The following is a 56,883-nucleotide window of genomic DNA, read 5'->3' on the forward strand; positions in this document are numbered from 1 at the left end:
TAACTTCCTCATTCAGCATAAGTCAAGGTATCAAAAATGCATCAGAAGATAAATTCTGTTTCTTGGTTCAGTTTCTTACGTATAATCATAAAAGCAGGAAAGATAAAAGAATATGAGAGGGTGGTATCACATGAAATGAATGGAAAACAAAAAAGAGATGTAGTTGGGATATCATCAGTTTCTCAAAAGGATGTAAAAATGAGTGGTTTAAACTAAATTATTTCTGAGTCATATGTTTTTCAACAGGTATGTTGACAGTATATGAGACAGACTTCTCAAGGAGAAAGCATGGGAAGAATATTGGGTGTGAAGAAGATAAAAAATTATATCACTCACTTCAAAGAACAAGGAAACATTTTTTTCCCTCTTCTTGCTCAGAAATAAAACCTGCAATCTGGTATCACACAAACCAATGTCAAATCAGTATGGTAGGTTAAGTACAGAGTTTCCCAAAATGAACTAATGTATTTTTTTGCATCTCTCTTGACTTCTCTATAAAAGGTTCTTTTTCAAGTGCATTGGTTTTCCAAGCACGTACAGCTACTTTTTCACTATGATAAAGGTATGACCACCTGCTCAGTAGAAAAAAATATTTTAGAGAGAAAATCGTCATGTATTGTATGTGATGTTGGTTTTTTTTCCAGCTACTTCTCAACTATTTTCTAGTAGATAGAGCATTTGATTTGCTTGCGTGCCCTGGATCTTGAAGGTAGTTACTGTGAATCGTGCTGCCCATGTTCATTCTTGCTGTGCAATACACATCTCTTCTTAATAGCATAAAGGTATCATGATAAACCAGACAATGCATATCACAGAAATTTAATAGATTCAGTAATGGTGAGGTTCTTAATAAAATCACTATATTTGTGTGAGTCCCAAGAATTCTTCTAAGGGAACTCTGTCATGGATGAAAATTAGGTGAACTGTCATTAATTGAAACAAAGCGAAAAATCATTTTATATCTTTGGAAGCAAATGCTTTATAAATCCCAATTAGTGTAGCAAGGATGGGAAAATCTGATGGAAAGAGTTTAAAACTTATTTTATATTTGGAAATAAGTAGCTTTTGAACAGAGCATTGGTCATTAGGTCTTTTACATCCTAGTTCTCCTGCTTGTTTCACGTAAGACAATTCAGTAGAATATTTCAGAATAGTTTAGCATATTTAGAGAAGAGGCTACAGGTAGACAAGCTGCCTGATTGAACAGTTGTTACTATTGGTTTTCACAGAATTCACAATAGTTCTGTTGTCTATATTTCAACTTTTTACACTATGACTTGTACATACAAATCTGCCTGTTGACTTGGCAGACAGCCTACAGCCAAGACAAATTCTCATCTAATTCACTGAAGAGGTACAGAGATAAAGTAAAAATCTTTACTCTTATCTAAGCACTGGAACTGGAATAGGAAGCTTAACCCCATCAGTGTGTACCAGGATTTGGAACAGCTGCTTCTGACACTCTGAAAATTAGGTTTTACATGACTGAGGAGAGCCCAGGCATGAGACAACTGCCCCTGCTACTCCTGTGTGAGACTGATTGAACAGAATGGTCTTCTGGCCTTACCTAGGAATGGTTGCTTCCTTCCATTGGGAAAGATGTGGCATTTTACGTAATGAAAATATTTTGATTTTTTTGACCCATCTTAGTCAAGCTGCCCCTCTTAGCAGTCAAAAAACATCCAGCATACAACTTTCCATAATTAAAAAACAAATTACACTTTCCCAAGGGCTGTGCAAGGTTTGGAAGGGAGAATAGGGGTGCATGTTGGATCCTTCAGAGCTAAGCAGAAATGCTGTGAGCCAGTGCTACGCGATTATTACCCCTCGACACTGCCACTGGAAACTGTCAGATCTAATCCCCTTTGAATTAACAGGATTTCAGGTGTTGACACTTGACTTTACTGAGCAGGTATTTTGGTGATGGTGTTGGCAGTATTCGGTTATCCCAGGGTACACCATTTTGCAGAAGCAGTGATTCTGTTACAGAGTGGGAGAAATAGTTTGGAGTTTGTTTGTTCTTCGACGGTTCAGACCTAAAGAAACTCCCTGCTTCATCTGAACAGTTCCTACCATGACCACCACCAGAGTACAAAGTAGCAACAGGAACTCCAAGAGCTGATACCTCTATCATGCTCTCTTTATGTTTTGCAGAGTCCAGTTTGCTCCATGCAAAGTGGCCAGACTCCTCCCTCCACAGAATCACACAGAATCACACAGAATCACCCGGGTTGGAAGGGACCCCAAGGATCATGTAGTTCCAACCCCCCTGCCTAGCAGGGCCACCAAATTCTGTTAAGTGTATAAAAAAATCTAGCAGTGACAAGTAAGAACCCTGTATGTAGAGCACGAAGAGAAAAACATCTCTTTTCAATTTTGTGTGACAACTGTTAATTTTATTATATGAAGCAAACACATGAGAAAATTACTTTGAACAGGCATATATTACTTTTTTTCTCCCCCCCCTTCTTTATTTTGTGTGAAATAAACTGATGATCAGAATGGAAATATAAGGTTTTAAGCTTCTTTTAGCTAAAAAGAGGAAAAAAAGCATCTTAGATTTTCATGAGACCGAACATAAGAAAAAAGAGAGAGCAAAAATGCCTTCATTTCTGTAAAATGTTCAAAATTGTAACTGATGATTTTTCAGTTTCTTCTGGGAAAAGACTACTGAACGAGGCAACCACTGTACATAGTTTTGCTCTCCAAGCCTGCATCTCTAGTCAGCTGGAACTCAGCAGCAGAGTTGAAATCAAATGACACTCCTTTTACACCTGTACCTTGGGGACTTCTCTAATTTTGATAGCTGGAGAGGGGACATGGTTGTGCATTTAATCTACAACAGTTTTCTACGGGAAGGGTTGTTTTTGCAGAAGCTTCATATTGTTTACTTTTTGCTGCTTTTATTCAGTGCCATTTTACATTAAAAAAGCAAATACACACAAAAACAAACCGACCTATCCCTGTGCAGCTACAGCCAAGCAACCCCAACATTTCTAAACTCAACTGCTGACCGTGTGAACAACCACCGCTAGCAGAGCCCAGACCCTCAGACCTGCTGCAGGCATTTCGAACACGGCAGCGAGCACATGTGGAGCGCTTGCTTAAGCATGCAAACATTACGCCAACAGCGCAAATAGCTTTTTCTAGCAACCCCGACGTGCTCGTCTATTGTGCAGCATGTGCTCTCCCTTGCGGTAGGCAGCCCCGAATCCGGGCTTGCTCTTAGCAGCCCCGACGCCGCTACAGGCGGCCGCGCGGAATTCATGCTGCCGGCGGAGACCGGACGCGAAGCTGTCGCGGCGCTGCGACGCTGCCGGCAGGCGGCGCCATAACGCGGAGGGCTCGGCGCCCCGCAACCCCGTCCCGCCGCTACTCACCATGTTGACTTCCGACACCACGTCGATGCTGGCGATCTCGATCCGCATGCCCACGTCGACGGGCGGACCTGCGCGGGGGGGAGGGAGGGAGGGAGGGGAAGCGGGAGCCGGTGTTAGACGGAGATCCGCCGGTCATCGGGCCGGGGAGCGAGAAGTGCGGGAGCCGTTGTTAGACGGAGATCCGCCAGTCATCGGGCCGGGGAGCGAGAAGTGCGGGCGCCTCACCTCCGAAGTCAGGCCTGAGGCGGATATCGTAGCCGTGCAGCAGCCTGTCCACCGTCTCCTTCACGTAGGACATGTTGCTGGGCTCATCGGCGCTGCGGGAAGGAGCAGAACCAAGTCAGGGAGGCGGCCGCTGCCCCGCGCCCCTCCCCGACCCGGCAGCGCTCACCTGCGCGCCGCGCACCCCACGGCCAGCACCAGGGACAGCGACAGCGCCCATGGGCCGCCCCCCCTCGCCGCTCTCATCCCGGCCCCGGCCGCGCCTACGCCTCTCGGGGGAGACTGCAAGTTGGAACGGAGCGGAGCAACAATTGCCGGCAGCGCAGCGCATGCGCCGAGCGGAGCGCCGTGGGCGCCGGTATCTTTGTTAGCCTGCGTAACGCAGGTGTCGTGAGTGCTGTTGTTTGGCCGTGAGGGCTGCTGCAATGAACGCACCTTTCTTTTCTTCCTCTTTTAATCACCTCCTAGCTCAACTCGGTGGAACTTCGGCGTTGCTGTTGTGAATTCTTAACGTTTTCTAGTCATGATTATTGTATGCTGTAGTTGTATTGGTGATCAGGTGTGATTGGTGCTGCTGAGCATGCAGCACTCGACATGTACTAAAAGTTTGAAAACACGGTCCTGATAAAGTTACCTGGTTTCTTTTAAACCCTAAATGAGGGTTTTCCGTGGGACTGGAGTCCCTTTGGTCTTCTTGATGCTTTGCAGCATTCTGTCTTCTACATAATTCTAACTTTGCCAAAAGCTGTGTGGCAGTCAACTACAGCTGTACTAAAAGGAGATGCCTGCTCTGTCTGGCCTGCTAAAATCTGTCATAAGGTGTGAGCGCAGGGGATTATCCTATGTAAATTCTCATTTGTGTGTGGTTTAAGGCAACTGTGCTTCAGAGTAGCTGTTCTGCTGGCAGCCTGTCAGTGTGAGGTGCGTTTCTGAAGCTCCTTTTGGGGTGGTTGGGATCTAAGCTGGGCTCTGAAAGCAGCTGCAGACACCTCGCTGTGCAAAGAGAATGCTGGGAAGGACCTCAGTGACTGGGGGCTGAGAGCAGGGATTTGTGTGGGGCTCTGAACAACACACCTCAAGAGTGCTGACATTACATGGCCACAGCAAGCAGCAAGAAGGCTCCTTTCTGGCTCGTTTGGGGTGGGTGATGGCGCCATGATGGAACTTATCTTCCAAATGCTTCCAAGGCTGAATTATTATTAACAGCAGAACCTCTGTGCTCTGATATACTATCAGTTGAAACACTCTGTGGTTTTATAGGATGTGTAAAGAATACTGAGGTTCTGTTTTCTTCTTGAAAGATTTATTTCTAGAAAGAAAACATAGTGTGCTTCTCCAGGCCACCAGTGTAGCAGAATCTTGTCTTTCATTTGAATAAAAAATTAGACATCCTAGTATCCTTCTGCAGCTCTTTAATACCTGTGATAAAGAACCATGACTTCTAAAATGAGTGACTGTGGCAAAGAGGCTAACTTTCATAGGCCTTATATTATCACAGACATGTTCTAAGAGGCTAACTTTCATAGGCCTTATATTATCACAGACATGTTCTAAAAGCTATCAAAGATGATGAGACACTTGGTGGTCTGATTTTATGAAACTGAAGCTTCTTCTGCAGCCAATAAATTTGATTCAGAAAAGTGCAATGCATGATTCCATATGCTCTAGATTTTATTCTCCAGCTTGGGCTGAGTGAAACCTGATAGGTTCCCTGTGTGGCCTTCTGGACTCCAGGAGTTGCCTGAGTGCCCTAAAAGTCAGACACGCAGGGATGTGTGACTCTGGTCTGTGTTGCTTTGCATTGCTGGAAATCAGGTTGTGCTTTAAAACATTGCTGATAATAATTGCAAATTCTTCTCCTGCTCATTTCTGCACTGAGCTTAGTATTGACAGGGTCAACGAGAGAGATGCATAGATTTTCAGGAGGAAACCTTTTTTCTCATGCAGAGAAATGTTTCCAGTTTATTAAAAGTCATTTTTATCTCAGTGCTCTTTTTCATTTGGAAATCAGAAAGTGCACAGTATAAAAAGCCAGTGCATTGCTCAGATAATATCAGCTGCTTAAGAAGAATGTATCATTGGAATCATTGAAAAAAGAAGGAAATCCTTGTTTTTCAGTGGATGCATTCTGTAGGAAGGAAGGCTGTGATTTTTTAATAAAACTAGGGAAAAAAAAAACATTGTGAAAGTGATGATTATGCATCTCTTTCTAGTGATACGTTATCCCATCTTAAATGTAGAAGGAGGACAGGTGTGTCCCCATGATACCTGCTCAAAATGGAGAGGGGGAGCTCCATGCTTCACTCCTTGCTCTTTATATGTGGAGATACAGACTTTGAAAGTTAATATTTGTGTTGCTGACTGGCTTGAGTAATCAGACCCAAGGATTTGCAGAAACAAGATGCTCATAAACCAGGTGGTCTAACTGGACTTATTGTTCTCCAGTTAGTAGGGAGAATTACTGGGTGAAAGCAAGGCTGGAGGTAAGTGTGAAAGCAGCATCATTAATTAGCAAAACTGCTTTACATTGGCACAGTGTGCACATAAGGCAAAAAAAAAAAAAAAAAAAAAAAAAATCCAACAAACATAAGGCAAAGCAGGCTCTTTGGATTATTCATTATCAGACAGCTGTTTCCCACCAGGCTATGGGGCTTGTTATACTGCATATCCCCTATGTCAAAGAAAAATGAGAATTAGGAGGGATAAATATTTTTCTTACTTGGCGCTGAGCAAATGGTCTTTTTCAGTAATTTTACTGATAAAATATATTAACAATTTAAGATGAAAATTTTAAATTTGTAAAAAAATAGGGTAAATGACCAGGTTTGAAAACTATGAAACAAAACCTACGAACTGTGAAATGACTACATGTGCAGGTGAAAAAATATGTATTACTTAAAAGCGATTGGTAACAAAATAGGTCACATATTTGATCTGCTAGAGCTAATGCTATTGTCATTTTATACCTACAGTAATCCCTTGAATCAGATGCAGCTAGTGAGCAGTCTTCTTGGGTGACAGAAAATAGCAAGCTAGAGATAATTCTAGTGTGCTCTGGGGATTTCAGAGCACTAGAAAAACAACCAAGAAGAGCTGTGGAGTGTCACAGTGAACTTGTGCTTTATCCTGAGATCTTCAGAGTGTGAATTGTTCTTAGTTTTATAATAAAGTGAGAAGAATATATTTAATAAGAACTCTAGGACAAAAATTGTTCTTACGTATCCATAGCCAAAATAATTTAGTGACTTTTTAGTCACTTCAAATAAACATCTGAAATGCTAATTTGAAATCCCTTTGTAGACCTTCCAGCTGCATGTCTTTACCATTCACCTAACATCCTTAACTCTGCAGAGCTGGCTTCCTCTGGAGGAGCACTAGTCCAGCACTGCATGCCTAATATCAGAACCCCTCCACTGGCAGTGTGTCTGCATGTCCCACTCCATGCTACCTGAAGGAAGCAATTCTGCTAATCTTCTGTTTCTTCATCCCAGGTGTGGGAGCCTCGGCTTATTTCAAGAGCAGTAGAGTCTGGAGATGCAGGTCTTTGAGACAGTAACTGCAGAGATTAATAGAAAAGACAATTCTGGCTTCCAGAACGAGTCAGGAAGACATTAAACAAGTGTTGACATGGGCATGAAGAAGGTGCAGGCAGCAATTAGCCTGTATACATTTGCATTATTTAGAGGCCTTGGTGTTTTAACCACAAGCAGCCAGCAGTCTTAAGTGTCACCAGGACAATGCAGGCAATTATAGACAGAACTGCAGAGTTAGGTTTTTAGGAGAAATTTAAAGAACATAGAGAAGAAATAATAGATGTGTCAATGTTATCATTTCTATTGAAATGAATTTCAGGTGCTTTCTATCATGCAGTTCCCAACAACTGAGGTTTCTGTCAGTGCTGGTGAGATGTCAGAAGCACAGTGGAAAGAGACATAGCCTGATGTGCAAACTCACATGTAGAAACGGGCAGCTCCCTTGATTTAAATAGGCTAATTCAGGAAGTTCTATGTGTGTTTGTGGGATCAAGACCTTTGCTTCTAAGCTTTTTGGGCCTGGTACTGTCTCTATACGTATGGGTAATTATTTTGTAGAAGAAATGAAACTCTTACTAGGATGGCACAGATTATTTTTTCTGATAAATGGAATTAATTTTCTCTAGCTTTGCTTTTGCATCAGCATCTGAAGAAGCTCATGGCAAAAGTATTTAAACTGTCAGATTTAATATGTCTTTTTTAAAAGCTGTGAATAGAGAAATACACTTTTTTTTAAATAGAAGAATTTTACTACACTGGGCCACTAGAATGCAATGTGTCTCTTTGTTCCATTTCAGTGATGTGATGCACTTACTCATAGAGATGCCTATGAATCTGTGGCTCATATAAATAAGAGCCTAGCTTGTTTTCCTCCATCTATAAGGAGACAGAGTTGCTGAATTCAGTCACAAAAGCAACTTTTCTGGAGATATTACTCAGAATGAACTTTACTTTGAGAAAAGAGAGATTTTTGCATTATTTACTCTCAAGAAGTTTAGAATTAAAAAACATTCCTTTCCAAGCTCTGAGAAACTTTATCTATCTTTGAAGTTAGTTCAACCTGGAGAAGGAGTTGAATGTGTCTCAGAAAACGAGCAGCAGGAAGCTCAGTAATTTCCCCTTCCAATCCTTTTCTGTGATTTTGTTACTCAAAAGGATGGTAACACCACTTTCTTTCTCTGCTAATGGTTTGCCGTTCTTCCATGGAAACTGTAGTTCTAAGCTCTTTAACTCCTTTCTCATCTAGAGTAGCTCCTGCCCTCTTGGTGTTCTACAGTGCTTGGAAATTGGAAGGTCCTAACTACTTTTCCTTAAAGCAAATGTTGTTGTTGTTGTTTATTTATTTATTTTTAATTTTTAACTTCAGTCTGATTGGGGGTTAAAAATGGCATTTTCCATTGGCTGGGGCTTCTGGTTTTCAAATTAGATCTATCTAAAAATTTCCTTAATGCATTTGGGAACTCTTTCCCAATTCCACACACATCTTAAATAGCCAACTTCAATAAGAAAAGAAACACTTGGTTGAGATTTTGTAAACTCGTTTTTAAGATGTTATGCTTACATTGGTAAAACTAAAGAGTAAAGGCTACAACAGAGCTACTGCAAATAGGAACTGTTCTCTGTCCTCTTGCCACTGCACCCACCTCATAAAAAGTAGACATTTTGTAATTCCACTTCATCTATAATATTGTCTGCTGCCTCCAAGGACAAAGGTGACAAGAATGAAAATTTGTGTTATATTTCAAGAATGCTTATGAAACATTTCACCTCTCACATTTAAGAGGGAGTATTAGAGCAACAGCAAAATACAACAGTAAAAGCTGCCAGACTGAAAACTTGCAGGCTGTCTGATTTCTTTGCTGATGGCAAATTCCTCTAGAATTCAATTGGGTGGATTTACAGCCATGAAAATGACTGTTAAATATGTATTGCCACGTAAAGTCATACCTACGCTGGGAGAAAACAAAGTGGGCACGAGTTTAACAAATGCAGTAGTCCTACACAACAGCTGCTTGCACTCTCCTTTCTGTCAGAGGAGCACATTTGATGAGTGAAATATATGCTTCTTGCTTGCTGAAATAAAGAGCACATGTGAATCTCTTCAGCTGGGAGTCGCTTTGTCAGCAGTGAGGTGTAAGACAACAAGAAATTTTACTTATCACTTTAACCAGTGCAGGAGTGCAGGTCTCAAATCTGTGATTTATATATGTCACATGGGCTGGCAGGAGTCACTGGAAGCAGTCCATAAACTGAGAAATAGATTATGCCCTGTCATTTGTTCTGTTTTTAGCTATCTGAAAAAGAGAAGAATTGTAAGAAAAAAGAAATTGAAAGAAGACATTTAGCAAAAAGATTCCTCAGCCAGACCACAAAACTGGAATGCTGCCCCTGTTGATATGTTGGCACCACAGCAGCACTGGGGATAGGAACAGAAAGGCTCTACCAGGGATAACTGCACAGATAAGTGGCCCATGGGAGGGATGGTTGAGCAGCAGGGGTCATTGGTCAATTCACTGTGCATGCATTTTGGGAGGGAGACCACCATACAGGGTAGAACCATCCGAGTCTCTTTTAGGGCAATCAACGGAAGCTGAATGCTCAGAAAGCTTTAAAGTGTGAAATGAGAAGTGTGGGAGCATTCCCATATTCCCCTAAGCAGAAGCAAGCATTTGTGTGATGTCGACTGTGTCAGCTTCAAATATTTTCTAATTCCGTCTCTGAACAGAAATAAGAAGTTGAACGAAGACATGGCTTTGTGGGCAGAAGAGGCCAAAAAAAGAAATAATGTGAATATACTTAATTTTATAACTTGGAAGCATTCCCCTTCCTACTGCAAGAGAGGACTTTGAGTCTTTCTCTTATTCTTAACCTCTGTGTGGTGTCTTCTTTTGTCTTGCCAAATGTCTCCTTAGGTTGCTTTTTCCTTTGCTCAGTGAATTTTTCTCACTTTGCCTAGCACGTTCAGGCTTAGATTTTACTTGTGGTTCTGGAGGTTATCCAAGTTTTCATTTCAGAAAATCATCAAAATATATTTCAGCACTGCCTCTGTGTTAGGATTGTCCAAGAAGCTGGCAACAGGAGTGGGAGCAAGTGAAGATCCTGTCCATCCCCCTTTGATGAAGGTAGATTATCATCTGCTGGTTTCAGTTGGGAGCTGAGGAACAAAAGATTTTGAACATTTGTACAACAGATTAAAAACAAACAAATCTGTAAGAACCTGCAAGTATTATAAGCATAGAGGAAAACTCAACAAGTGAGCAGTTTAGGAACCCAAAGTGAAAAACTCTTCCTGGTCCCTCTCCAGAATCCCCTGAGTGAATGGCAGGTGTTTAGTTTGTTTCAATGAATTATGGACTAGAACCTGAATGTCCTTAAATACCCTAATGTCTAAAGCATACATAAATCAGAATAGATTTGTACTTCATCTATTTGGGCTGTGAGCTGGAGGAAACAGTATGTACTGCTTTGGGGTAATAGGAAATACATGAATGTTTTTCTATGAAATGAGCAGGAGTGCTTACAAGTGTAGACGTCATCCATCCTGTTAGAACCATTCATCTTTTGACATCGGCCTCCTGCAATTGTGCATTTATATTTGTAGAATATTCAACCTTCATTTTTGTCCCTTGGATTTTCTACCTGCTCATTTTCACCATCAACAAAGGGCTTCATTCTCATGTCCAAGTGAGCTAAGAGGTCGGGAGAGGACTGCAGAGACCTGTTCATGTAGACAGCATATTAGCTAAGGAATGTTTATTTCTCAGTGTTAATCTCATGTACTCTGATGCCTGTGTCCAGCAGAGAAATATTTAGAAAGCTGATTATGTGCTAAACATCCAAAATGAGACACAAAGTCGACAAAATGCCTAAACTAACGGGGACATTTGTATGGTTTAAATACTGACCTATTTCATAATAATTCTTGGTATTTATATATTTTACATTTTTAAGCCACTGTGCACATTTGAACTAATTAATACTTCAAATATCTCTATGACATATGTAAGCCTCATCTACAATTTACAGAACAGGAAATTCAGACATAGAGGTCTGGGGATCAAAATTTTAAATGCAGATTTGAGTATTTGGACTCCACAAGATCTAGGTCACTCCTTTTTACAAAAGTCTTCATATACATCTATACAATTAATATTAAGTACTCGTATTTGAAGATTTGGCCTAAATGACTTAGCCAAGGTCACAGAACTCAGAGGCAGAGCTGGGAATGAAATTGAAGTGTCCTTCTTTATCATAAAAAGCAACTGAACCATAGAACTATTTCTGTTTTTAAGTGTATTATACTTCAGGAATTTTATAATTACAATAATAAAGTGATTTTACTTAATTTCATGCTATTCTTGTATATTTGTAAGACAACAAATACTGCAACTGCACTGGATCAATCCCCAGGCATATATAGACCAGCACCCTGTGTCAGTGGGGCCAAGAGGTTGCATTCCCAGTGGTACAAAATAGTTGTTTATGCAAGGTACTTTGTTCCTAGGCTATATCAACTATCCATTGATCCATATGCTTAAATTAAAGCAAGAGGACATTGTACTAACTTAACAACCATTGTTCTTTTGTTTGGTATAAGAACAAATTTGATGTGAGCTGTGTTTTGGACCAGTGCTTTTAGTAAGTACCTTCCAAGCTGAATGACACTGCACAGTTTCCTTCTGATGAAACCATTGATTGGGAAGAAACTATACAGAGGAGCTGACGCCAGGGCATACCATGGGGCAAAAACTGCCATCCTACCCAAGGCACAGGAGCAAGGCAGCTCCCAGCTGCCAAGGTATTCTAGCCTGTTCAAAGCATTTTTTGTCTGCAGAAGGAGGTATTTAAGTGTCTGTGGGTTAGGGGCAGCTTCATCACTTTTAGTAGTGCTTTTAGCTTTAGTGTGAGACCACAGACTGCAAGAAGTTAACTGTCTCTCCATAGAGCTGCACAGTGGGATTATATCTCTCCTGCTCACTGCCGGATAATAAATAATAATGTCTCTGCTAGGACACCTTTGCAAGAAACCTCACTCAATAAGTACTGGAGATGATCTGGGAACCAGCTATTAGAAGTGGTCAACAAGATGCCTTGCCTTGCAAAATAGTGTCAGCTGCCACTGCTTTGAGTGGGAGGAAACTCAAACAGTGCACTGTGCCTTCCACAGCTAGTGATATAAAGGTACAATTAAATTACTTGATGAAATGCCAAGGTACCACTAGATGCTTCTAAATTCCCTTTTTCTTTTCCACCCTCTTATTTTGACAAAGTTTACTGGGCCTGCAAAACAAAGCCAGCCCCCTTGTGCTCTCACAGCACCCCTTTCTTATTGGTGCTAAGATGGAAATTCCCCTGTGTAACATTTTGAGACGTGAGTAATGCTGCTCTGTGCAGCAACCACCAGATGGTAATGAAGAGCAGATAGGCTGTGTGTCTTGTGTAGATTTTGTGTATTACTGCGATGGCAATTTTTGCTTTTGTCAGCAGAGATTACAAGTACAGCTATAAATGCTGATTTTCTCAGCTCTTTACAGACACCCTGAGCCACTGCAAAAGTCTGCTTAGCAGCTCACTTGTCATAAAGAATTCATTGTGTTTGTTTTTAAGCTAAAGTGTTTTAAAGGGGGTATTTTTCTAACTAATATGAGTACACGTTATTAGCTGACATGGTTATTTAGTAGAGACATGCTACCATTATAAGGAAAGTTTTGACTGTGGTTGATGAGCAACTTCACAAGATTCTCTTGTATGAAGGTGGGTATAGAACACCTTATGATGACTGTATGCCTTGCTCCTTCTGCAGCTGAAGTATTTCTTAAAATGTTATGACATGTAGGTTGTTTGTTTTTTTAAGGCAGCAAGAAATGTCTCTTTTTTTAATTTGTGTGCCTGACAGCAGCAAAAAGAGCAGCAGTGAGGAATGATTCTTCTTGTCCTCTCCCAACAAATCAAACAAACACATCTTTCCTGAACACTGCTGTCAGCACAGGGGTGGTACTGAGCAGGGCTATCCATCCTCAGCACAGCTACAAGTGGGAAGAGAGCACAGAAAAATCTTCCACTGTCAACCCAAACTTTGGAGAATCAGAAGTCGGCCCCACTTCAGAAGTCTCTATGCAGTACCTTTTAAAACACCTAGGTCAGTTATTCAGGCTTTTTCTCAACTATTTCACAACTCAGAGGCTTTGTGCTCTCCCTCTTTCTCTTTTAAGGATAAATAAGGTTCACCTGCCTATGAGAGACCTGGCAAGCCAGGCAGCATGCTGGCAGGGAGAGAATCACTGGAACTGTTGCCATCTCCAGTGTGAGTCAGCAGCCAGACCTATGGCTCCTGAGGCAAGTTTAACTCATCTGCCCATGACTCATGCACTTCTGAGATTAATAGACATGCAATGAGCAGGAACACGAAGCCTTCCAGTGAGAGGGCTTGCTGGTGCTTCTGCTCTCTCATTGTCTTTGGGAACAGGCAGCAGCAGTGGGATGCAGCTACTGTATCTGCCTCTGCACCCTCTGCCCTGCCTGCCGCCTCTGAAAGCTGCAGAAGGTTTGCTACTGTTGCTCAGGGCAACCACAATTTTTGACACATTTTTCATTAAACTTGGCAGCTCTTAAAAGGGAAGGGAGGCTATAGGGCTTCCCAGATTTCTCCCCATAACCCTGGCTGCCTTGTCCTTCACACTGTTTTCAGAAAAAAAGTCTCAATTTAGAAATTTTTCCCCTGCATGAAGAGATCTTATCATATTTTCTGAGGATATATTCTCAGTCTCATTTTTGAGCCTGAAATCAGGACATCTGCTTTTTCCTCCTTTCTGACACTGAGAAGGTGGCTGTGACCTGCTCTGGTGGTGCCTGTACAACAAGAAACCTGATGCAGACATGAAGTAGATTGATGATGTGTCCAAACATATGAGTGTGTGTGCAGGATGAGATGAGATAGAAGTGGCACAGGAAATCTGTAAAGCTTTCTTGCTGACGACACTTTTTGTCCCAAACTGGCTGTTCCTGCAGTAAGTGCTTCCAAAAGCACTATTACAATGCAGTGTGTAGAGGCCTCTGAAATAGGAAGCTCACAGCTTACCTTTCTTAAAAATCCATGTGTCAATCACCAAAAGAATGCACATAAATCCTATTGCAATCAGTAATAGCAATATACATCTATGCTTATATATATATATGTAAGTATATTTGGTACTCAAAGGATTTTCTAGCCTTATTCCAAGGTATCGAGGACATGTGTGTTAAAATAACCATGGTACTGTAGAACAGTCTTGTAAATACCATATGTCAGAGGAAAAAATATACAGCTAAATGCATGTCGGCATCAGCTCCTGCAGTTTCGTAGGAGTTCTGGCCATGGAAGTGAAGCAAAGCTGGACCAGCTGAAGGTTACAGTTTTACATAGAGCTTGCGCTGCGCTTTGAAAGGACATCTGAGGTGGTGATTAGAGAACTGTACTGGGACCCAGCAGGCTGGTAGTAAGCTCCTGTTCTGCTGCAAATTTCCTCCATGAAGTTGGGTTGTCAATTAGGTTTTTTTTTTTTTCTCTCAGCAAAATAGGAATAACAGTGCTTGCTTTTTCCCAATCCTTAGCTAGTCTTATTTATCTAGACTGTAAGCTCTTGAGAGAAGGAATTGCATCTGGTAATGTTAGCTACAATCCATTCAGTGGAACTCTTTTAAAACTGGAGTTAACAACTTTGTAATCAAATACTGAAAGGTGCAGTCCTGAAGGAAATGTGCTAATGACAGAACTACAGTGGGAAGGGAAAGCTGGATAGGAAGAAGAGATGAAAAAAATCTGAAGCATCTATTTTACTGCTCCCTGAGCAGAACTTAAATTGCATTCGACAGACGCAGAACCCAGACTGCATATGGATAACCATACTGGTAGAGGTGACTTCAGGTCTCACAGTCCACAGACTCCCCACCAATGCTCCTCCCTAAACAGTTGGTTTGGGCTTCTCCTGAGTTCTAGATCAAAGTCTTGACAAAGCTAAGAGCAGATGTATTTTTCCCACAATTTCTTCAGTCTGTGTAGATGTGGAAGAGAAGAACGAAAGACCCCTTGCACTCACGAGGAGGTGCAAGGAGGGGATCAAAAACCAGAAATTACAAAATACTGAAAAGGTACCTGTATGATTTTCAGTAATTTACTAAAAATGAGATAGGGCCATTATTGTCCAGGGATGGCATTAAAGACTTCCTCAGTCTTTTCCAAGTAAGCTTGGCTGTCTTAATGTATTTGATGCCAGGCGTAGGTCATGTCAGTTTTCTGGGAAAAAGGTTGCAAACCATAATTTGCTTATATAACCTACAAAGTTGTTGGAGCATACAGTTAAAAAAAATGTTAATAAAAAATACAGAAAGGCTATGTAATGTGTTCCACAAGCAAAGCACTGACTTCCTTTTTGTTTCCACTTGATTTGATAGTAAAGTAGAAATGGGAAGAGTGCTGTAATTTTTTCCTGCTGCTCTACATGTTGTAATAATAAAAAGTTCTTCCGTAGCTTTGACTAAAGCTGCTTTTGAGGCATGGCCAGAATATCTGCTTCATCAAAAATCATTAGGGGGATGTATCAACACAGGGGCAGTAAAAAAAGCCTATTTAAGTTATTCAAGTGCTTTCTGAGCATATGGTGCTGGGCAAAAATAGTCCCCTTCTTACAATAGTCCATGATGGGTGAGATATCTTGGGAGAAATTTTGGAAGAATAGGTGGTAAAAGCTAGAGAAGCTGAGAAAATGCTGAATTCAGAAAACATATTTAGAGACTATCAGTCCAGACTGCGACCACTAAAACCTTTTTCAAGTCATCAAATTTGTTTAAAGAGATGACATGACCCAGAAATTCTTTGAAGTGATCAGAGAAGATTTAAAGTAGTAGTTTTGTTTTTTTGTTTGTTTGTTTTCTTAAATCAGCATATATCTGCTGATGACAAATAGTCATCCTGGGAGTTTTTGTATGTGTCTATGCCACAAATGCCCAGAATTCATTAAAGGTGTGATTCAAAAATGTTGGAAAATAGCCAGGGCATTGGATATACCAAAAGGCAGAAGTGATGTATCTGGCTTACAGGACTGTTTACTGTCTGTCTGGACTGTTTAAGTTCCCCTCAAACCTTGATTTGTAAAAGTTTCAGCAGCATATGAATGACACACTCATTCAGACATCAAGGATAGTGGTTTCTGTTTTTCAGTATTAATTTTAGTAAATTCTTTGTAAAGTGGGATAAGGAAGGTACTGCTGATAAAAAAAGTATTCTAATTTTCTTGATTTAGAGAAATCTAGATTTCTCTTGCAGTTTAAACACACGTAGGGAGTAAATGCCATCAAAGAGCACTTGATTCTACATCAATATAACATGCAGCAGGCAGAATGTGACAAAAAGACATTAATGTCTACCTTTTCTTATCAATACAACCTGTGAATTTTCTCAGATGCCAGGAGCATTTATTTATTGGTGCCACAGACCTTTCAACCTGATGTTACCTTTACTAAGAAGACAGAAGATATTATTGTTTGTTCTAAAGAACTTGGGAATCACTTGAAAGGGAATGACTGAGTATGTTTTCTACCTGCAGTGGTACTACTGGGCCTGCAGCACCCACAATTCCTATGACTCCAGGCACAGATCCCTGAGGAGGCTGACTGATAATGCTTCTCAGGACACTTGTTTGGAGAGATTAATACTACTGAATACCACTCAGATTTTCTATTTCAGTTCACACAGGTGTCTGTACATGTAATAATTTGAAACCAAGGGTGTTCCCAGCTCTGCCAGGATATTGTTGGCTTCCTTCCACAGCAGCTGCTAGAAGTGACAGTACTGTAGAGCTGGATTTTGTTCTCTACGTCTGACCAGCCACTTCTGGTCTTCTTCTTCCCACTTCTGAATTATCATCTATTGCCCTTGCTTTAATTTTGTGAATTTATCTTCTGCCAGCAAAATTTTTCTGAGATATCCCTAGATCAGATAATCTCACTGTTTTGCCACATGGATTGATTTTTCTCACAGGGTACTGTAAAAGTAGCAATTCTCGTTACTGGAGGATACTTCTAAGTACTCCCTTGTACGAGTTCATTCTATAACATGGGACTAAGACTAGTCCAGAAAAACAAATTACATCTGTTTATATACAAAAAGAGGCTGATTAATGCTGGCAAACTTAAATGATGTGAGGAAATTAGCCTCCTGAAGAGCTGCTCATACACGCTGCTGTCATTCCTGATCAGATTGCTAATGGAGCAAGGACAGTGGGCTCTTGATAGTGTGCTGGTTTCCACCAGGCTGCTCTCACACTGGGAGTCCTCACTGGGGCTAAGTTACTTTGGACTGACATCCTACCGTAGTCCAAACTTATAAATACTCCACAGAACATACGTGCTGCCTGTAAGCAGGCTGCTCACTTAGTTTAGTTTTTGCACAGCATTCATCATTCCAGCAAGGCAGTCAGGAGATGAGGATCTAGCAAGACTTGGGGCAAAAAAGCCAGAATTCAAATAGGAGAGGAAAGGTAGAATAGCAGAAAGCCAATTGATTCTTTAAACAGTGACCTAGCTTTGGTCAGGACTGGACTCAAATATCACAGTACTACTTATCACTTAAGTGGTCATTCAGTCCTCTTATTCAGTCTATCCTGAAGGCAAATTTGGATAGGATAAAGTCATGAGTCAAAAAAATCACACTTTCTGCTGTGATAAACCTGCCTTAGTGCCTGGTGCCTTCTATTTATTAAGGAACACAGTGGTTGTACCTGTGAGAAGGGCACTGCTGAGAAATGCCTGCATTTCATCAGTTAAAATATCAGGAAGCAGACTCACAATCTGCAGAGGCCTAAATAGAGCTTTTAAAATTGGAAGCAGAACTGACTGACTGGAGGTTTTTTTTTTTTTTTTTTTTTTTTTTTTTTTTTTTTAAAGATAAACAGCATCAGCAAGCTAAATGGATTTGAAGCACAGCTTTAATTGTTTTTCAATCAGCAAAGGGCACCCTAGCTGGAGTAAACTCTAAGTACAATCAGGAAGATTTCACACGTACAGTAGATCCGAGGATAATCAAGCACCTCAGTGCTTGGAGATATTGTAGCATGTAACGAATAAAGCATTTTTATGTTGGCATAAACAGTACTGTAGTCTTGAGGTCAATTACCATACCTGGTCCATGTGCTCTGGCACAACAAACCTCACTGTCCTTGAAATTAGCATGCACACTGATCTCCAAACGTAAAGGACTCTGCAGCACACCTGGTCTGAAGTTGTTTATTGTCAGTGAAAGCATATGAGGGAAGAACATCCTGAACATCTCTTTCTTCCCAAAAGCCCCATTCTGTGTCTGACAGAACAGCAATGCTTTGGAGTGGGTAATTGCTGCAGAATCCCTTGGACCTTGGATAATGGAAATTATTTGGGTCACTAACCTGGCTTCCTAATTATAGGAAACTGAAAAAAGAAAGGAACAAAGATACAACGTGAAACCAGTTACAGGCTTCTGGCATTCTGCTTCCAGAAGTGTGGGATAACCCACTAACTCCCATCCCTTTCAGGTGTGCTCCATTTTAACCTTGAAGTCACAGCTCTTCCCCTCATCTAACACCTTCACACTACCAGCTGAGGGACCCTCTCTGGGAATTATGCTCTTTCTGCCAGCTCTCAGCTTTATTTCCCCTTCGGGATAGGAGTCGTCCACGGCAAATGAAGACTTCACACTGCAGTCCTCACTAGGACAGATGGGGAAAGAAACCATCCATCTTCACACATAGGCACGCACCTCAACGTAACCCCAAGCACACATCCTCCGCAATATCCCCCGAGCCGGGGAGCCCAAGGCACGGAGCGCCAGGACGAGGCCCGGGCGGGCTGAGTGCCACCTCCCCCGCGGCTCCGCTCCGCCCTCCCCCGGGCGGGAGGCAGCTCTCGGGCAGGTTCGGCGCCTCCCGGCCGCCCGGAGGGGGTTTAGGCGGCCCGGGTGGGAGAGCGGGGCGGAGCGGAGCGGGCCGGAGGCGGGTGCGGCGCGGACCGGTGCCTGTTGCCCCGAGAGAGTTAACAGCGCGGGGAGAGTCGCCGCTTCTCTGCCCGTGCCTGGCTCCTGGCAACCGGGGCGCCGCGCATGTAGGGCCGCCGGGGGCTGCCGGCGCCGCCGCCGTCCCCGTCCCCCGCCCCGGACAACGTGCCCAGGCGTGAAGTATGGCATGCAAAGATGGTTTCTGCCAAGGAGCCAGCCTTCGCCATGTCCTCGGGTCTCTCCATCGCCCTTCTGCACTGTCTGTGCCTGGCGACGTGGTGAGTTCCCCGGCCGCGGGGCGACCCCCACCCGGCACGGCTCGTAGCGGTGCCGCTGCCCCGAGCCGGGTGTCAGCGACTCCGCTCACCCGCCTCCTCTTTGACTCGTAGTCTCACCGGGCCGCCGGGACAGATCAAAAAAGAGGAGAAATTGTGGCCGGAGAATTTCACCAGCATCCTCAACAGTCTCCTGGATGGCTATGACAACCGGCTGCGCCCGGGATTCGGAGGTACGGGCGCGGCGCGGGGGTGACCGCCGTCCATCCGAGGGGCCCGCGGGGAGCGCAAGGCTCAGCCCGGCTCTCCGTGCGCGCAGCCGGGTCCGCGGCGCTGCGGGCGCACCGCTCGGTGGGGGTGGGAAGACTGTCCAGTGCTGGGATCTGCTGCCACCCAGGTGCCGGGGAGAGAAAGGGTAGTTTTGTCTGTGCTGCGGGGTCGTGTGGCTGATGGGCTCTGTCCAACTAGTTAGGGAAAGCCGGCACTCGGGAACCCGGGCACGCAGCAGTAACCCAAGTTGCTCCCGTTCCAGCTTGGATTTGGAAGTAGTCAGTTGCTGTGTAGGAATCGGGACTGGAGGGGTCGTGAATTTGCCCGCCCCCACGGTGTGGATGTTGGGTTTCAGTTTTTTTCTGTGCCCCTTGTGTTGTGAGCGAGAAGCCAGGTTGGCTCTTCAGTGTGGGTCTGGTGTTACTGTTGGGATGTGGAACTGAAAATAATCAGAATTGGGACAAAATACAAATTTATTTTATAATCTGGCATGGAGCTATTAAAACACAGATTTGAAAGTTTTTTTTTTTTTTTTTTTTTTTTTTTTTTTTTAGGTTTAAAAAGAAGTGCTACAATCCTTTTCATGATGTGCAAAGCTAGTAGAGCATTTTATAGGCTGCTTCTATGCGGAATTGAATGAGATCCTTGTGTAGGTTTATGTTGTGGAATACTTTCTTCCTCCTCTGAAAGTACCTTCTTCATACACGTGATACAGCCACACTGACGTGTATGCCAACACGTTCCATACATACCATATATTGTGCTCACATGCATGATCTCTGTTAATATCATTGATTGCTTCTTTATTTTCAGCGTATTGAATAAATGAGGCCTCCTATAGCTTAGCTTAAGTGGAAACTGAATTTATTGAACACCCAGAGGAATCATTAAGAACAGGTAGCTTTTTTTCCATCTACTCTCTGCTGAGAAGTTACAGACCTTTCTGCACGCATATGAGAGATGTGCTATGTTTGGCATCATTTGGGTTGAATGCCAACTAATTAGTCATCTAGCAAATATGCTTTATGAGCATTATTAGATTTCTAAAATTAAACAACTACTAAATATGTAATGTGACATACAGTTTATGTTGATTTTTATTTTGATGCAGTTGTCACTTATAGGATATTTTGCAGGATATAGGATACTTTTTCTACAGTGTTGCAGACTTTCAGCAAAATGCTATCAAAAACAAGAAGTTCCTTGAATCTCCTTGAACTTCCTTGACTGCAGAATTGAATTAAATAATACAAGGAAAAAACCTTCACATTTCAGTCTGAGGAAAACATTTTTGAGTATATATCTCATGAAATGAGTATTACATTACTATTTACTTCTTCCTTCCTTGTAATACCTAAATCAATCACCTTTGAGTTTTGAACTTCTAAGTAACACATGGGCAAACCTACTTCAATTTTGAAAACAATGCCAGGCACCCTAGCTATTTAGTGCAAGTTATTGTCGCCTTATTTGACAAGAACAAGAACTAAAAACCAAAATCAACCAGAAAAAGAAACTTCTCTGTAATGGTCAGATGTGACCTTTTGATACAACTCAACATGGTCTGCAGATTAGTTATGTGCTATCCAGATTAAGTTTTGTCCATATTATGTGTTTTTTTGCTGATAAGTCTTTTTGGCAAATGGGACTCGTTTCTTAGAAGTGGCTTGCTTGCCATTATAGAGCATAGCAAACAAATGTCATCATAGTGGGAATATTTAGAGATGGAAAGTGTAGTGTGTTTTGGTAACGCTAAAGCTGTTTTATGATGAGCAGCAGAATATTTTATTTTTGTTTTATTCCTGAAGCTGATTCACCATCTAGATTGCACGTGGCTCAAAATGAAATGAAGGTTTTATTTTAAGAACAAAAGACCTCTCAGTGGTCTGACCGATGCTGATTTTAATCTTCAAATCAATGAAAACACTTCTAATTCTGGTGCAAGTGAAGTTTAAAATCGGGCTTGGGGAGCTAGCCAAATTCTGAATTTTGCTGGCTTATTCTAGAGTAACTATAAATAACAACTCATGAAGATTTTTGCATGCAAAGTAGAAAATATTAAATTTTGGAGAATTCCTAAGACCGAATCCAGTCTCTCCATGCCTCATTAATAGCACAAAGTTAGTGGTTATAAAGAAGTTAAATCACCTGAGCATGCTTATGAATGTAAATGTGGCTTCTCAGGAGGGTTGAACCTTAATGGAGTATATGGATCTTGCCCTGTTATATGTTATTTAGTAGCATGGCTTACCTTGAGGGTAAATAGAAGAATTAAGTTTCTTATGTCATTTGATGAACACTGAGCATTACAAAGTTGCTTCATGAAACAGGTTAAACAATCCAACAGGTTGCTGTCAGTTATTAATCACTGAAGGGTTTGCTAATAAAATAAACAAAACCAGAAGGGTTCATGAAGGAGGTTGAAAGTTCCCCTCGACTTTGGGCGGGAAGAATCTAAATCATCCTTAAAAGAAGCGAGAGGAGCAAAGAGGTTTCAAGAAGAAATTTAATTAAGTAGAGCAGAATAGGAATTTTTGTGCATGAAAAGAACCCCGCAAGTGCTGTCAGGAAGACTTTAAAGTATAACAATTTGAATTTCAGTAGTGGGAAAGTATTTGGAAACTAATGAATGAAGTAATGCTCCATGATGTTTGAAAACAGTGTAGTGGAAGTAAAGTCTGTCTATGTACCATTTTGCTGCTGTCCTGAATTTCAGAAAGAAGTTTTTAGTGCATGTGGATTTCCCAGTCATGTACAGCCTGTAATCTAACAGATTATAAACACAGAGTGTTGAGAGAAGTCACCTGCAGTGTCATTAATGAAAAGCGTTATCTGCTGTAAAACTTCATGTTACCCAACTGCTCTTTTGATTCAGGTGTAAAATTCTGAAGGAAAACCACTTACGCCTTTATTCCAGCTTTTATTTGCTTTTGAAATTTTTGCATGTGACAAAAAAAAAAAAAAAAAGAAAAAAAAAAGAAAAAAGAAAACTCTCTAGAAAATTAGAAAACCTTGATTTTTCTCTGAAAATCACTTTGTTACCTTTCCACCAGTGATTATATTCAAAATGGTTGTAGAACAACTTTTTGATATAGGAGTATTATTCACTTGGAATAAAAGGTCTGAATCTGTTTTGCCATTTTAACACTTCTGTGGTTTTAGACCTTACATGGGGAACTGACAGAAGTGAGGGCCCATGAGATCCAATTAAAATATCTGCTGGATCACAGAACCACAGAGTGGCTGGGATTGACAGGGCTCTCTGGGTCCATCAGACCCAGCTCGAGCAGGGTGCCCAGAGCCACATCTAGGTGACTTAAGAAGATTTGCAAGGAGGAGAACTCCACAGCCTCTCAGGGCAGGCTGTACCAGTGCTCCATCACCTGCAAAGAGCAGAAGTGCTTCCTGGTGTTCAGAGAGAACCTTCTGTGTTCCAGTTTGTTCCCATTGCCTCTTGTCCTGGCACTGTCCACCACTGAAAAGATCTTGGCTTCATCTTCCTTGAACCTTCCATTCAGGTATTTATGGGAATTAATGACAACCCCCTGAGCCTCCTCTTCTCCGAGCTGAACAGTCCCATCTCTCCCAGCCTCTCCTAATATGAGAGGTGCTGCAGGCCCTTTGTCATCTTGGTGGCCCTTTGCTGGACTATTTCCAATATGTTCAGGTCTCTGTTATAATGAGGGACAGAGAGTTGGATGCAATACTCCATGTGTGGCCTCACCAAAGCTGAGTAGAAGAGAAGGATCACTTATTAAGATTATGAATTTAAAATATTATGGTAACTTTTAAAACTTATGTGATATGCTAGCTCATTACACTTCATTTAGAAAGCCAAGAAGGAATGAGGCAGCTGTGGGAAGTTAGAAGAGCATCCCTTGCAATGCCTGTGTATCTGCTAATTCTAATGAATTTTTCTGCTAGATGTGCCTCTGATCTTGGGAATTTTGTTTTTCAGTAAGATTAAAGAAAGAAGATGTGTGGCATGTCTCCTGTTCAAGGCTCTTAGGTTGACAGAAAAACCCTCTGATGTTAGGTCTTAAAAATCCCTTCTGAGCCAGGCTGTATTGTCCACCGAATCTTCCTTGCTCCTTGTGGTGTAGCTGTCCATCAGTCAGTGAAGACTGGAGCTCTCTTTCTCCTTGGTTCTGCTTATTTTTGTGTAGTACACTTTGGCATGAAATCTCACTGTCAGCTACTGAAGTGGTGATTGCACTTCATCTTTCTGTTCAAAAGTCTCCATGCGTTCTGGCTCATGAGTAGAAGGAACAGAACCGTGTTCTCTCCTTTTTCCTTCCTCTTTCTCTTGATCTCATAATTGTGAAATTGCAATGGGATACCTTGTGGAACTAAATATATTGGCCACTGTCTCCTTAAGAAGACTGTGAGAGACCATTTCTGCCTCTTCTAGGCTGTGCCGTGTTCAGCTTATGAGTGTTTCTAAGTTTCATTTCCTGTCAAAGCAAGAGAAATGACTGTATTCAGGAAATAGATGCAGAATAATTGTGAAGAGGGCAGACAATTTTCTATTTAGAAAATAAGAGTATCTACATTATTATCTTCTTCTATTAAAAAACTCATACATACCTTCAAGATTCCATTGTCCAGCATAATAGATTTTGTATTTATTTATTTGTTTGTTTATTACAAATGGACTGGCTGTGAGCATCATAAAGTGAAGGTAATCATTTTTTTTCTTGGGCAATTTTCCAATCTTCTTCAGCTGATGAGAGCAGATGATTCAAAGCCTTGTTAACAGGATATGGTGTTATATACCTGTAGTTGACTAGTTTGAATTTGGCCCAGGTCCATAATGCTTGAAGTCATTACCATCTGTTTGTTGTTCAGTGACCTATATAAAATTAGCTGATATTCTTGGTCCAGTTCTTTGTAGACAGGTGCCCACGCTGTGAAAACAGGCACCAGTGTCAACCTTGTTGGCTGTATCAGCAGAGTATCTGCTGAACAGACAAAGAAACAGAACATTCTCCTCATCTCTGGAGTTATGTTTTTCCCTGTTCAAGGTTTAGACATTATACTGGAAGAATGTAAAAGTTGCTATGTGCTGTTGCATTCAATGTATTTACCTCTGAATAAAGAATGTAGTCCGAGTATTTGAAATGACCTACCCAGTTCTAAGTTCCCAAGAGAAATTTTACATGTAGCAGATGTCCTCTGGTATGGAATTAAACAAGAGAGCATGCTTTTTATACAATTGTTTTTTTATGCAGCAGGCAAAAACTTGAAAAGAAAGCATATTTCACAAACTGCTACTGTGTGTAGCAGCTTCTTTTTTTTTTTTTTTTTTTTTTTTTTTAAGATGTAGACGTGGAAAGTGATGTAATGTAATTTCATGTATCCCGGATTGATCTCATAACAGCGACCACGCTTAGCATTTCAATTGTACTTTGCACGTTGAGACCTTTATACAGACTTGTTTGCTAAGGTTTGCAGTTGCTTGTGTGACTCTTGATGGCAGAATCTCCAGTCTGCAGTGAGCCTGTGCAGGATTTGACTGTTTACATACAGTGGAGATCTCTGTGGTGACAGTTGCCTATGGAAACGAATGGATAATGGAGTCCAAAGTCTTTTACTGGGAGTTCTGCTGCAGTTCAACCCATATGTTGGCATCAAATGCATGGGAGAGCTGTCTTATGTTCCTCTTCACAGGGTTAGGGCCCGGTATCACTTCTGCAGCCCACATGTAGCATCTCTATCAAGCACTGAACTATTCTGGCTTTTTGCAGGGGTTGCTTTTAATTCTACCAGAGCTTCTTTAAAGTATATTATCTTACAGGCAGTGATTCAGACTTAACTGTTCCCACTGCAGTGTGTAGGACTCTCCTCCTATTTCATTGACATAAGAATACACACCAGTATATTAAAAATAGTTCTTCAGTGTTCCTGAAGACTTATGGTGATTAGATGTTTTCTGAACATGCACTGAAGGGGAAGTACAGGTGGTCATATTTAAAGTAGATTGCCCTGCATTTTATTGCCAGCTGTAGAAGTTTAAGTTTTCTTATAGGATCTTCTGCTTCCACAGCCCAAGTTGATTAAGTGGTGCAACATGCTTATTTTGGAAGGCTCCTTGAATCACTAGTAAAAGTAGGTTAGGTGACTGCAAACCACCTCTTTGTTGACAGGAATTCCCATAATTAATAATAATTAAAAAAGAAAAAGGCATGACTCACTCTTTCTACCCCTGCTATAGTTTCCGATTGGAATTAGTATATTCTGTTCTACAATGAGCAGAATAGAGGATAGGTTCTGGTATCACCGTGGCTCTCTTGGCTTGGCCTTGAGTGCTGGGATGCTCTAGAAAATCCAGTATTTGCTCTTAACAGTTATGGACTGACATCGTAGGTGAAAGATGTGGTACAGGCCTGTAGATGGGAGGAAAAGCATTAGGGGAATAATTAGCTTTCACTGTCCCTTGCAGTTGTCTTTTCTCCTACCAAACATTTTAGCGTTTGACCACAGTTTTGGATGCAATGAAAGGATTTTCACACCTGTAATATGTGGATATTGTTTATTCCATTGTGATGCCTAAAATGTTTGCAGATCCTTGTTTATCTGCCATTATCTAGAGGCCTAAAACTTGTTTTGAACATTCGTTTTGTCACCATACTGCCATCACGTCAGGGGAGAAAGCAAAGGTAAACTTTAATTTCAGCCTTATCTTGTGGCTTCATTATCTGTCCTGCTTCCTTCTGTCTCGTGGGTCCCACTGGTAGATACAAGTTTGAAAGCAGAATAGTAGTTACTAGAAGCACAGTTTTTATTCCTGTGTTGCTGCAATCAGATTCTTAATAGCATGAAATCATAAGCTTTCAGATTTTGAGGTTAATTTCCTGATCTTAGAGCTTACCTTCTTTCCAAGAAACCCCAAAAAATAAAGTTGCAAAGAGTCTCTGAGTGCTGTTGCCTGTGAAGCTGTAGTCTAATAAAACAAATGAAGTCAGTACTTGAGGAAAACCAGCTCCTGCTTATGGGAAAAATGTTCCCTTTTGCTCTGTTTGATACAATTATAAAATTACAGTGTGCTGTGAGGTAAAGAAAAGAAGATACCATAGAGATACCAATCCACTACAGGTGATTTTGTTCTCTTTCTAGAAGTATAACTTTCAGTACTTTTTTTTTTTTTTTTTTTTTAATTGTTGGGTAACAAAAGACTCGAGCAATGTGAAACAATGTCTCTGTCATTTCTATAGAACTTTGATTTCAAAAACATTTTGACTTCACCAGATTAAATAAATGGATACTATGTGTGAATATGTATATTGTACGTAGTTTACCCTAGATAAATGATAGTGTGGTGATTATGGGAGATCAGATATATTTGGATTGCTTGTGTTTCTATGTTCTAAGTATGATTGGGCTTTTCTTTCCTGTTTTTTAATCCTGCAGGTGAAATTTTTCACTTCTAGTATTGACAGCTCTGAGTTTTTTCCCTATTTCTTGGAGCTCTGTGGAAATAATTATATTCAGGAAATTTAATTGGACTACATTGTCAGTGACATGAGTGGTCCAACCACTCACAGGTTTCTGTACCATGACGAATACTTAAGTATTTGTAGAAAGGGAAGCAGCTTCCATTTGACATGTTTAGAAGAGCAGAATGTTATGAGTGTGTGTTATCTGGAACTTGGGAAATTCTTAAAACCTCTTTGAGACAGACGTGCTGAAGGATCCAGCTTTCCAGGGACCACTGAGCTACCAACTGTTGTAGGGTGATTTTTCTTTAGATTTTATCTTGGAAAAAATGTCTCTGTACAGAACTGTTAACTTCCATTAAAGAGTCTGTTTCTTGACATTTAGCTGAAAAGTTCTTAGCTGTTCTTCTATACATAACTTGCAAACTGCTCACTGAAATAATTTTATATGGTTTTCTTTTACATTTTGTTCACAGTTTGACACTTTTTCTAGATGCACAAAATATAGCTTCCCTGTTTTCCAGTTGCATATTTATTTCTCTCCTCTTAATATTTGATTCAAAATGATATTGTCTGTGAACAGCAATTATTTTTTTTTCTTTCCAGAGGCATAAATTCTTCGGCTTTTACTTTTCTTAAGTCTTCCTTCTTTTTAATTTTGTATTACAAATACTATGATAAATCCTGAATTAACAGACTTGAGGCACTTATCTTCTTTGTGTGTCAGGAGAGAAACTGTGGTTGCGAATTTGTAGATTATACTGTGTTTTCAAACAAATAATGTTTGGTGAGAAAACCAGCAGATATTCATACATTTGTGATGTATGTTCACTACTCAAATTAAGCCATTAGGTAATGCTTTGATCACAGAATTATAACTATAATTATTAATAATTAGCAGTTTTCTAGAGTTTTACATTGGGAACTGATATAAATCCTGCATATGTACTTACAGAAAACTCTAAAGTTCCCAGTTGTAGATGCCATTCTTGTATTTCAAGTTGCTTTGTCCTGTCTTGGAGGGACTGATCATATTGATATGAAGTTGCTTTCTCTGATGATTGCTTGACATTCCCAGCTATGAATATTCAATGCTTTGGTGCACTGTTGTAAATAACAGTAGCTCTTGCAAGAGGGGCTGTGTAGTAGCATGTGTTCAGACTCCCCAGAATACTAAGATACCCAGCTCTTACTTTGTTTGTCAGTATTAAATAACTTAACTATTGATTTGGATGTGGATGCATGTCTTGATCCTGCTAAATTGCCTAGTGTGTAGCACAGTAATATCTGTGACCTGGTTATTACCAATAAGACTGAATGGTAGCAATAAAGACCTTGGGGAATGTGGATTTCTTGAATTATGTGCTTGTTGTTAATCAGCATGGTGTTTTACTTAAGTCTTTTAATTTGTTGGTACCTGTTTTCTTATCTGCTGAGTCAATGCTGGTTTTCTAAATGGGAATTTGCATGCCTTTGACTTACCTGTGGAGTAAAGACAGTTGAGTAGATCTTGTTGTTAAAGACATATCTGAAATGACCTGTTTTTGCATTTTGCTCTTGTTTGTCCACAGAACCCTCAAAACAATAACTGTTCACATGCCAGGATCACTTATGACAATTGTTGACCTACAAAATTCACATTTTCTTGCTCAATTTTCATATATTAGGTCCTGTTACTGAAGTCAAAACAGATATATATGTCACCAGTTTTGGACCTGTTTCTGATGTAGAAATGGTACGTATTGCTGGAACTAAAATGCCATTTCCTGTTTCTGAGAAACCATTAACTGCAGTAAGGAGTGGATGATTAATTCATGTCTCTGTACTGTTCTGTCAATCATACAAAGTAGACAAGATTAGTAACGGCTTAATTTATAGCTTATAATTAGATACAGCAGGCCTGATTCTGATCGCACTTGCACTGTTTTTTGTCTGGTTTAAGGAAATTTCTTCCCAAAAAAGCAGATTTTTGTGGTGTAGAGACAGAATCAGGCCTTGTGGGGAGTGTCACAGTAAGCATACTGTGGGGGAAAAAAAAGTAATGTCTTTGAAATTGCCTTTCCCTTCTCAAATGCGTGTTATTCTCAGGTAAATAGTAACGACATAATTTCACAAATACTTGTTGACATTTTCTTTTCAGATGAATTCCCTTTGTTGGTCTTTGGGCCACTTTTAGCATCAATTTCAGCAAACATTTGACTAATAGGAGTTTTCATAACTGTCTGCAGAAATTGAATGTCAAAATGACATGCACAAAGTATTCACTGAAGACAAACATTGCATTTGCTTGTACTGTTATTTGTACCTGAAAGGCAACTGCATTTGGGGTCAAATCCACTGCAATGTGCCTACAACATACCCTTAAATCACACAATGGTTTCTCATTTCTTGGATTTTTTTATATGAAACATGGAAGTAACAGAGCCATATGTACATTTATATGTTTATACTTCTCTGAGGGAAAGGCAGTTTCATGGCGGTAATGTCCTTCATACATGGTGCTATCCTGCGCTTTCTGGGGCAAGTGATTGGTTCTATCCTGGGGAAAAGTATGTGACAGCAAGCTGTTTTTATTCAAGGACTAGGTCCTTATGCTTGTCTTGTGTGGAATTGCATCTTACACATTCAATGCACAGTATGATGCTGTTCAATGTGACAAAGGGTCCAAGAATGTGGAATAATAAGTCTAGTAATGTGTGCCACCACTCTAAATTGAGGGCTGCAGTGAAGCATTTTATATGCTGCCTCATGAGAAATTACTGGTTACCTTGGAGAAGGCAGGAGTGAAAACAAGAAATGGAGGTAGGTAAGGAACTGGCAAAAAGAGAATTTACAGCAGATGTTTCCCCTTTTGTCATTAGGGATTGATTAGGAGGCTTTTCAGGGATCTTGGAATTGGTTTTGAAATGAATATACCCATTGTGATATGAATGTGGCTGTATTCACAAACCTTGTTGAAAGTGTGGAGTGTGAGAGTCTCAGAATGGGATAATCTGAATGTTTTTTTAGAACTGGTTTAGTTTGATTCTCAGAGTTATGAAAAAGGTTGAACTCTCATTTTACAAGATCTATCATGTGCATGCTGATAACAGAAACTGCTACAGCAAGCTACAAAATTATTAGCAAGAGATGACAGAGAAGAGAGACTTCTCATAGACTCACTGTTGTAATGCAAAAGTGTCAGCACTTCTGCTCAAGAATTACCAGTCCTGAAGGAAGAACACAGAGGAAAGTTAACATTCATCAGTTTAATAGAGAGGTACTCGTGTTATGGGGAAATTGACTGGTCAGTCCCAGCACCAGTGGTTGTCGACTGGAATAGTGTCTGCTCTGGGATCATCCCCATCGGATGCCAGTGGCAGCAGGCTAGCAAGATGTCTGCTAACCATCCTTAGTACTGCCACAATATATATGAGTGGGAGACAATAAAGCATTGTGCATCAGGATAGTCAAGGCCATGCACAGAAAGAGAGGATACTTAGTTACAGCTGTAGAGCAAATTTCTTCTCCATGCAGAAGCTAGAGGTGGTTTACTTGTCTTCCCAAGGTAACATGAGCCCTTTCTAGTCTCCTGTTCAGGCCATAATCTGCACATTTTTCCACACAACAGTAAAGCAAGATGGAGTATACATCCATAGAAAAGAAACCAAATGTAGTTCTAAGATGCATTACACTTGTAGAGATGCATCCGTGCCCATATGAATATGACCATACAAGTAGTTTAAAGTGGTAATAATATGCAGAGGAGTTTGAAATGAATTCTAAGTGCATTATTTGGCTTAACACAAAGATGCAGCTTTAAGTTACAAGGGACTGAAGTTTCCTGTGCTACCTTCTTCAATGCTGTGTAATTGTTCTCGTAATTGTTTTAAAATGCTTTAACTTCCCAAGATGAGAAATGCATTCCTTTATCAATTAATTTGCATGTGATTTCTCATGATGTACTTGCGTCTGCAGTTCTGCAGTTTATATGTTTCCTTTGGAGCACTTGAATAACTTTTCTGAGGAATTGAATGGAATAGCTATGTTGTTAAAAATAAATGTGCGTTTTTACAAGTCTATGAATAGTTCATTGTATGTGTTTTGTGGACATGACAAAGAAAATGTTCAGCTTTCCTCTATTGAAAGTTCACTTTTAATCAGTTGAAGTTAAATTTCCCTTTTTTGGCTTTGAAATGGAAGTAATCATTTCTCCTGATACTTTAGTTTATCTATTTATTTTATTTTATTTTTTCAGTGCTGGCTATCTTTTCTTTAAAAATGTCTTTTAAAATGTTGACATTTGTTGTTACAGATCATTTTGTTTCCAGTTATATACTTGACTACAAATTAAACTGCCTGCTTCCTGCAATCTAATTAGATTAATTATTCCTTAATGATTAAACATGTGTATCAATTTATTGATATGACTAATGTGGGAAATTAAGTTAAGGAGTACACAAAAATATTTAATTGGTGACATTACGTTTGTGTGGTGGACTTAGCATTTTCTTTACTGCTAGTTTATTTGCTCCTGAGGGATTTCTTTTCTTTTTTTTTCTTTCTTTCTTTTTCTTTTTTTCTTTTTTTTCTTTTTTTTTCTTTTTTCTTTTTTTTTTTTCAGGAAACACTTATACAAGCAAATGTGATCTTTATTTTTCTGCAATTTTTCTGCAAAATACAGGAGTATACAATGGATGTCTTCTTCCGTCAGACATGGGTAGACAAAAGATTAAAATATGATGGCCCTATTGAAATTTTAAGACTTAACAACTTGATGGTCTCGAAGGTGTGGACTCCTGACACTTTCTTCAGGAATGGGAAAAAGTCTGTTGCACATAACATGACCGCCCCAAATAAACTCTTCAGAATAATGAGGAATGGCACGATCCTGTATACAATGAGGTATCTAGCTTGTTTTTCAGCTTCTTACAATTACTGTATGCAAAAGATGTGCTGCCTAGACAAAATGGCAACCAGAGACTATTTAATTTGTTCCATTATAGGCTTACAATAAGTGCAGAGTGTCCCATGAGATTAGTGGATTTTCCCATGGATGGTCATGCTTGTCCTCTCAAATTTGGGAGTTGTAAGTTACAATTATGAAATTTCTTGTAACTACAGAATTTAAATAGTAGAAGTAGATTTTGAGAAATTAGTGAATTTTCTGAATATTAGTTGTGATATGCAATCCATATGCAGACAAAACTCCTGTTAAGTTCTTTGGGAATTTTATTTAGGACCTGAAAATTAAACTCATTTCAGAGAACTGAAAAGTGGACCGTGATTCAGATACTGTTTTAAACTCACTGGCTACACTGTTGTTTGAAGTATATAGTTTTTCTTGGTTCCTTGGGATGAATTGAACACTCAGTGAAGCGAGAGAGACTCTGCAGAAGAGGGTGGGATTCATCTCAGCTTACTGCAGTCAGGTAAAAGGTGCCTGGGGAAGCTGTTTATTTGTCTTTCTTTACAGTCAGTGGAGTCAGGTTAAGTATGAAGATTTGTTCATCTTATATCCTATCTCCTGGCCTGTAAAGGGAGTCTGCATGACAAGTACAGGCTAGATAGTTTTTAGACTGGTGAGAGAAGTCTCAATGTAGTGCAGATGACTGTCCTTTTCTGCTTTGAAGTGTGAAGGTTATCCAAAATCCTATAGTTGACTTTTGCTAGGAGTAATGTTTTGGGCCATTTTGCACACAACAGAGAAAGATAGAAATGAGTCCTTTTTGATTTTATTCCACAACAGAGATTGCTGTGATCACGTGGGTATGGTTGATGTGCTTCATTTTCTATCTTGTCACTCTTCTAAGCCTCGTTGGTCACTGGCTTCTGCTTTTCACTGGGATGTTGTCGGTGGCTGGACAGTAATCTGTTTTCCTTGACCCCTGAATTCTGAAGTTAGAGGTTGCTGGAAGCTGCTTATCCCCTTAGCTTATACATTTAGGTTATACAGCTCAATAGCCAAGCAAAAGGAGGATATTAAGGATGCTTCTCTGATAGGGCTTTTCTTCCCAGTTATTGAAATTAGAAACCAGGTCCTGCTAGAAGTGGCTTTGGCATCAGATGTGCACTAGGGAAGCTTCAATAATGGGGACTTCTCCACTGGCATATTTCTTAGGGCAGAATCATAAATCAGTAGAAATTGTGTTTGACACTAATCTGGTATCTTTTTCAGTGAAACTTGAAGTAGAAATTTCAAATGCAAGATTGGTTTAATTTAATTTTAACAGGAGTTTGGACTGCATAGGGATTGAATGCTAGCTGTAAGTGATGTCTTTTATATTAAATGTTACAATATTTCTTTGGGTGTGCTTATTTCTGGGCTGCTTTGAATCTTTTACTGACCTCTGTTTCTGGCAGAAGAAATTAAATTTCTGCTTTTAGACTAATCATTATTTCATGTAAAGAAATGTGCACTTCATCTCCAAAATGTACCTTCCTTATCATGCTATTTTTACATAACAGTATATTTTAATGTTAAAATTTTGGATAGAAATTTCTAAATTAGCTTGAAGATAACCTGCCCATGTTTACTAAGGGCCAATGTAGAAAGAAGTAGTGTTTAACTTCATATTTGAATGTGAAGTCTAATTTGTGTATAATGCTTGATATACTACCTTAGCCTCCAATTTATTTTTTGGGGGGTAACACAGAGGTTGTCTTCTAAAGCGGTTACTGCGAGTCTTACTGATTTTGGTAAATTTGGGGAGGTGGCATTAGTAAGGTTTGAGAAGTTGTTTCCTATTTATGCAAACTGGTACTGTGTTGTAGATGCATATCCAAAGAGTGAAATGATTTATACCTGGACAAAAGGACCTGAGAAGTCAGTGGAAGTTCCTGAGGAGTCTTCCAGTTTAGTTCAGTATGACCTGCTAGGGCATACGGTGTCCAGTGAAACCATTAAATCTATTACAGGTAGGAATCGCATCAGTAAGAGTCAATTTGAGTCAAACTAAACCTGTAATACTACTCTAGGCTTTTTTTCTTTCTTTTATATAAGGAATTTTACTGAATGTCATAGGCTATATATTAGGAGGTGAAAGCGTAGATCTGAATTAGGTTTCTGTCCTTCAGATATACATTTGCAGATTCATTAATGTAGATTGCAAAGGTCTTTCAGAAAGCTAGAATCAGATCATTTCTCCAAGGGACAAAATGAGTATTTAATCACTGCTTAAAATGCAGTTTGAAGAGTCAAGAGGATGCCTGGGTAAGGAAGTAATTTCTCAGCACTGTAACCACATTATGTGCAAAAGACTTCCTTTGTTTGGTGGAACAAACAGCTCAGGATAAAAGTAGAGCATACAGAATGGGTTATTAAAACCATTAAAAACCCTCTAGTCAGATAAGCATAAGCACAAATGCATTAGTCACAATAGATACTTCTGCTGATTTGCCTTACTTCTTACAGCACAAATGGCAACTATGGGCATCTTAAATGAGTGAAGTATCACTTATGAGCAGTTTACTGATAAGCAAGCATACTCTCAAAATATTTTTAAAAATTGGAATCATTTTCTAAATATCGGCAAGTTTGGGTATTGTAAGATGGTCATAATTAAACAGATAGAGCAGTACAACACATATTTGCTTTCTGGTTATTTTTCTTAAGGACAAAACAGTATTTTGCAGTACCATAGAAGTTGACCTGCTCACATATCAATTATTATGGGTGAATGACCTGGTTTCCCTACTATGGCTACAAAATTCTTCCTGTATTCTTCCTACTATTTAGATAGTTTACTCCGTTTGTGCTGAAAATGTAATTGTTTCGTTTAATATGCGTAATGATACTTCATCTAAACTTACACTATTTTTAATTATTGTTAATGACTTTTGCATTTATATCATTATCATTGTGGTGCTAATATATAACCCTAGAGTATTCTCTTCAGCAGATGCTAAAGGAATTTTCAAATCATACTTGCATTACAAAAACTGATCCAGACTTAGCTACACATTTATAATATTTTAGATAGCATTTTAAGAATGACACTATAAGGACCTTCTATTTCCAACATTTTTTGTTTAGAACTTATCTTTGTTCTTGTCTCATAAGATGTCTTCTTTTCTATATGTGTTAAATATGTTGTTGTATGAATCTTAAAGAATCTTAGCTGATAGTTTGGAACAATTAATCTGTGACATAAAAAAAATGTGTAGTCAGAAAAATCCTTTTTTTTTTTTTTTTTAGGTGAATATATTGTTATGACAGTTTATTTCCACCTCAGACGGAAAATGGGTTATTTTATGATTCAGACATATATCCCGTGCATTATGACCGTCATCCTTTCTCAAGTTTCATTTTGGATAAATAAGGAATCTGTACCAGCTAGAACTGTATTTGGTAATTATTTCAGTTTTTCACTTTTTATCGTGCTTTCTCAACTATTTTCTCTAGACTAGACACAAGGTCACAAGTGTACTGCCTCTGTATTGGCACAGATGCAAGGACTTAAGGTAAACTCAGAAGAATTGTCACTATCAGTGTATAAATAAATTAGTTTGTGAGACCTTGGATTCAAAAGATGCTTCTCGAAAATATTCCAAACTTAACCTGGTTGTCTGTGGCAAGTCGGTGTACACTGGTGAGGATTTTAGGTGCTTGGGGTATCAGGATGAGAAGACTTGGCCTGAAATGATTTATTCCTTAGTCTGTATACAGACCAGTTTTATCCTTCAGTGAGCAGCAGTGCAGTACTTGAATGCATGCTTTCTGAAATCCTATTAAAATAACTTGATTGGGAACATGTGAATGTAGATATATAGATATCTATGTCATCAGTGGAAGCTTGCAGAGGGTAAAGCTTAGATGTAATTTCATTTATAGTGATCTTCTTTCCTGTCTACTGTTGCCATTATGAAAATGAATTAATAAAGAAAAATGATTGCAAGATATTAAAAGTGAATTAATCAAAATACAGTTTAAATGTGATGGTACAGTAAACACTGAAAATAAAAATTTTAAAAGCTCCAGCAGAAGATTAAGTGTAAGTAATTAAAGGAATTAAATGGAAATATGGTTCCTAACAAAGGAATAAGACAAAAACATTTTTAAAAGCAGTCTTCATAGAGAGAAATGTCTTGACTTTACAATATACTCTAGTAGAAAGCTAGATTAATCAAGAAAATGTTCTACAAGAAAGCTTTGATATAGCTAGATGCTGGAAAGAGGGACAAGAATTAATGTTTCTACGTGATAGCTCACCCAAACATGTAAGTAAAGTCTTAACGCTGTTTGGTATCACAAATTAGACAAGATTAATCATTAGTTATAAGAAAATATATCCGCCAAACAGGAATGTTGTTTCACATGTCTTTCCAGTAATGCTGAATAATGGTACTTCTTAAGTATAGCCATAAACTGGAAAAGTAGAATCTGTATTTATAAACAAAACGTGGTAATGAAAATGCACAAATTATGCAGCAATAGAAGAAATATGTGTCAGTATATCCATATAAGAAGCTGGGAACAAATAATAATAAAGTTTGGACATCTATTAAGTTGCATTTAGTTTCTAATATGCTTTGAAAAGAAATGTCATACAATATGGCTATAAGTACTTTTATAAAGTTTTCTGTCAAGTGCCAAAAGGGACCCTAAAAGTAATTTTAAGAGAATATAGAAATGTTGCAGACAAGATGTAAAAATGAAGCTATGAATATGAGAATATGATATGTGATACTGACTTTCCAGAGAAACAGTCAGGATAAGCTAAACAAAAGACTTTCCATTGGACAATGCATGGCTGGAGAGAACTTGGCAAAGATAACACAGAAAGGACACGCAAGGAACAATCTAGGGAGTTTCTGCCTGTCAAGATGTCTGTTACTGTGGAAAAGATTTTGAACATGATGCTCTATGAATGCTTTTCACATGGAACAAAGACATAATTTGGTTTTGCTATATATTCTGAATGTTTAACAAGTTGTGTGGCTGAGAGATAGCATTCAGAGAACATCTGTCTTTTTATGTAGCTCTAGTATGCCACTTGAATAGAACACATGCATAATCTCTTGCTTACAAACCCGTTGTATGATGTCTGAACAGTTTATCTTGCTGGTGAGTGCTTTATTTACGTATCCCTGAAATAAGAGTATCTTGCTGGGAGTTGTCTTCCAGGACACTTTTTCACAAATAAGTGTGACCTTTTACTTTCTTATGTCCATATTAAAAACAAAGTAGAATAAAATGGGGAGGGATTGGGCATGCAACTAAATTCTAGTAATGAATCTGTGTTCAGTCATTTGACTTAACTACAACCATATGACACACTTCTCTTCCAGTTTTAGCATGTGAGTGCTGAGTGGTCTGATAAAGTATGCATGGAACAGCAGCACATATCCTTCAGGTTCTTTTGTGAATCTTGAGACCACCATAGTCCAAAAAAGCTGGGTAGCAGTGCTGCAAATAAGCCAGAGAAGGCATGGATGAGTTGGAAGATGTGAGGACATTGCACTGGTCTATTGCATATTAGCCAGGCATGTTTATGCAATTGCATGTGAAGTAGTGGTTTATAGCTTTTATAAAGACTTCTTGCTCTGGTGCTGAAACTTTTAAGAGTTTAATAAATCTTACTAACTTACCCCAGTAAGAGCTATAGGCATGTGAATCTGATGGTTGAGGAAGACTAGTGTTTCTCAAAGTGAGAAAGAGAAAATTTTCTTTTCTAATCAAGTTTTTTTTTTTTTAATAGTAAAATAGTATATTTTTTTCACAATTATCCGTAATTCTGATCAGAAGCTTGCAAGTATTTTGCTCTGGATAGTTGCAGTTCATATGTATATATGTGCATATACGTGTGTATATGCGTATAAACACAAGGGCAGGAAATTAAGTTGTGGTAAAATCTTATGTGTGTGTGTACGTATATATACATGTACACACAGGTTTTTACCAGAACTTAATTTCCTTCCCTTGGCACATATCTAGGAACAGCTACAGTGGCAACTTGCAAGTCTCTCAGAGGAATGTTTTAATAGGAAAAAACTGAGGAAGATTGGGGTAATAGACAGTGTAATACTGTCACAGCCTGCCCTCTGCTCCATTCATTTGTCATTTGAGTCATTTCATCCTATTCTTAAATCTATTAAGTAAATGTCTTTTTAAAACACAATTCAGAGTACCTATTTGCTTGAAGACTGCAAGAGTAGAATCAGGAAGGATAGAGTAAGCAGGGATGTGTCTCTTTCAGGATAAAATAACTTCCCATAATTCTTTCTCAGAATTAAATATTTTTAGTGGCGTGTTTTTTAACACCTTCCCACTGAGGAAGATTTTGTGTTTTTTATCCTGCTGAGTTTGCTCTGAAATGCTATTTGAGCTTTTATGAACTAGACACTGCTTCTTTGTCTTTAAAAATTAAGCTAGCAACAGCAACAAAAAGCTCTAATATGAGAGACTGGCTTAATTTTGTCCTATTTTCTGTATGACAATGTCTAGTTGAAGGTTTTTTCTTGATAAGTTACCCAAATGAGATATGCCTATTTAAGAAACAGGGTGGGTGAAGGTCCTGTTTGAAAACAGGCTATCAATTATTTTGAATTCTTTCCGTACATACGTTTAATCTTGTGTGAGTACAATGTTGTTTTCATAAAAGTGAAGATACATGCACTTGTCAATCTTCCTTGAGATCATTGTGGTAGCACTTGAGCAATGTTCACCCTGTACATGGTAGTTTTTATGTGGGAGACGTGGGATACTTCATGTTTTAACTAGTCTTAGAATAGTTTGGATGAGAGGAAAAAAAAAAATCATTTTTTGTTTTTCTATAGCTAGTGTTTGACACTTGAACTGTCACAATAAAGTGGTCATATTTTGCTCAGTGTTCGTGCGTGTATACTTTAATTGAAGTTATTCTTTCAGAAGATGAAATCCTAATTAAATTTAACTGGTCGACTAGTAGCAGAAGGATTTGAAAGATAAGGTTATGACTTACTAATTAACAGAGTTGTTAACGTAATATTTGAGTTTTCCTTAGCACCAAAAATATTTGCCATGTTTTAGTGGCATCTGGTTTATGAGCGTGATCAGAGTAATAGGTAGCTTTCCAAAACCATTAAAGGAAAAATCATGCTGTTCTTGCAGTCCAGTGAGCAAAACATACACCTGATAATCAGCTTAATTACATTCAAACGTTTAGAAAATTATTTGTTGTAGGAAATTCTACAAAATTTGACATAAAAAATATGTATTGAAGACTTTTACCATTTCTGCACGTGAACTGTAAGTGATCTAGTGAAGGCATGGCTCTCTTAAAAACTGGTTACCTGTTGTGTGTGTACAACTCTGCTCATTAGTACATGGTGATTGCTGGGACTTAAATCTAATGCAGTAGTCATAAGATGCATAGAAAGGCTTTCCTCCATTTTCTTAATCTAACAGAGCAATGAGTTGTTTTCACTCTGACTGTCAGTTCTTTCCTGTGTTCATTTTTATGAAGAGTGGATTGCTGAGTGTAGGATCTCAGAGGTTCTTAAGATTGTCTTATCAAGCAAACACAGGGTGCGTTGTCTGATGGCAACATCTGAATCTTGCAGTAGTAGAGCAGTAATAGACTAGTAATAGCAGTAGTATTACACAGTGCATTATTTTGCAGTGCTGGAAAAAAGGTAGTTATGTTATACTGTATTTCCTGTGTTGATTTAAATGTGAAAATCTCTAGTATTATTACTTCGATTTCTGGTAATATATATACATATATTTAACTGAGTAGGAGATTTATTTTCTTCCATTTGATGTCAAGATTGAGTGTCACATTCACTGGAGTAACTTTTGTTATAACTTTTTTCAGTGTAACTGCTTTTTCATTCATAATAGTTGGCTTTACAATCAGAGATAGAGATTTAAATCGCTCATAGGTGATATGAAACTCTTTGTTTGTCTACTTTCATATTCTCTGTCTGATTTACTTGCATTCAGCAGTGCTTTTGTTTTGTTTCTTTGAAGGAATAACCACAGTGTTGACAATGACGACACTGAGCATCAGTGCAAGACACTCACTGCCAAAAGTATCATATGCTACTGCCATGGACTGGTTCATTGCGGTCTGCTTTGCCTTTGTGTTTTCTGCTCTTATTGAGTTTGCTGCTGTCAACTATTTTACTAATATTCAAATGGAAAGAGCCAAAAGGAAGACGGTAAAATCCCTCCTTGAATTTCCGGTTGCTCCAATACAAAGAGAAAAAAATACAGAAGTGACGCACACGGTACGTTTTCAGTTTACACAAATATTTTCCATTTTTCTTTTTGTAGCCTTTCTCAACAAAACAGGCCTTTAACTTTTTTCCTTTCAGCCCCAAAATCTTCCCCTGCCATTCCAGCATCTTCCTATTCCCTGTAGAGGAGGCAATGAATAAAGTTCTTGACATTAGTCTCAGCTGGTCTTCTGCATCCTGGCCCAACTCACCAGACTTGTGTCTCCATTTCAGAACTGTGAAACAGAAGAGCCTGTTTTGCATTTCCTTGGGGACAGCTACTCTGGAGGCATGCAGTTCCCTCTACAGGGCAATCAGAAAAAAGCGTTCAGCTTATTCTTCAGAATCTGGATGCAGAGTTGTTATAAGTGTCTGGCAGACAAGTTTCTCTCCTGCATGAAGTATAAGTTAGTATTATGCAAGATTAATGCTATGACATATTCAATGAAAAAATCCTGTAAAACTTTATTTGATTTTTTACGTGCAGTATTAGAGATTGGAGGAGGAGGTTATGCCTGTCCATACCTGCCATCTCTTCTATGTTTTGTTGTGTTTTAGTGAGGGTCGGTTAGAATGGATATCTTTAGGAAAGTTTCATTTCCTTTATGTGTTGATTCTGCTTGGACTGATAATACAGACCAGATATTACAGATTATATAGAGAACATGTTATCTTCTATGATTATTTTTTTTTTAAATGAATTAAAATATGCTAAAACATTGCAATTATACTTCAGAGAATTTCTCAACCATCGCTGTTCTCCTTTCACTGCACATGTTGCCTGTGTAGAATTTTCTTTCTTATTCAGTTATAATTTCAGGAAGTTTTTAAAGAACACTGGGTAAAACATTTGTGTGCACCATGGATGTCATTTTTATGTTACCTATATATCTGCACAGGAACTCACCTCAGTTTCTGAAAAGATTTTGGGGCCCTTAACAGAATGCTTTTCAGCTTTCATAGTGCTCGAGGTTTTGAGACTTATGTGGTAGTTACCTCAGTTGTGTGGACCAGTTAACAAGGGTATGATCTTGCTTCCAGTTGAGCTCACCAATGATTCTCCTTCCCTCCCTGTTTTGGTTCCCCTTTCCTTGCTAGCAGCTGCATTCCTTCTCCTATTCTTCAGACACATAGCTAACAAAGTCATTCCACACTTGCACTCACCATATGGTAGGCCAGTAACTCTGTTATGACTGGCTCTCCTGACAACATCACTCAAGATGTATGACACTGACAGCAGCATCATAATTCACTCTTCCTGTCAGACTGGTTTTCTAATTTCCTTTTACTGAGTCATGATTTAAGAACTACTGTTTTAGATGAACTCTTGGCAATTTTGTCTTCTGTGTCTTTCCACATCTCATTTGTTTCTTTCCTTATTCATTTGCTCTTTTTGCTTTCCCACTCAATCCATTTGATGTCACACCTCAGTTGCTGTCCACCCACTTCCATTTTTCTTCATTGCTCTCCTATCATAAATCATCAGAGTTTTCAATCTTCTGGCTATGTTGTTCTGCTACTCCCAGTTCAACTTAAAAGAATAGATGTGTTCCTGAAGAGTTTATTACATGTCACTCTGTGTGCTGCTAGCAAGAGACAGGAATAAGAAAATATATGCTTATAGCAGCAAGTGGTTCTTCTTGTGCATAGAGGTATTAGAGTTGTTAGTTTATCTGGCTAATTTTGACAATACAGCATACTGTTTTATATAATATCAGGCACTCTGAGTAGTGTTAATAAGTATTTGTTTAGGAGATAGTCAGGTTTTACTTGAGTCTGTAGAAAAATAAATTGCACTATAAAAGATGATACTGGATTTATTTATAAAATGTAATTAAATCCAAAAGAAAAAGTCTTCTCAGTTTGTAATAGCAGAGGTTTAAAATACTACTTGTGATTCATGGTCAGAATTTTTGTGTGTTGGTCTTGTACTTAACCATTTACACAAATGTTTTGGATAAGCTGTTTTAAAACAAACAAAACCCATCAACAGCAACAACAGTCCACACAGATTCATCCAACTTTAAAGCTAGGCAACTTGAGGTGTAATGTTCTATTCCACTGCAAAATTAATATATCTGAGGTAGATTTGGTAATCTGCTGACACATTTTGGGATCTTGAAAACACTCAAGGGAGCAATCTAGCATTTAGAAGTTTTATATGTGAACACTATGAGTTTGTATGGCAGTGATAATAATATTATTTGCACTGTTACTGTGTTTTCTCTAGTCGTGCCCGTGCTAAAATTTGTGTTTGCTTTTCTGTGGGAAATGTAGGGAATGAGCTCACAGATATGTTAGACTTATCTATCAGGCAGTGCCTTCATTAACTAAGTGATGATTTCTGTCCGTGTATTCTGCTTCACAGAACAGTCTTTAGAAGCTAATGTGACTGGTACATTGCTTTCCAACGTGATGTGTGATACAGTCTTTCTCCTTAATATTTCAGTTCTAGGTCTAAAAGGATAGTCTTGAATCTTATGTCTTATAAATCTAATTTTTCTCCATGTATACTGTCTAATCAGTGCTGGATTTCCAGAGGTTAAAATCCCTGCTTCACTGCAAATTTGTGGTACACAAAGAATGCAGAGTGATAGCCTATAGCGTATCATTTCTAAGCATTATTTCTCAAGGTAAATGATAGACATTTTTTCTCCATAGCTATATTATAGAATTTGATTTCTTAAGCCAGCTTGATGGGGCTTTTTTTGTTTTGTTTTTTAAGGAGCCTGTACTATATTGCCACTGCTGTGCTAGAAATTCTGTTGTTAGCACAATCACTAGAGATCAAGGAAAAACTGATTTACACCATTGTCTCCTGGAATTTCATTGTCTTGGGACCAAGCTTAATTACTTTAGGGTTGGAAGGAGCTAACCTGTCCCAAAGCATTCTGAACTCCTTTCTTTACTAAAAGCAGAAATGATGTTGCAAGTCAGCGTGTGATGGAAATGAATGATTTATAGTTTGTTATTGGACTCCTGAGTCTATTTTTATGCTTCTGCACTGTTTCCTTTTCCCTGTATTCCTATGAAGTTTATTTTTAAAGACCTATCCAATTTTGGAGATGAAAAATGTTACTGAAAAATATTCTTCAAAAATAGGCTTCTAAACACTGTTAGCATGAGCTTCAAAGTCAGCTGTTTGTTTCAAGAGTGTGAAACTTGAAAAAAAAAAAAAAAAAAAAACACCAAAAAAAAAACCAGGTCAGTCTTGAGCAAACTTTTTGAATGGAATAATTTCTTCAGAGTTGATTTCAAGGAGATTATAATTCCCAAACTTCCTGTTTTCTGAAGGCATTTAAATGTTATAAATGTCATCTTACGTTGGCCAAATAGCATTTAATAAAGGAACTTGAGGGTCAGGTTCTTCACTGTCTCATGGATGCACACTCCTGTCCTTACTGGGCATACTGGTGTGATGTGTGCACCTCCTGAGATTATAAGCAATGTTCTCATTTTTCTTGTTACTTTTGATCGGGATGTACAATAGCTTCCATTCTGCCAGCAAATGGAGAAGTGCAGTTAATACCATCTCTTTATATGTGGAAGAAATTATCTGAGGAGCAGCCACATCTCAATTGGGATACTGACACTGGCATAAATGGCAGGTCAAAAATTGTAAATATTTTTCTTAACATTTTACATGATATGTATTTCTGAAGAGTATAAATTGAAGTGTTACATTAAAAACTCTGGTCTTTTTCCAAAAACCTGACTGCTTTACCTTTAATACATTTGAATGTGGAATAAATTTACACTGGAAGCAGAGACACTTGTATTCTGCCATGTGAGCAGAGTAATTACTGAAAGTACACAATGTAGTATTAGGTGTGACGCTAGATTCTGATCCAACTAAAGTGTGATGTAAACTCCACTGAATTCCAGAAAAATAGCTGGGTGGTGATTAATTGAACAGAACTGCTGGAATTCAAAGTCGTGGAATGAGACTTCAGTATTCAAAGTGGGAATGATTTTTTTCTGATATGCACGAAAGGGAGAAGTTTAATTTCAACTCTAGGTTTATGACCAAGCAAGAAGTCCTGCTGGATTGCTGTCTTCTCCAAACCTTCCTTGGAAATGTGGTAATTTATCACTCTTTAAACTTCTGTAAGTATCATAACAAACTACCACAGTTATGGGTAAGGGAATATGAGAGAGATGCTCTGCTGTTAGCATCTGATGCTCAATGACTTGATGGTGTTTGGTCTAGTTACTGGGAGACCTAATTTATATGGCATTAGGATTAGGCTTTTATTTTGGAAACCAAAGCATAGCTTGGTAATGCCAATCTCTCAAATGATTATTCTAGAGAATATTAAGCCTTATAGTTTTTAATTAAAAATATTGAAGTGTTTGTCGTTCTGCTGATCTCCTGAAAAAAGGCACTCTTTATGGTTTCATCATTAGAATGAATAATTCAAGTTTCTGTTTAATAATAATAAAAGTTACTTTCCTTGTAAGTTTTAGGCATTCAGTAAGGTCTTGTATTGATCTAATTGCAACTACCTTATTATTTCTTATTTTCTTTTTGTAGTACAAATATACAAAACGAAAACAAAAAATGATAATGTGTGGTTCTGTTTCAGAACACCATCACAATAAACCTGTATGGTGACAGCAGTAAGATTTTCAGATTGTTTGATATCACTTACTATGCAAAATCTTGGGGAATTTATGGTTTTTCCTCATGATCATGATGACTAGTATGAAATGATGCTTATGAATTTAAGCCTCTTCAAATGTTCTGCTTACAATTACTTAAAAGTATTTATACTTAATTTTCAGTTTTGTTTCTCCTCCACTATGAGTTTTCAATACTTGTGAGCGCAGTGACAATGAATTGCTGTTCACTTTCATAGCTATGTGTGAGATTTCTAGCTGATTTCATTTTTACTCTGGGAAAATTGGAATTAGAAGAAATAAATGTTGAGAAGCTTGGGAAAGTCTAGGAGGCAAGGACTGTTCAAGGCATTTTCAGCAGACTACTGAAGCAAATTCAAATACAGCTTTAAGGTCACAAAAAAATTGAAAGAAAATAATGAATCTCTTTCATCCTTAATCAGCTCTTCTTCCTTTCATAGACATTATACAGAGCACCTCCACAACTGACTATCATGCAACCTATCCTAGTACATTTTTTGCCCTGTAACTCTCAGTTCTTTTATTTTTGTCATAAATACAATCTCTAAGACTATTTGTATGAATTTGTATATTTATATGTCTCTTAACTACAGAACAGGTGGATGGATTTATTTGGCATTGGTTTGGCATCCATTTTTTGGAAAAAAAGCAACTTCTAATTTTCTTGTTTATGTATCTCTAACTTTTGAATTCATTTTTCTTTCACATTGTGTGCTTTTAGTTATGAGCAATACAACGTGGAATGCTCTTCTAACCTTTCTCCCCTCCCCATTTGATTGAGATCATGAAGTCAGCACCATGTATGGTGGACTGGCTGTTACAGCTTACCTCCTCTCACTTGTTCTCCTCAGATAGTCTGCACTGCTCTTTGCATTACTAAAGGTACAAACTGCAATACACTGTGTTTTGTGGCAGGTGGATCTTTTACTTGATTATATTCCAGGGCTCTGTAATGCAAAACAAAAGCTCTACTACTATTTCAGTAAAAATTTGATTGACTGGCTCTACAACATAATAGTAAGACATGCTAGATTTCTCTTCCAAGTTGTGTATTTTCTAGCAGCACAGCAATATGGTGACTCAGTGGGAATTGGGATTAGCAGCATTATTTACACTGATGACAACATGCTACTTCCCTAGTAAATGTCAAATGGTGTGAATTTGGCAGGGTATGCAATGTCCTCCCAGAAGAACAGACTGTTTTTTTAGGAAGGAATGGAAAGGATAAAAAGCACTGCGGTGGAGTTGAATAGGAAAATATTATTTAATTGCTACACAAACAGTCTTCATGTTGCAGCTAAACAGTACATAATGCCAGGATTCGGTTGCTTTAAGCCTTCCAACTTTTGCATGAATTTTTCTATGAATTAACTGAAATCCCCCTGTTTTGGAAACCTATGCCTTATATAGCACATCTCTGATTTTCTGATATATTAATTAACATGTGTTATGTAGAAGGCTCAATAATACTGTTATAAAAGACTAAGATTAGTCTTGCAAAATCAATATTGAGGCATAAAAAATGTTTCTTTACTCTTCACTTTTTATTTCCCTAAAGAAAGTAACATTTCTTCATTATCTGCTTGACTATTCTAGTAAATAACTAAAATTCTTCTGTGGAACTTTAAAACTGCCTTGATTCTGGTACCCTATTCAGGTGTTGGTCTTGTTTTTGTTTTTAACCTTGAGGGGAGTAAATGCCCCAAATGGTGATTAGGTGCTTAAAAGATTTATCTACCCAAAGAAATTTAGTAATTTTGTGCAGATCTCCCTTATGGGACCAGTTCTCTTTAATATCTTCATCAGTGACATTGACAGTGGGATCAAGTGCATCCTCAGCAACTTTGCAGGTGTGTTTACAAGCTGTATGGTGTTGTCAACATGACTGATAGTTGGGATGCCATCCAGAGAGACCTAGACAAGCTTGAGCAGTGGGCCCAGGTGACCCTCATGAGGTTTGCAAGGTCTTGCACCTGGGTCATGGCAGCCCTCACTACCAATACAATCTGAGGGGTGTAAGGATAGAGTGTAGGCCTGCTGGAAAGCATCTGGGGGTACTGATGGATAGGAAATTGGACATGAGCCAGCAATGTGACCTTGCAGCTCAGAGAGCCCACCATATCCTGGGCTGCATCAAAATAAGTGAGGCCAGCAGAGTGAGGGAGGTGATGCTGCCTCTTTGCTCTGCAGTGGTGCCACCTCACATCCACATGTGCAGTGCTCAGTACAGGAGAGATGGGAGCCTGCTTGAGTGTGTTCAGAGGGGGGCTGCAAAATAATCCCAGGAATGGAACGCCGCCTCTCTGTGCGGGGAGCCTGTGAGAGCTGGGGCTGTTCAGCCTGGAGAAGAGAAGGCTGTGAGGTGACTTGATTGTGGCCTTTCTATATCTAAGGGGGAGCTATAAAAAGGAAGCGGGCAGACTCTTTAGCAGGGTCTTTTGTGATAGCACAAGGAGAAATGGTTTCAAATTAAAAGAGAGGAGATTAAGTAGTAGGATGGGCTTGCTGAAATGCCATGTACCCAACTGTGGAACTGTTGAGCAATTTTTCAAAGAATGCTGAGGCTGATTAGAATGGCAGCTCTGGATTATGTTACAGGTAGATGGCCTTAGAGTTAATATACACCTGCTTATCAGCAGGTGTGTGATGGCTGTGTCCTCTGGTGGTCAGAGGCTTATGAAGAGAATTTCAGTATTGAATAATACTGAATCTTTGTTAGGCTGGCCAGTAGGAACTGCTTTATTTTGGATTCTAATCGCACTAGAATGTGCCTGTTATACAAACTACAAAACAGTTTAAAATTCAGAGAATGATTGAAAGCTTCTGTGTGGAGCACAGACTATAGGAAGAGGCTGCTGAGATATCTAAAGGAGCTAACTGTAGAATGCTGTACCAACAGTATTTCTTGCAGCTTGCAGTGTTGTTGGTGTTTACACACTTAAATGCAGTCATAAGGATTAAGTCACCTGATGTCCTGGCATTTGCTTTTATCATTGCTACTTTCTTCCCAGGACTTGGCATGCGACTTTAAACAGTGTTCTTGCTTGTTTTACAGATTCTAGGTTGGTCTTATCATAGGAAAGATGTACTGCAACTGTTATCTCTTTGTTCTGTAAGAAGATGACTAAGTTTGTCAGTTCCGTGCTATGTATTGCTGTGTTGATGATCCCATTCCCATGAATCTCAGCTCAGCTGCTGCACGCTATGCTAAATTTGCAGTCTGACTTCATTGAAGTGCAAAGTTGGCTTGCTTGTCAGAAAGCTGGTAATACATAGAAAACAATCCAGTATTTTGTTTTTTGGCTCCAGTAAATGCTTATGTAGGCTTAAGGAAGTTTCAGGATTCCCACGTCATGTGAACATCTGTTTATAGAGTGCCAACCTTGTTAAATATTGAAGAGTTTAGATTGACTCATATTTGTGCATCATTTTAGTGCGGTTGTAAACACCAGTATCCATTGAAGTTGAGCTTAAATGGAAAAGCAAATGATCTGATGAATTTTTCTTTCTTTCTTTTTTTTTTTTTTTTTTCTGTGTGTGATGGGGAAATTTTTGGTTTATACATTCTATCGCAGATAGTGACCATCAGATTTGCTCCATCAGTCTGCCATACTATTTAACAGTAGATTGTACAGATTCATTTTAAAGTATGCCGAGAGCTTTGTTGGTCTTACTATTCATAGTCAATTGCATGCAAATCCACTTGTCAGGGGAAGAAAGCCATATTAATTTTACATTTTACACCTGTGAGGAGAACTGTTTAGTTATCATATCTCCATGCCAAGTGAAACAGACTTTTGCTTGGAAAGAAAAGAAGGAGAGACCTCATTGTGGCCTTCTAGTACTTGAAGGGAGTATATAAACAGGAGGTGGCATGGCTGTTTATGAGGGTGGATAGTGATAGGACAAGTGGGAATGGTTTTAAACTGAGACAGAGGAGGTTTAGGATAGATATTAGGAGGAAGTTTTTCCCTCACAGGGTCGTGACGCACTGAAACAGGTTGCCCAAGGAGGTTGTGGATGCCCCATCCCTGGAGGCATTCAAGACCAGGCTGGATGTGGCTCTGCGTAGCCTGGTCTGGTGGTTGGTGATCCTGCACATAGCAGAGGGGATGAAACTAGATGATCATTGTGGTCCTTTTCAAACCAGGCCATTCTGTGATTCTATGATATGATTCTATGACTTCATGCTCCGGTACTAGCAAAAAGACATCTTATATCAGGACATGGAAAGAATTCATACTGAATGTATTTTTCACCATTTCAGTTAAGGTTGTTTTAGAGGAAAGAAGCTCTGCAAAATAGTATGCTAAAAATTAAAACAAGAGTTTATATGGTTTTGTAATACGGTAAATGTTTCAAAAATTGTTTGCAATACTGCAAATATTGTTTCATTGATTGTGATATAACAGTTTCCATATTCTCAAATAAATTAACTTGCCAAGTCATTCTCTGACTCTCAAAACAACAGGCACTTGATTTACACGGCACTGGGTTACAGAATATGTATTAGCTTGGGCTTCAGGAGCTGCTAGTCATAGTTACTGTGCTCCAGCTGTTTTCAACAGACTGGGAGGCTAAGGTGCATTCCATGTTGAAGAGGAACAATTTTCCAGGGAATGAAGATGTAAACAGATCCTTTTATTTCCTTGCCTGACAGAATTTGAATATCCTGTTCTATTCCATTGTCCCCGGTCAAAGCATAGGGTGGGAGCTGTTTAAATTTTTCTGTATATACTTTTTCGCTCTTTCATTAGTCCATATGATTATGAATCTCTTCTGAAAGATGGCATCCTCTTGAAATAGAATACAGTGAAGCATAGTACTTAGAACTTATAGTTTGCTGGTGCTTCTGAAGTATGGAGCTGGTCAGAATGATAGGTTGTTTCAAAGGAAGAGTAAGATGTCATTTACATATGCAGTAAATTGGCCTGTTTTATAAAAAGCCAATCTTCATCAAACACACTGAAGCTAGCTGGTTTTGCATGCAGTGATACCCTCCATTTGATGAGAGCTTTCAGACTTCATTTTGCCTTTCTTAACTACAGCATTTTAAATGTCTCTCAAAAATCTCACCCAAATGTCTCTAGAAAGTGACTTCCTTTCTGAATCCAGAGTGAAAATGTGAAAAATATGGACTCAGTGTTTCCTGTGAAGCCCCATCTGGAGCAGCACAACAGCTCTGTGTTGGCTCAGGATAAATGAGTGTTTTCCTGACTTGCCCTTGAAAAGGAATCTTTACTTGAATAATCCCTTCATTTCTTGGGTTGCATTTAATTAGACTTTCGTTTGATTTTCATGTTTTATTTCTTGTTTTCATACCTCCAAATTAAAAGCTACTGAGTGGCAGTAGGTTTGTGCTTCTTACTGTTATTTGAAAAAAAATAAAAAATAAAAAATCAAACAAACACAAAAAACAACCACCAAGCAAGTAAAATATTTTTAGGAGACAGCAAGATTTTATACTCCTTTGCCCACCACAAGGGGAAGCCTTGTGGTGGCCTGCAGCTCCCTATGAGCAGAGAGGCAGGGCAGAGGGGCAGTGCTGAGCTCTGCTCTCTGGTGACAGCGACTTGACCTGAGAGAACTGCATGGATCTATAGGTTGGGTGTTAGGATAAGTTCTTCACCAGAGGGTGATGGGCATGGAGCAGACTTCCCAGGGCAGTAGTCACTGCCCCAAGCTGCTGGAGTTCAAGAAATGTCTGGACAATGCCCTTAAACATATGGTCTGATTTCTGGGTGGTCCTGTATGGAGTCAGGAATTGTACTTGATGATTCTTATGAGTTCCTCCCAACTCAGGATGTTCAATGATTCTGTGGTAAATAATTTTGTTATTCACATTGTCACAGTATACTTTTACCAGTGATATGTACCACAACTGAAATATCTGTGAATGTTTTAATTAGTACAAATCAAATATAGCGTTTGAGTATGTTTCACAGCATAATGGTTAATCTGACCTTTGCTGATGTTAAGGGAAATTGGTTCTTTAGGTTGTGCATGGGGAATCAACCTTATTTAACATTTTTATTAGTGATGAGAGCACAAGGCAGTAGTTAGGTGAAATTTTCAGATAATGTAGGATTGTGAGATAGCATCTGTACAGAGAAAGACTAATGTAGGAAGACTCAGATGACCAACATTTAATAGAAGAGGACACAGGGACACATGTACACCATTGTTGAAAATAATTTTTCAACTGGAGAAACCGAAAAGGAGAGTCCCCTGAGAGTTTTCAAGGAGAATGAGTTATTGTTGTGGTACAGTGTTGAATAAAGCCAGTGCAAGACAAGGGTTTGTGAGGGAAGGTGGTGACAGTGTCCTGGTGAACTCACATTGGGAATCGTTACATGTTCTGCTCTGCTTCAGCAGATTTGTGTATACACATCATAATACTGAGGGGGAAACTGGTTTTCTCTGTAAATGTTGGGTTTCTGAAGTATTGGAAGTTACGTGTACCAATGGCAACAAAGAAAATATCCAGTAGATTTTGAAAGTCACACACTTGGACAATTTGAAATTTTACAGGTAAATTTATTCTTGAATAAATACTGTAAGGGACATGAGTAGTGGATGAAGCAACAGCAGGTCTTATTTGACAGCCCCACTTGTGGGGGAGAGGAGGCATTTTGTGTACGTTGTGATGGAAAAAACTACCCACAGGAGCAACAGAGGGGACTGTAACGTGCCAGAGAGTCTGGCTGTTCTCTGTCATACCAGTATCTATAGTTGATGCACAAAAGGGAAGGATGCTGAAGTGTAATGGGTGCTGAAAGCTGATGACGTATCTTGTGCAAGCTCCAGGGCAGGTCTGCTTCACAACTTCTCTCCCTGTCTGTGGGCTGCAATTATGGCAGGTAACCCTCTTGGTCTATTGCAAACACTCCTGTCCTGGTTGTGTTTTATAATTTAAACTTGGCAGTCTTAAAAGACTACTCTACTGTTAACCTGTTAAATGGTCACTGATAACCCTCATGTGAAAGTACCCAATTGCACACCTATGTGTATGTCTGCACTTCCCAAAGAGTGACTCAGGTTGCCCTTTTGAACAGTACAATAATTGTTTCTTTCAGGATGTAAGTTTCCTTTAGTACTTATGTAGTAATTCCAGACTTCTGCTTCTTCGAATTGCGCTCATGAATAAAAATTAAAAAAATATATTGACACAGTTCTGTGCAGAAAGGAAAATCATGAAACTTAGGAGGGATTCTTTAATGTATCAACCATGAGCTGGCAAATATGTCAGCTGTGAACTGGCTGCTGTTCATGGCTGTGTATGTTACAGTTTCAGACAAATTCAAGCTAGTAATACTACCAGTGACTGATTTGTTCTGCAATGAACTGAATTTGGGGCCAGCATTCTGATCATGATGGGAGTGTTGGAAATTCCCGTGACATATATAGGTAGCTCTGAAAGTAACGCCTCCTATTTATTTTCATGGAAACAGCAAGAAATACAAGGAGCACAACAGCACCATTTGATAAAGCAAATTCTCAGCTACACAACCCTGTTTTTCAACATACCACCATTAGCTGATGTAAGTGGATAAGCTGATTGAGATTTCGTGGTGCTGTTGCCTTTGCTGAAATGCACTATCCCCCGCCTTACTGTACTCACATCCACTGTTTGGTTTTCATGAGTATTCAGCTAGGGTCAATGAAATTCAATGGGTAAAAATGTTTCTACATGGAGGAATTCAATTCCATACCTTTGCTGTACCTATGCACTTCCATGTCAGACACTGTTTTGTCAGAGTACCCCTTTCCTACCATCTGTCACATGGCAACAGTATGTAATGGAATATTGTTGGAAAGGTTCACCCTCTACTGCCATACCACCTACATCTGCCTCTGACATTATGAGCCAACATAATAAAATAGAAAGCATTTCTTCCAGAGCAGTCCTTGTGTATGTGTGTGCATATTTTTATTCCTTTTTTTTCCTAGATATTTTTTCAGCTCCTATTTCTGTTTCCTTGAACAAAACAACTGCGTGCAAGTGATGCAGCCAGCAGGCATGGTTGTCACTCTCCTCACTGTTCAAGGCACTGGTACCTCAAATAATGCCCCATTTATAATCTGCTTGAGCACTTAGCTGAGAGAACAGCTATTGGATGAAAGGGAGATTGCTGCCTACTTTCTGTCTTTCTCTTCCTTGTGCTGTGAGTTTTGGCTGGATTCTTTGGTATGGAGGGAAAGAAAAGGGGAAGTAATGGAGACAAAGCTAAAGCAGCATGTGATGATGCAAGGTGATGCTTGAGAAGCATAACTCAGAGATGGGCAAAATGTATTTTTGGTGGTTATTTAGTTCTATCTGTATTTATGCCCGTGTTGCTTCTGTAGAATATGTGTATCCTACCAGTGATTAAATCCATGTCTCTTGACAAGCAGCGTGCCTCTTTGCAAAACATATTCATGTATTATATCTAGAAAGTGCAGGGCTGATGTTTCAAAAGTCTGCTTTTCAGGTACGTTTCCAGAAGGAGATGGGATTATGGTTATTCTTACATGCAGAGAAGAGCAGAGAAGAAGAACTCTCAGAAATCAGTAAAACATTAAACCCTGCTGGATTTGCCATCTCTAAATTCTTATCTGTCCTTCAGTTTCTTACACAGCCTAAGTACTACTTGACTTAAGTGTATTGTTCACAATGTCATCCAGACTTGCCTGAAGACAGAGATTTCACCACTTTTCTTAGTTAATAACTGGAAGGGTGTAGTAGATGGAAGACTGGTTTATTCACTGGTTCATTTGCAGCTTGATAATTTATTGCCAGTGGTTAATGTGAAAATGCATTGGCTTTATTTCTGAATGAACAGGAAAAGGGGAAACTTGATTTGGTAAATAACATCATTTTCTCTGCTCTGGAAGATGTCTAGAGTTCCTAATGTATGGTAGTTACATTTCTAGAGAAGAAAATGCAAAAACCATATTGGCTGGTAGGTCAGTTCTAGACTATTTTTATATCATCAAAGAAATATGCAAACAAAGAGTATTTTCTTTGAGGGTGAACCTGGAAAAAACCCTAGCCAAGAATGTTTAGCTTCATGGTACTAAGTTTACATAGGGATATCATTGAGTGTGAAGTGTCAGGTATGTTTACCTGTATTACAGTGACAGGTAAAAGGAATTCCTGTTTATAACTTTATATGCTATTAAATCTGTTCCCATGAACATGTGATATTTTTATTCTTCAAGATCAAGCTACTATTGATATTTGTATTTTTCTTTTAATATTTGATTATAAAGTTTCCATTGCTTCTGTTCATGTGTTTATTCTAAGAATGACTAGTATTTTTTTGTAACTTTGCAGAGTACAGACGCCAATTCAAATGTGAGGAAAAGAACGAATGCCACAGTACAGTCAGAAGCTGATGGTGGGAGTCGAATTGACACAAGGCACAGTTCCATCCAGCCTCCCTCTGTAGCTCAGGGGTCTTCTGACATTACACCCCACTCCCTTTCTGCATCAAGTCCCAACCCTTTCACACGTATTAATGCATCAGAGACATTATCTTCTGCAAGAGCTACCCCTCCAGCTCCTCCTTCTACCCCAATTTTAACTGGATTTGTATCCCAGCATGCCACAGTTGGATCCCCTTCCATTCAGCACTTGCTTGGATCTAGACTGGAGCAGATTCAGACCACCACACCTCATACATTAGGAGCATCTGCAAAACCATCTGCTGTCACACCACCTGTTCCCCCTGCCTCTCATTCTGGCACTAGTAAGATAGACAAATACGCACGAATTTTATTTCCCGTTACCTTTGGAGCATTTAACATGGTCTACTGGGTGGTGTATCTATCCAAGGATACCATGGAAAAATCAGAAAGTCTAATGTAGTTTTGCTGCTATGTAGTAGTTCAAAAATTATACTCACATTTGATGCAGAGTTTCTTCTTTTGAAACTATTTAAAAAGTCAATAATTCTTATTTATAAAAGCTGTGTGCTGCTTTCCCATTGTAAAGGCTGGAAATCTTGGGGATAACGAGGTAATTCTTAATAATAGGTAACAGAATTCTCTTCCTCCCTTCAGCTAGGAGTGAATCATCACTCTTCAAACAGACTACTTGCCTTTGGGAGAAATATGCACAGGAAAAAATCAAAGATGGAGGTGCACAACTGTGAGTGGAATTCATCTCCACTGCTAGGAATTATGCGTGTTGATTGTCATGGATCCCTGAGGCACCTAGTACTGTCATTTGAACACAGCATTGCATTTCTTGACTGCAAGGCCCATGTCCTGAGTATTTTGACAGTACCTGCTAGAAATGGACTTTTTGTGCTAGGCTAAAATTGGCAGAATGGGAGGAAAATGAGCAATGGAAAAAGAAAATAGAGTCCAGCCTGGGAAAGTGCAACTCCAGAAGAGTTATGCAAAGGAGTTGTAGAGCTCCATATATTTTTACGAAGCATTATTTTGCATTGCAACCTTGGAAATTCTTACTTCAAAATAAGAATGAATTAACCTTATAAATCTGAAATCTGAAGTAATTCTCAAAATTGGAATTTTTTGTTTGGTAAGGTGATCTTAAATGTGATTCTTCTTAGACAGTGCTGACCAGCTTGAGTGGATATATTTCTAAATTGCATCACATGGTAGAATGGAACCAGGTCCGCAGTGTTCAAATTTTTGAATTCTTTGTTCTTTCTTTTGGATGCTTTTGGATTTGTTAATTGTTGTTTTGTTTTGTTTGTTTTCCATATTTTTCAGTCACGCACCTCTGATTTCCTTTGAACACGTATTTCTCTCTCTCTTTTATTATATAGTTTAAGTCAAGTTAAATTTACAACAAATTTTGAAGTGGCTTCAGAATCAAGGAAAACATATTTTCCTGTGCTTTGATGTGTGTTGCTATGGCACAACTTTGAATGTGAGACACCCTTTTGTGAAGGAACACTGTGACATAAATCCAAAAAGCGTGTTTCTAGATGAAGCAGGGGAAACACGAGTTGTATTTATGATCCATTAGTTTTTCTTACACTGTGGGTGATTTCCTTAGTGGTTCAGTGTACAAACAGACAGCTACGTTTCTTTATTTAAAAAAAGAAGTGAACAGTTTAAGCTTGATAAAAATCTTATCAACAGTGTTCTTTTCACCTATATGAGCGGAGGATATGCTGGCCATCAGTCTGAAGGTTTTTGTGGAGTTCCATCTGGCTAGGCAAATGTTTAGCATTTCTATACAAGTGAATATCAAAGGCCAAGTTCTCAGCTGTGATCTGGCTGTGTTTTTAAAGGATTAAAGAGAAGCCAATTCTCCTTTGCCTGGACTAATCGTTAACTACAGTTAATTGACATGGCAGATTAGTAGCCCAATGTCAAAGTTTTATGCTGGAGCCATTGAGGTGGGTGTTCTGGAGTTTTCTGTGCAAGTAATTTGATAAAGTGACTGAGAGTCTGATGGAAGCCACATGTAGCTGAGATAATCAAGACAGCCCTACACAAAACTGGGATGAGAATGACTGTACAGTGACCATACATCTCTATCAATCCAAGCATGGTAGCTATTTTGCAGCTGAGAATCTGACCTGCTAGCTTATAGGATCTTGGAGACTGTAAGAGGTGTGTAATACAGCATGTACCATGGATTCTAGGCTATCGTTTTGTATAGAACATTGGAATGTACATGGTAGGATTCATAGGATTTGGAATGTCTTACGTGTCTTTATCATGATATAGTAGTATAAAAAGTTACCTTACTCTTTTTTTGTTCACTTAAGTGATGTTCTCAAGAAGGTAGGCAAAGTTTTTTCCCTTTGTATGTAAAAGAAGCCTGAGATTGAAGTGCTCCTTAGAAAACCATTACACATTCCAAAACATGGGACTGGAAATGGAGCACACATGCAGGTTGCCAAGCTGCAGTAGTTTGCATCTTCAGATGTACTGCTGGGAGCTCTGGCTGTGCTTCCCTAATTTAGTCACATTATTGCAAAT

At 39.0% G+C, this 56,883-nt stretch overlaps 2 protein-coding genes across 3 annotated transcripts in view; one reads left to right on the forward strand and one right to left on the reverse strand.

Moving 5' to 3' along the window:
• Positions 1–4,759, reverse strand: part of GABRB1 (gamma-aminobutyric acid type A receptor subunit beta1) — a 95,371-nt gene extending 90,612 nt beyond the window's left edge. Inside the window, exons 1-4 of the mRNA XM_042871107.1 lie at positions 4,697–4,759; positions 3,772–3,974; positions 3,606–3,697; positions 3,381–3,448 (exon numbers count right to left, since the gene is read on the reverse strand). Coding sequence (XP_042727041.1) covers positions 3,381–3,448; positions 3,606–3,697; positions 3,772–3,974; positions 4,697–4,759 — 426 coding nt within the window. The remainder of the gene's footprint in view (positions 1–3,380; positions 3,449–3,605; positions 3,698–3,771; positions 3,975–4,696) is intronic.
• Positions 4,760–19,319: 14,560 nt separating this feature from the next.
• Positions 19,320–54,787, forward strand: GABRA4 (gamma-aminobutyric acid type A receptor subunit alpha4). 2 transcript variants are annotated; one of them, XM_042871265.1, is made up of 9 exons: positions 19,320–19,414; positions 19,526–19,644; positions 28,785–28,852; positions 31,781–32,001; positions 32,103–32,185; positions 33,871–34,014; positions 35,294–35,446; positions 40,049–40,308; positions 54,254–54,787. In XM_042871265.1, the coding sequence occupies exons 1-9, from the start codon at positions 19,332–19,334 to the stop codon at positions 54,785–54,787; spliced, it is 1,665 nt and encodes a 554-aa protein (XP_042727199.1). In that variant the 5' UTR covers positions 19,320–19,331. The 2 variants fall into 2 exon arrangements, with proteins under 2 accessions (XP_042727199.1, XP_042727200.1); XM_042871266.1 differs by lacking the exon at positions 54,254–54,787 and adding an exon at positions 40,531–41,015.
• Positions 54,788–56,883: the final 2,096 nt, after the last annotated feature.

This window comes from Lagopus leucura, unplaced genomic scaffold, assembly GCF_019238085.1.
Source record: "Lagopus leucura isolate 7727_CA_CO unplaced genomic scaffold, USGS_WTPT01 Super-Scaffold_100004, whole genome shotgun sequence".
Taxonomy (NCBI): Eukaryota; Metazoa; Chordata; class Aves; order Galliformes; family Phasianidae; genus Lagopus; species Lagopus leucura.

Bases quoted from the DNA above. Each gene is read 5' to 3' on its own strand.
- GABRA4 (XM_042871265.1), top strand. From the start codon at position 19,332: ATGGTTTCTGCCAAGGAGCCAGCCTTCGCCATGTCCTCGGGTCTCTCC. The intron at 19,645-28,784 runs GTACGGGCGCGG...TTCATATATTAG, and splicing joins GCTGCGCCCGGGATTCGGAG to GTCCTGTTACTGAAGTCAAA. The intron at 34,015-35,293 runs GTAGGAATCGCA...TTTTTTTTTTAG, and splicing joins AACCATTAAATCTATTACAG to GTGAATATATTGTTATGACA.